This window comes from Trachypithecus francoisi, unplaced genomic scaffold, assembly GCF_009764315.1.
Source record: "Trachypithecus francoisi isolate TF-2019V2 unplaced genomic scaffold, Tfra_2.0 Lachesis_group15, whole genome shotgun sequence".
NCBI classification, from domain to species: Eukaryota; Metazoa; Chordata; class Mammalia; order Primates; family Cercopithecidae; genus Trachypithecus; species Trachypithecus francoisi.
In genome coordinates, this window is record NW_022681460.1 from 21,583,849 (window position 1) to 21,655,937 (window position 72,089).

General features: G+C 36.1%; 1 long non-coding RNA gene across 1 annotated transcript; it reads left to right on the top strand.

Annotated features, from left to right (window-relative positions):
* The first annotated feature begins 308 nt into the window (after positions 1-308).
* Positions 309-49,544, top strand: LOC117097007. Its single transcript, XR_004442763.1, has 3 exons — positions 309-463; positions 44,431-44,499; positions 48,692-49,544. It is a non-coding gene; the product is annotated as an uncharacterized LOC117097007 (long non-coding RNA).
* The last annotated feature ends 22,545 nt before the right edge of the window (positions 49,545-72,089 follow it).

Consider the following 72,089-nt stretch of genomic DNA (forward strand, 5'->3'; position numbering starts at 1 on the left):
GTTCAAATGCAGAGAATTTAATGAAGGACTACTTATGGATGTGTGTGGGGGGGTGAAGGGATAGTGAGGCATCCATGGACTCACACCAGTAAGAAAACATTACTCCAAGGACAGAAAGGTCAGGGAGGAAATGAAGTTACTTAAGCACAGAGGGAGCTAGGATTATTAAAAATATGGGCCACCTGGTTGAAGCATTAGTCTTGGAGGGATGCGGCTAGTGCTAAATATACCTGCCAACTCATAGAAATAAAAGGGAAGAAATACTCTTACCTCTCTTTTTGGTATTCTCCAATCTCCTGCCAGTGCTTCCAATCGCTGAACTGAGCTGGGAACCAATCAACAAGGGAAACCAGGAGATGCAGTCCCTGAAGATCAGCCTCAAGTAAGGCAGGGGAAGAGAATACATAGATCTGTGGAGAAGAGTGGTGATGGTGGGAGCTGCCAATAAAGAACCACCAAAAAGGTAACTATTTCACATGTCATCTCATTTTATCCTTGTACAAATGCTATCAGCATTTCCCTGAATTTTATAAATAAGGAAAGTGAGGGTCAAAGATAAGTTGCTTAGTAAATTGCTTAAGCTCACATAGCTAGTAAATAGCCGTGCCAAAGATGAAGCCAGATCTGTCTAATGCGTATTACAGTCCTTCCTCTGCCACACCATATCGTGACTTAAACATTTAGATCTCAGCATGAAAATGAAGAGACTGAAAGTGATAGAGTTGGTATGGGGAGTGAGCACACACAAAACATGCGTTTTTGACATTCTTGAAACAATTTTAAATACATGTTCTTAATAGAATTTATAATAATATGAGATTATTTATTTACAAATTTTTTACTTACTTGAACGTAGGGCTCGTGAGAACAATGATTTTGTTTTTCTTCTTTACTGCCATATTCCTGATGCTAAGATCATTGCACAAAATTTAGTAAATTTTCGAAGAATATTTGTTGAATTAAAAACTAAACAAATGAATAAATGAGTGGGTCAGGATATATGCATGTTCCTTTGGAAAACTAGTAGCATAGAATTGTAGCCTGAAACAATAAAATTTTAAATAACTCTTCATACCATTGAGCATTTCCTGAATATTTCTAGGAAAAAAATATATCAAGTTATATAGGCATCTATTTTCTCATTTAAATATGACAATCATAGTTACAGCTACACTAAACACAATCAGTTCTGTCTTTACTGCAAGTTTTGACCTCTATGATAACAAAATAATATATTGACCACAGTAATCTTTTATTTTATTTTTATTTTTTTATTTTTGAGATGGAGTCTCGCTCTGTCACCCAGGCTTGAGTGCAGTGGCTGGACCTCAGCTCACTGCAAACTCCGCCTCCTGGGTTCACGCCATTCTCCTGCCTCAGCCTCCTGAGTAACTGGGACTACAGGCGGCTGCCACCTCAACCGGCTAGTTTTTTGTATTTTTTAGTAGAGACGGGGTTTCACAGTGTTAGCCAGGATGGTCTTGATCTCCTGACCTCGTGATCCGCCCGTCTCGGCCTCCCAAAGTGCTGGGATTACAGGCTTGAGCCACCGCGCCCGGCCCACAGTAACCTTTTAAACACTTATTAAGAAAGTTATCTAAAAATTATTTCTCTTCTTTAAGATTAAAGGCACTTGCCCCTTCATCTTTTCCTTAGAAAAATATTTCCAGATAAATTACCCTTTTGGGTGCCCTCTTCTGTGAATAGTTCAATTGTTCATTAACTTTCTGAAAATGTTAATACTTGGTAACATAAACTTAATATAGTTCTCCATATGTTTACTGACTTGTCAAGAGCAAAGTGGGGTGATTGCCTTCCTTTTTTAGGAAAATATATCTCTATTAATTAACCTATTTGGGAAATATATCTCTATTAATTAACCTATCAGTAAAACAATTTTCCACTGTAGCCATAGTCTGTTGTTAATTCAAATTGAATATACAAGGAACTAAAAACATTAAGTAATTTTCACAAAAACTACTCTTAAACAAGATTCATTGTGTATAGGTCTACCTGATAGTCTTTTTTTTTTTTTTTTTTTTGAGACGGAGTCTCGCTCTGTCGCCCAGGCTGGAGTGCAGTGGCCGGATCTCAGCTCACTGCAACCTCCGCCTCCTGAGTTCACGCCATTCTCCTGCCTCAGCCTCCCGAGTAGCTGGGACCACAGGCGCCTGCCACCTCGCCCGGCTAATTTTTTTGTATTTTTAGTAGAGACGGGTTTTCACCGTGTTAGCCAGGATGGTCTCGATCTCCTGACCTCGTGATCCGCCCGTCTCGGCCTCCCAAAGTGCTGGGATTACAGGCTTGAGCCACCGCGCCCGGCTACCTGATAGTCTTAAGACCAAATTTTGAATTTAGCCACTGGACAATTTGCAGAAGTGCACCCATTTGTGTTTTGCCCCCCACTTTATCTGTAGCATGTAGCACAGTAACTCATATACAATAATAAAAGGAATAATAATGTTAAACATTTATGAGTGCTTACTTATTTTCCAGGCACAGAATACGTATCAGATTACTGTTTCAGTCACTAGAGTTGGCTCCTGACTAGTTAGTGAGACTTTATCATCACCAGTTTTGGTGACATATCTTAAATTCCAGGTTTAAGATGATAGTAGGAATTAATTGTGATGAACCCATTCGTTTCCTTGTAATGTCTTTTAAGGCTCACTTGGGACTGAATAGAGACCTCAGATTCTAGTCTATTTGATCTGCATAGACTCACAATGAGTATTATCAGAGCTGTTTCATCCCATTTACTTAGCACTCACTTTTTGTTACATTTTCCTTTTCTAATTTCTAATTTTTTTAGGTAACTTTTTGTATAACTTTCCTTATTCCATGCCTAAACCATGGAATAAGAGTTAGAGAGAATAAAGGAAAATCACTGCAATATCCAAGGATGTACTGGGGTTTGGAAAGTATAATTATGTTTGATGAATACAAGAGAAAGACAAATGTTTCTGAGAATGCTGGCCTATCTGTATGAATGGCTATGAAATACTATGTGTTCATTTGTAATTGGCATTATTACATGAGGTTGATAAAATGCGTACAGATCATTTTCTAAAATACAACATTTTCTTAAATACAACATTTATTTTTAATGGAACCTATTGTATAACATAACACTCGTGGCAAGTCACATCACATTTAATGTGCAGCCTGAGGTGGAGTCCAGAAACAATGGAATATTTTACCTTCCATTGGTCACTATAGATTCAGTAATTTTTCTCAATTCTCCCTCCTGCCATGCGTCTGGTAGTGCGTGACCATGAGTGGAGATTTCTCTATTCCAAGGATGTTGGGTTTGGCCACATGAAGTTTTTGGCCAATGAATATGGAATTCTGAGCCAAGATCTTAAGAGACATCCTAGGTTTTTGCTTGCCTCCTTGGTCTTCTGTGAACCACTGTGAAGAGAACATGACTTGGATAGCTCCTGGTCTAGGGGTATGTGGAGACATACAAAGCCCATTTGTAGTTAACCTGAAGGCTGGGATGAAGCACAGTCAACTCATAGCCTGCAGCAGAACCATCCCAAACAAACCATAGACCTGTAGAAGAGGAAATAAACATTTGTGGTTCCAGTGCACTGAACTTTTGAGTGGTTTGTTATGTAGTATCATAGTAGCTATAGCTGATTAATACAGTTACATTGAATTGGGGGAAATTTTCAAAAGAAAGGATAAGAGCAAACAAAGTTGAAGATGATGTCAGGAAAGGAGCACAAGAGAGAACTCCTCTTTTTAACAGCTAAGAGAGGAATGAAAGTTATTAAAAAGAATCAAAGTTCCTTTTGCCTTCAATTCCTGGCCTCCTCTCAAGCACTGGATTGAATTAATTGTTAACCCCATATTAAAATTTCAGTTTTTAGGGTGCCCACTAATGTGAGTAGTGAATAAAAATATCTGGTAGCAAAGGAACAGTCTAATTTTCTTAACTAAGAATACACTGGTAGATAAAGGGTAAGCACAGATGGGCTGTATATTTTAGCCTGCCTGAGTCAGAATTTCCAGTGAAATTCTGTGTGCCTCTTAATTAGGTTTAAATGTTAAACATTTAAACCTACAAATGGTCCATTGGTAGAGTACAGTATATCTGCTTTTGATATCACAATCATATGTCATGGAAAAGATAATTGGGACTTGGGGAAGAAAAGGACAACATTCTTAGGAAAAAAGTTCTGAAACATGATGTGAGTTGAAGCTTCCTTTGAGTATGTCTTTGCTACCATCATATTAGGAGAAGCTGAATGGAAAAACTGATCCATTGTTTTTAAAACTGGGAAATTAGAAAGTTACTCTTCAATGCTTTTATGAATATATAACTAATGAGAAAGAAATTCAGTTACATTCTTTAACTGCTACCCCTCCCCCCACATGAGTGATGTCTCTAATTCAGCATGACCCACTGTCAGCTCAGGAAATTTCCATCCTGAGATTTTCCTAGCAGAGTCAAAATCAGTCACCGTCACAAACAGATAAAAAATGTTTTAAATGAGAGTGCTTGAAACTGCATTTAAATTCTATCTTGAAAAGTTGCAAAGTGCTTGGTTAATAATTTTCCATAGTATCATTTTTAAACTATTTTGGCATGTTCTATAAACAGTACATACGTTTACTGTTCACATAGTTTAAAAAAGGTCTTATATTTCTTGGAACGGAGTATCTTTGAGAAAACAGAAATTCATCCCAGTCCACTGACATTATCCAGCTCATTATGGGTGACAGACAGGTTTGGGTAGACCTTGGCCTGGCAGTAGATTGGAATGAAAGAGGAATTTGGAACAGGTTGGTCTCTCAGGCAAAATAATGGTATGGGTTCCAGGTGGAAGAAACATTGTTTGGGTTTTGGGAAAGCCTCCATCCCTTTTCCCCAGCTGTTTAACAACACATTCTGCAAAGATGTTATTTCTGTACTATTCTAGGCCTACTGTTAAGAGAGTCCCAAGATTCATCCATGTTCCCTTTATTTTTTCCCCTAAATTTTGTAAGGCTGTTTAGGAAAGCTCAGTGAAGAGGCAGAAACAACACATTTAGGAGACAGAGTCATAAAGAGGTAAGGATTCATAATCTGGTCAGTTATTAATTACATAGTGAGTAGACTAAGAAACAAGTAGCAAACTTGTTTCTACTTGTTAAACAAAGTTGAGAGCTTGTTTCAATTTTCTATCACTGGGATAAAGGAAACAAGACGGAAGAGGAAGGAGTTCATAGACAACCCAAATCACAATTAAAGCAAAAATAGTCAAATGGATTTGATCAAAACATTTATTTAGGCAATATTAAACATTTGGGAACAAAAGTATGATTCTGTAGGCATCATTAAAAAATGTAAAAATAATATAATTTTAGTTCACAAAGACCTTAAATTTCAAATAAACTTTCATAAATCATGAACAAAAAGATTTTCTGTTAGTCTGACCTGTTTACATGTAATAAATTTATCTTTTGTCAATTATTGGAGTAGGAGCTGTGCAAGGCAAAATTAAAGCTCAGGCGCCCTTCCTTTCCTCACTTAATTCCTCCAGTTTCACAGCCAACATAATGGCTTTATCTGGATTGAGAGCTGACCCTATAATTCACTCTCAGAAGATAGACCTAAGCCAGGATTAGATTAGAGCTGGGACTGACTTCACCTTCTCACCACCTACAGCACCGAGTGCAGGATCCAGTATGTAGCAAAGGCTTCATCAATATTTGTTGTACGAAAACATGAACAAGAGACTGTTAGCCAGGAGAGGAGTGTTGATGTTTAACGGGCTCAGTTCTCAACACCTCTCTATTCTGTTTGGCTTATGAACTAACTGAGAAGTAGGATAACAGAATAAGTCAGATGGAAAACAAAATAATTCCCAATGAAGCTAATAAAATAGAATATGGTTTAAATGTATGGGCAAGTGAACTTCCAAATACTGATCCTCAGAACTAGATAAACTTACCTACCCAGTTACAAAATGTACTGGATTGCCAGATGCCTTCTCCCCAAAATAAATGGGGATAGAAATAGACTAGTTTATATGTATCTGGTTTCTTTTAGATTTACCCATCAGATTGAATGCTATGTCTTTTTGAAGAGAAATAAATGAAGGAGTAGAGAGAGGCTAAGAACATCACACTGGTGGGATTCCTCCACATAGAAGACAACATTAAGAATGCTGGAGAGCCATCCCCTCACCTCCCAACAGGGAGGACTGTTACAGTCAATAGTTGAGAGCAGGGAGCACTTTGTTACACAAAGTAGTGTCCTCTGGTTACTTTTAGTTTCAGGCATTAAATCTCTCTCTTGCTCTTTTTTTTTTTTTTTTTTTTTTTTTTTGGTCGACTTTGGGTAATTAGGAAAAATCTTAAAAGTTCCCAAATGTGTTGTCTCACTGTTTGTCTTCACCATTAGCATTAATCAGCCCCCAGATAATGAAATTGACTCCAACTTCCAAAATTATCCCTTAAGCATGGAGACAAATTCTGTGTCCACCATTATGGAGGTGTTACCGAATGAGGCCACTAATAAAATTACACATGAATCATGTGAAAACTTCAATGCTAATTTTGAGTATATTAAAGCTGTTTGGGGATTTGTGAAATATGGTATACTATAGGAAGCTTTTTTTGTTAATTCTGTATATAATAGTATTTTAATACCACAAAACACGCCCAGGAAAATCTTCAAAACAGTCCAATAGGGCCAAATGCGGTAGCTCACACCTATAATCCCAGCACCTTGGGAGGCCAAAACAGGAGGATTGGTTGAGCCCAGGAGTTCAAGACCAAGACTGGGTGACATAGTGAGACCTTGTCTGTCCAACAAGTAAGAAGAAGAGAAGAAAAGAAGAAGGAAGAAGAAGAAGAAGAAGAAGAAGAAGAAGAAGAAGAAGAAAAGAAGAAAGAAGAAGAAGAAGAAGAAGAGAAGAAGAAGAAGAAAGAAGAAGAAAGAAGAGAAGAGAAGAAGAAAGAAGAAGAAGAAAGAAGAAGAAGAAGAAGAAGAAGAACGAAGAAGAAGAAGAAGAAGAAGAAGAGAGAAGAAGAAGAAGAAAGAAGAAGAAGAGAAGAAGAAGAAGAAAAGAGAAGAAGAGAAGAAAGAAGAAGAAAGAAGAAGAAGAGAACAGAAGAAGAAGAAGAAGAAGAAGAAGAAGAAGAAGAGAAGAAGAAGAAAGAAGAAGAAGAAGAAGAAAGAAGAAGAAGAAGAAGAAGAGAGAAGAAGAAGAAGAAGAAGAAGAAGAAGAAGAAGAAGAAGAAGAAGAAGAAGAAGAGAAGAGAAGAGAAGAAGAAGAAGAAGAAGAGAAGAAGAAAATAGCTGGGTTGGTGGTGTGTGCCTGTAGTCCCAGCTACTCAGGAGTCAAGGGGAAAAGGTCCTTGAGCCCAGGATTCAAGGCTACAGAGATAGCACAACTGCCCTCTAACCTGGATGACAGAGTGAGCGTCTGTCTCGAAAACAAAAACAAAAATGTAAATATGGATTTGTATTTGAGTCCCAAGAAAAACAGAACCCCATAAAGATCCAACTTTAACTGATTTTAAGGTAAAAAGTCTTAGAAACTACCAAGCAGCACATGGTTCCCCTCAGAATATAACTGAGTCTGGTCAGCCAGAAATTCACCTTTGAACTGTCGAATGGTTTAAAAGTCAGCGAGAACATGATCAATATTATTAAATTATACTCAAGAAAAGTTTTATCCTATTTCATTTTTTATAGTCAAATTTTTTCTGTTTCCATTTATTTTAAAGCAGCTTAAAGTGTATTTCAAATACTGACAAACGATTGAAAGTTGTCAAACAAATGAGATTATGTAGATATACTGAAAGGATTACAAAGTTGTACCTGTCTGGGAAGTCTGGGAAACTTAGAAACCAAATAGGAAAGGTTTAAAAGAGGAAAGCAAAAAAAAAAAAAAAAAAAAAAGGAAATAACCCAGGCCTAAATTAAGTTTGCCATGGAATTGTTTTCTTCTTGAATTAAAGCCAAGTCAGTGGACACTTTTAATAAAAATCACATATTTGATAAAAACTTATGACTAATTCTGTCTCTATTTTTAGCTATATTTCTTATGGAAAAAACATTAAAAAAATCATGTAGGTACTTTTTGAGTTCATCTACTATGAATTAGTTCTGATTTCATATGGGTTAATTACAAACAGATATTTCTTAATAGTTTAGACCACCTCTTCCTTGAACTCTTTTTCTATGATATTTTCATAAAGAGGGCATAATAGCCTCTTAAGATTTTATATGTCCTTATAAATTTGTAGTATTATATTATCAAATAGCATATAATTTTGTACAATCTTCCTTTACAAAATAATTTTAAAGAAAGGTTTCATGGAGAATCACATAAATATAAAAATACAGAAAATGATACAGAAATAAAGCTTCTACATTGCTGTGCTTCCTTATCTTTTCAATTTCTTTCAACTCTTGTTTTTCCAACAATCTGCTTATGACTCTTTGTCCAACCTCCCAGTGTGCATTGCCTCAGAAAGCTTCTACTCCAATCCAATGCTTTCCACACACTACATTTTGGACTTACATGTTCTCCTCTCACTTGTGGTTCAATCCTAATTTTGTATTTCCTAGAACTTTTTTTTTTTTGAAGAAGCCATGTAAGTGACTAAAATACAATAGTTTTAAACAAATATCATTTCTTCTCCCTCAGACTGCCTTTCCCTTCTAATGTTGGGCAGCAGCTGGGGCACTACGTCTATCTGCCTCTCAAGCCAGGAACTTTGCCGTCATACTTTTTCCTCCACCTTTCCTCACTTACATCCGTTCTTCTCATTACACCCTAGTTTGTCATCAAACCACCAAGGTTTTTTGTAGTGAAGTGTTTTCCCCTATGATATAGTACTCTGTTACACCATATCTTCTACAGTGGGATGCACAAAAAGACAGTTTATGGTACAAATATTAATTCCAATCATATAGAGATAATTCTGGGTTACTGTAGTAATTGAGCTACAGAAATTTTGGTCTCATTACTCTTTAGGTTGGTAAAGTTTGAAGGTAGACATAACCACCTGGTGCCAAAATAACAATCCCAACTATGGATTATTAGCAGCCTAATAAAAATAGAACACTACACATTTCTTTAAGATTTAGGGATACAAAATTATCAATTAATATACCTAAAATATTTGAACCCCTTCCACAGCAAACACTTACTTTTGTATTCCTTAAAAGAACTCTCAAGGTGCTATCACTTCTTCTGGCTTCTGGGACTGCTTATGTAGTTTCGGGGCAGCACAGCTTCTGATACTCTGAGTAACAAGTTATTGGTACCTAAGATTCTTTAACCCTGGTGGTACTGTGACACAAATACGGTGATATTGGCTGTTCACACTCCTTCCTATAACTTCTCATTCCTTTTCCTGCTTGCTAGTTGATTTAAGAGCCAGCCATCTTATGAGACAGCTTTAAATTCAACCTTGACTAGAAGCAGAGGGATGGATAAAATATAGATTTCAAGACCCTTTCATTCCTAGAAATTTTGCTTATTTATTTCTTAAAAAATTATTTGGTAAGTAAGTGCAGTGATTCTGTGTTGATGGGTGCAAGAAAAATGTCATCGCATTAACTTTTGTCATTACGCAAAGAGAAGATAGCTCTATATTATTTGTATATATAGATATATATTTAGTTTATATATTTGCAGTTTTTCCTTTCCTTTGAATACCATTTCTTTGTTAAATAATATAAAAACTTCACCAAAATTGCAGCAGGTTAATAAACAGAATTGTAATTTAGTTCATTGAAAGATACACAGATGAGTTTAATCAAAATTCATACCTATCTTACTAACTGAACTCGTTAATCAGCTAACAGTGTAGTAATTAGTAGTAATTAGCTATCAGCCTCTTTTTTATGGTCATTTTACTAATTAAAATGTTAGCTTTGATTTGAAGCATAGGAAATATAAATTGAAAATTACTTATTCTAACTACAGATTACAGTGAATTACAGTCACCAATACATTATTGGTTTGTTTGTTAAAATTTCTGTGAGATGACATGTCCAAGTCTTGTGGGTCTTGTGGATATTTCTATCTTAAAGGTGAATGGATATTTTGCAAGACTTAAAGTAAAATTACATATCAAGTAAGTGTTAGATCAAATGGAAGAATTAACCATACATTTATGTTACCGCCATACCATTTAAGAAAAATAAAAGGAATGTTTTTATTCAAACCTGTAGATTACTCCTGTCATCTCACTGAATATCTTAAAAGCGTCAAAACAAAACTTCATTTCATTGCAAAGAAGATCTAAGACATTAAGATGTATTTGTTTTAAGTAATCAACTTTTCTGTCTCCAACACAATAATGAACAAAGTGGTGAAAAGATGCAGTGGAGGGATTGTTGTCCCTCTGTTACTTTGATCAGTGTAATCAATATGTTTATAAACATGTACAGGAAACTGGAAAGAGAATAGAAGGAAAAAACAAGAAAATGTGTTTGTACTGTTCATTCAGGCCCCTATAGCTGTGTGATCCAGGGATTACTATCAGTAGGATTTCCAAGGGCCCTTTTTCCTTATTTATCTGAAAGACTGTTGTCATACAAATAACACTCATGAAGGGACCTCCTAGAGATTGTTTCATTAATCTTTCATGCTCAAGGCAAACCTACATACAAATGCTCATATGAGACAAAGGAATTCTTTTTATGGAGAATTCCACAGCCGCCACGAACACCCCATTCCACTGTTTAACAACGATCATGAAGTTCTGTTTTATTCTATAAAGTTATTCTTTGTCTCGACTTTGTGCTCTGACGAGATTGAGAACATCTGGTCCTCATTCCTAATATAATGACATTTCCTGCTCCAGTGTTCCTCTTTAAATCATCCTCAACCTTCTCTTCTTTAGGCTAAATTCCAGGTCTGCTCACTCTTCTCCAGAGTCATATATGCCAAGCTTTTCGGTATGATTGCCATCCTAATTCGTAAAAAGCCACTGTCCTTTAGCCCAGAACCGGTCCCTTCGCTGAGAGGACCAGAACTTCCCACCTGATTCCTGCTGAGCATTATTACATGACCACCTTCCACATCTCTGTATGCTCATTACCTTCATTTACGTTCTCAAACATGCTCGAGGAAAAGAAACTATTTTATTTCAGGAAGAGACATTTCTTTCCATCAACATGCTTTCCTTCTCTGTCCCAAGGGAAGATTGCAGATCACACTTGAGCTTTGGGAGTCAAGTGGCAGACAGCTGTGGCTTCAGCTTCCGGCGGTCACACAACTCCAGAGGGACTGGAAGGTCAAGGGAAGCATGTAGAACCGCAGGCTGTTCACGTGGCTTGGAGGAGGAGATGACCAACCCTTAATAAAACACCGTCTGCCGGACATGCCATTGGGACTGGCATGCTAATTGAAAACAGCAGGCGTGGCTCTGCAGCTCTTTGACTTTAGCACACGGCTTAGCATAACTTTTCCTTCCACAGGAAAGGCAGTCCTCGGCCAGTAAAGCTGTGTTTCCTAAAAAAAAGAAAAAAATCCGAACAAACCACTGCTCTAGTAGAAGATAAAGAAACCTTCCTCTTTATTTTCTTTTTTAGGAAGTTCCATCTTATTTAATTAATTTATGTTATTTTATTTTTTCAACTGGGCCAAAGCTTGACACTGCTGCCCACAAATATTTTATCAAATTAGGATGGAAACTATCTATTAATCAAATTCATTTTTTCAAGATTATGAGTGCCCTGTTATTTTTACAATTTATTTTTCTTTTTTTCTACATCAAAGTAACATGGGCAAATAGTTCAGTAGGTTTGTATTATTTTTATGGAATAGCAATAAAGTGCCTACCTCTCCCAACCCCAGTTTTCTTTCCTGCAAGCAACTACTTTATTCTCTTTTAGCTATTTCCTTTATTACTTACCTCTGTTCCTTTAAATAATATGCTTAGTGTTAGTTTTGTTTTTTAATTTAAAGCAATACATATTGACTTTCTACTATGGAAAATTAACATTTAACTTCTGTCACTCTACCTCTTTCTCATTCATTTTTTGTTTCCCTAGCCTCTCAATATAATTATATCATAATTTTGGTTAAATAGGTGGTAAGTATTCACATTATTAAAAATAGCATATATATGTATAATGCTATTTACCAATGAGCTATATAGGATAAATGATTATTCTTCACCATTTGCATAGCATTTTATTTTCCCTAGAATTATAAATTTTTCTCGTTTTTTTCTATTATTTAGTTTTCTATATATTTATTATGAATTCATTTTTAAACTCTCACAAGTTACCTGTATCTCCTTTTTAAATGTTTAAATATCAAGTGTTTTAACAGTTCTTTCTTGTGGCTATATTTCTTCTTAAGCCTTTCTTGCATGCTAACTTCTTTGTCTTTAAATTGATATATCATACATGTACCTAGTCTTCTAGAGTTTTTTGATCTGCTGTAATCTGGACTAGTTTCTCTCAAGGCCTGGTCCATAGCCGTCATCATGTTCTTTCCCTTGACCATTATACTGAGAATTCCATTTGCTTCCCTCTTGAGTGGATCCACTGTTTTCTAGATTCTCTCTCCTTTATATGGATTTATTCTCTTATTTTGGTGAAAGACATCTTCTCAATCATTTCTTGAGAAGGTATATGTGAGTGATGTATTATTTTAGATGTTTCAAGTTTGAAAATATCTTCATATTGTCACATTTAATAAATCAATAATTTGGTTGAGTTTAGAATTCTAGATTGGTATTATCGTCACTCAGAATTTTGACAACTTTCCTCCATTGACGTCTAGTTTCTGGTGTTGCTGCTGAGAAGTCGAAAGCCATTCTGATTCTGGATCCTTCTTAAGTAATTTATTTTGTTTTCTTTCTGGATGCATACAGAATCTTCTTTTTATCCATGATGTTCTGAATTCCACAATGGTGTGCTTTGGTGGAGTTCAACATCAGGACTGTGCTGAGCACTTATTGGGCCCTTTCAATTTTGTGATATTATCTTAGATTATTAATTATTATTATGTGACTTTTTCCTCTCATTTCTCTGTTCTGTCTTTGCTGATATTTTGTTTTCAAATGTTGAAATTCCTGCATCACTATTCTAATTCTCAATTATCTCTTTTAAAATTTCTATTTATTTTACCTTTCTACTTCCTGGAGTCTTCCACCCCCATCCTTATTTTTCATTCCTTATACTAGAGTTTAAATTGTAACAGTAATATATTTTAGTTTCAGAAAAATTATTTTGTTTTTTGGATTATTTTAAGGTAGAAACCATCTATTCATCCATGTTCTATTTGACACAACCTTATTCTTGTTTCATAAATGCTGCATTTTCTCATATTGCTAATGGGAGTAATAATTCTCTTATTTTAAACTCTCAAGTCTCTCTATAGACTCTGGATCTTCCATTTGTTTTTATTCTGTCTCCTTTGTAATATTTATGAGTTTTGCGCTAGCAGATTTATTCAAATGTTGACAATCATCAACTGCTCTTAAATAGTAAAGATTATGACACAAATCAATTGATTAGAAACTTAATTCTCCCCGTGTGCTTCACTCTTCATGTGTTCTGGCTGAGGTATTTCACTGAGGGAAGCCTGGATATCATTAACGGGACTTTTCTCTTGAGCTGACCAAATTCCCTGGATAGTAACTCTACAATCTTATGTTTGGGAGGCAGTAATCTGTTGCTAGTATTCTGGAAATCAAGCAGCAGAAGAAAACTGGGACTTCAACACTGAATATTAAAACTTTCCTTGAATTCTCCCCTTCCCTGTAAAAATTCCTAAATCTCATCATTTCTTAGTATCCCACAGAGCTGTCTACTTTATCTTCTGCAGAGGAAAAACATCCTGTATTAAGGTAAAATGGGAGAAGGGCAGTTACACAGGGTGAGGGAGAGGCTCTAGAAGGTATAACTGTTTCTTAAATTTTCAAACAAGTCTCTTTGCAGCCTTACCTTCAATGCACTTTCACAGATACCTAATGCCATTTTACCAAGTTATTTGGGTACTATGGTGTAACTGGTTTCTTCTTAGTTTTCTCAGCTATCGTCTTAAGATTCTGTTTTCTGTCTTATAATGTCAGTTATCACTTATTCAGTTCTTGAGCTTTCTACATTTTATTAATCTTATATCATTTCTAGTCCCCTTTGACTTAGGTTTCATTTAGTAAGCTCTATTTTATTTTAGAGAAATTTTGAATGAGTGAAGGAAAATCTGTATGCTCAATATGCCATCTTCAACTGGAAGTCACTTGGTTACCATTCATTCTTTCACTTAGTCTTTTAAAAAGTCTAAACCGGTGATATAAATGAGCAGATCACACAGGCCTACTCATACACGAGACATTAATCCATAGACACTGTTACTATCTATTGCATTACATCTACTTGATTCGCAGATGTATTTTGTCTCTAGTTTTGCAGATATTTTGGCTTGTAATCTGTAATCTCTCACTGTAGACAGAAGTGGCTTTGGATTCCAGCCTTACAATTTACTAGACACTTGACTTTTGACAATTAACCTCATCTCCCTGCATTTCAATCTCTTCATCTCTAAATGGGGATAAAATAATTTTCATGTATGACTATTGCAAGAATAGCTATGTTGTATGCAAAGTTTGTGGGATGCAGCCATTATAATTACTTCATGATTTTTCAAACATTGTTTTTCTAAACTTTTCCTTTCTCAAAAATACCCAAAATGATTAGATAGCTCTGTTTACCCTGTTTTGAGCTACAGCTATGACTTTTGATCAAAATCAAATCAATATAAAATGGATATTGATTGTAAGTGATATATTCTGACCTCAAAAATTTGAGGTAGAAATATATACGTTATGGTAGTTGTTTTAGAGTTATTCATCAGAACTATATTTCTTAGTAATTCACTTCTTTAAAAGCTATGTGTTTTTTCAAGGTTTTTACCATAGCTAAACTACGTATTTTCTTCTGTAACATGAGGATAATGATATCTTCTTCACATGGTTTTGTTGAATGAAATGGGATAATCTGTATAAAGTGCCTAGTACTGTGCTTGGCCTCAAGGATGTGCCCATTAAATAGTATCAGAGAAGAAACCCTGAATAACAGCAATCACATGCTAATATAAGGAAAATTTTTATTCAAATATAGACAGTTATTAAATAACCATCTGTCACATTCAATTCCAGGATAATCTAAGAAGTCTCTCTCGCTGTCACTGGTAAAATTTACTCCTTGAAAAAATACCTCTTTCTAACACAAATGTTTTTGTCTAGAGATATTTAGAAGGATTCAATAATACTTTCAAAATGTAAGATTATTCTTTAATGCAGCAGTTCTACTTCTAGCATAGAAGAAGTAGACATACATGTGTGTATGTGTATATAGATATACCTCCTATATAGATATACATGTGTGTATGTGTATATATACACATATATGTATATTCATATATGCTTATATATAATTAGAAAGTCTGAGAAAACACATCAAATAATTAAACATACATCAAATAGTTATCTCTGGGAACAGGTGAGTAAAGGGCAACATTCACGTTTTATTTTGTCTCTTCATTGCTTGAAGTTTTATAGAGAGATATTCTCTTTGTATTTTTTCATAATCAGCAAAACGTAGTTAAATAATAAGGTTTAAAGTTCTTTGTGGAGTCAACTAGAATCTACACAGGCATACTGAATTATATTTAGTACAGAGGGTCCCTGACTTACAATAGTTCAGTTTATGTTTTTTTTTTTTTTTTTTACTTTAGGGTGGGTTTATCAGGACATGACCCCATCATAAGTTGAGGAGCATCTGTAAAGCAAAGCCCTCTGAAGATTTTGCAGTATTTGAGCATCATTGTAATTTCTTCTTGCTCATTTATTAAGTATCTCATCACTGTAGTTCTCTCACTTTCTTCTGTAGTTTCTCTGAACCCTTTACTATTGGGGAAAGGACAATGTTGTTTAAATACTATACCGTATTATTAGTCACATTGTACTATGGTCTGTTGAAGGAATTGAATATCACGTGATTCCATTTTTAATTTTTTAGAATAAGACAACAGATGTAGGAGTAATATCTGTATTTTATTGAACTTTATGATAATATGGCAATTAAGCTATTTTAAAAACGGCTTGGCTCTGCCACTACAGATAGCTAAAAGTTCAGGATAATATGTAATAAAATTTAAAAAATATATAAACTGGTTTCAAGTGAAAGGAAAATTCTAAGTTGGTAAATACAAAAAAAGAGAACTCAAAGCCAGGTCAGGCTGTGGGGGCAGCTGAGACTGTGTAAACCACAGAGGCTATGGATACAGATATCGAATTTAAGGTCTGGGAGATAGGCTATTAATCCCCAGTTGGGAGGAGGAAAAGGTCGTAAATCTGCAAGCTTTGAAGTCTGAGTGGAAAGAAGTCTTCACATTCTTGCTTAAAATTCTACAGTCCCTTACTGTAACAATCAGAATTAAGTCCACATTAGCATGGCTTACAAAACCCTTAATCTGAGAATTTTCTGTGAAATTTCCAGCCTCAGCTCTTTCCATCTGGTGCCTGAAACATATATACTGTCTTAATCAACTATGTACACAGCCACAAATAGGCTATACACTCTTTCTTTTCCATATGAAAACTTTTTATTATTATTATTATCATACTTTAAGTTCTGGGATACATGTGCAGAATGTGCAGGTTTGTTACACAGGTGTACATGTGCCTTTGTGGTTTGTTGCACCCATCAACCCATCATGTACATTAGGCATTTCTCCCTAATGCTAACCCTCCCCTAGACCCCCACCCTCCAAAAGGCCCTGGCGTGTGATATTCCCCTCCCTGTGTCTATTTGTTCTCACTGTTCAACTCCTACTTTTGAGGGAGAGCATGCACTGTTTGGTTTTCCATTCCTGGGTTAGTTTACTGAGAATGATGGTTTTCAGCTTCATCCATGTCCCTGCAAAGGACATGAACTCATCCTTTTTTATGGCTGTATAGTATTCCATGGTGTATATGTGCCACATTTTCTTTATCTAGTCTATCATTGATGGACATTTGGTTGGTTCCAAGTCTTTGCTATAGTGAACAGTGCCACAATAAACATATGTGTGCATGTGTCTTTATAGTAGAATGATTTATAATCCTTTGAGTATATACCCAGTAATGGGATTGCTGGATATATTCCTAGATCCTTGAGGAATCACCACACTGTCTTCCACAATGGTTGAACTAATTCACGCTCCCACCAACAGTGTAAAAGTGTTCCTATTTCTCCACATCCTCTCTAGCATCTGTTTCCTGACTTTTGAATGATCACCATTCTAACTGGCATGAGATGGTATCTCATTGTGGTTTTGATTTGCATTTCTCTAATAACCAGTGATGATGAACGAACTTTTTTTCATGTTTGTTGGCCACATAAATATCTTTTTTTGAGAAGTGTCTGTTCATATCCTTCGCCCACTTTTTGATGGAGTGGTTTGTTTTTTTCTTGTAAATTTGTTTAAGTTCCTTGTAGATTCTGGATGTTAGACCTTTGTCAGATGGATAGATTGCAAAAATTTTCTCTCATGCTGTAGGATGCCTGTTCACTATAATGATAGTTTCTTTTGCTGTGCAGAAGTTCTTTAGTTTAATTATATCCCATTTATCAACTTTGGCCTTTGTTGCCATTGCGTTCTGTGTTTTAGTCATGAAGTCTTTGCCCATGCCTATGTCCTGAATGGTATTATCTAGGTTTTCTTCTAGGGTTTTTATGGTTTTAGGTCTTATGTTTAAGTCTTTAATCCATGTTGAGTTATTTTTTTCTATAACGTGTAAGGAAAGGGTCTGGTTTTGGTTTTCTGCATATGGCTAGCCAGTTTTCCCACCACCATTATGAAACAGGGAATCGTTTCCCCATTGCTTGCTTTTCTCAGGTTTTCCAAAGATCAGTTGGTTGTAGATGTGTGGTGTTATTTCTGAGGCCTCTATTCTGTTCCACTGGTCTATATATCTGTTTTGGTACCAGTACCATGCTATTTTGATTACTGTAGCCTTGTAGTATAGTTTGAAGTCAGGTAGTGTGATGCCTCCAGCTTTGTTCTTTTTGCTTTCGCATTGTCTTGGCTATACAGGCTCTTTTTTGGTTCCATGTCAAATTTAAAGTAGTTCTTCCTAATTCTGTGAAGAAAGTCAATGGTAGCTTAATGGGGATAGCATTGAATCTATAAATTACTTTGGGCAGTATGGCCATTTTCATAATATTGACTTTGCCCATCCATAAGCATGGAATGTTTTTCTATTTGTGGCCTCTCTTATTTCCTTGAGAAGTGCTTTGTAGTTCTCCTTGAAGAGGTCCTTCATATCCCTTGTAAATTGTATTTCTAGGTATTTTATTCTCTTTATAGCAATTGTGAATGAGAGTTCACTCATGATTTGGCTCTCTGTCTATTATTGGTATGTGGGAATGCTTGTGATTTTTGCACCTTGATTTTGTATGCTGAGACTGTGCTGAAGTTGCTTATCAGCTTAAGGAGATTTTGGGCTGAGACGATGGGTGTTTCTAAATAGACAATTATGTCATCTGCAAACAGAGACAATTTGACTTCCTCTCTTCCTATTTGAATACTCTTTATTTCTTTCTCTTCCAATACCATGTTGAATAGGAGTGGAAAGAGAGGGCATCCTTGTCTTGTGCCAGTTTTCAAAGGGAATCCTTCCAGCTTTTGCCCATTCAGTATGATATTGGCTTTGGGTTTGTCATAGACAGCTCTTATTATTTTGAGACATGTTCTATCAATAGCTAGTTTATTGAGAGTTTTTTTTTTTTTTTTTTTGAGACAGAGTCTCGCTCTGTCACCCAGGCTGGAGTACAGTGGCCGGATCTCAGGTCACTGCAAGCTCCGCCTCCCAGGTTTACGCCATTCTCCTGCCTCAGCCTCCAGAGTAGCTGGGACTACAGGCGCCCGCCACCTCGCCTGGCTAGTTTTTTGTATTTTTAGTAGAGACGGAGTTTCACTGTGTTAGCCAGGATGTTCTCGATCTCCTGACCTCGTGATCCGCCCGTCTCGGCCTCCCAAAGTGCTGGGATTATAGGCTTGAGCCACCACGCCCGGCAAGAATTTTTAGCATGAAGGGATATTGAATTTTATTGAAGGCCTTTTCTGCATCTATTGAGATAATCATGTGGTGTTTGTCATTGGTTCTGTTTATGCGATGGGTTATGTTAATTGATTTGCCTATGTTAAACCACCCTTGCATCCCAGGGATGAAGCAGACTCGATTGTGGTGGATAAGCTTTTCGATGTGCTGCTGGATTCTATTTACCTGTATTTTATTGAGGATTTTTGCATCGATGTTCATCAGGGATATCGGCCTGAAATTTTCTTTTTGTGTGTGTGTCTCTGCCAGGTTTTGATATCAGGATAATGCTGGCCTCATAAAATGAGTTATTTTTCTATTGTTTGGAATAGTTTCAGAAGGAATGGTTGTTGTGGGAAGTCAGGGACTCCGAATGGAGGGACTGGCTGGAGCTGTGGCAGAGGAACATATATTGTGAAGACCTCATGGACATTTATCAGTTCCCCAAATTAATACTTTTATAATTTCTTATGCCTGTCTTTACTGCAATCTCTGAACATAAATTGTGAAGATTTCATGGACATTTATCAGTTCCAAAATAATACTCTTGTAATTTCTTATGCCTGTCTTTACTTTAATCTCTTAATCCTGTTATCTTCATGAGCTAAGAATGTACATCACCTCAGGACCACTGTTGTACAAATTGATTGTTACACATGTGTGTTTGATCAATATGAAATCAGTGCACCTTGAAAAAAACAGAATAACAACAATTTTCAGGAAACAAGGGAAGACAACCATAAGGTCTGACTAACTGCAGGGTCGGGCAGAATAGAGCCATATTTTTCTTCTTGCAGAGAGCCTATAAATGGACGTGTGAGTAGGAGAGATATTGCTGAATTCTTTTCCTAGCAAGGAATATTGATGATTAAGACCCTGGGAAAGGAATGCATTCCTGGGGGGAGGTCTACAAACAGCTGCTCTGGGAGTGTCTGTCTTATGCGGTTGGGATAAGGACTGAAATACACCCTGGTCTCCTGCAGTACCCTCAGGCTTACTAGGATTGGGAAACCCCAGCCCCAGTAAATCTGAGGAAAGACCGGTTCTCTGCTCTCCAACCCTGTTTTATGTTAAGATGTTTATCAAGACAATATGTGCACCACTGAACATAGACCCTTATCAGGAGTTTCTGATTTTGTCCTTGCCCTGTTTCCTCAGAAGCATGTGATCTTTGCTCTGCTTTTTGCCCCTTAAGGCATGTGAACTACTCCCTGTTCATACACCCCCCTCTCCTTTTGAAGTCCTTAATAAAAACCTGCTGGTTTTGCGACTCAGGGGGCGTCGTGGACCTACTGATATGTGATGTCACTCCTAGTGGCCCAGCTGTAAAATTCCTCTCTTTGTATTCTTTCTCTTTATTTCTCACACTGGCCGACACTTAGGGAAAATAGAAAGAACCTACTTTGAAATATTGGGGGCGGGTTCCTCTGATAAATGGTACTAGCTGCTCTTTGTATGTTTGATATAACTCAGCTGTGAATCTGTCTGGTCCTGGGCTTTTTTTTTGGTGAATACCACATTTTCTTAATTCATCCATTGATGGACACTTAGGTTGCTTTCACCTCTTAGCTATAATAATAATGCTGCAATGAACATGGCAGTGCAAATATCTTTTTGAGATCTTGTTTTTAATTCTTTTAGATAAATATTAAGAAGTTAGATTGCTAGATCCCATAGTCATTCTATTTTTAATTTTTTTAGGAAACTCCACACTGTTTCCCACAGCAGCTGCACCATTTTACATTCCCACTGTCGATGACAAGGGTTCCAATTTTCTCACCTATACTTGTTACTTGTTATTTTTCAGGTTTTGTTTTGTTTGTTTGTTTGTTTCTAACATAATTGCTATGCTAACAAATGTGAGGTGATGTCTCATTGTAATTTTGATTTGTGCTTCCCTGATGATTAAGAGAGTATCCTCTGTTCACCATCTTTACATATACTTGTTAGCCATTTGTATGTCTTCCTTGGAGAAATGTCTATTTAAGTCTTTTGATCATTAAAAAAAATTGGTTTATTTGTTGTTGTTAACATTATTGAGTCATAGGAGTTCTTGATAGTTTTAGATACTAACCCCTTTACAGATATCTGGTTATGCCAAGATTTTCTCCCATTTCATTGGTTGCTATTCCAATCTATTGATTGTTTCCTTTGCTGTGCAGAAGCTTTTTAGTTTGATGTAGTCTCATTTGTCTATTTTTGCTTCTGATGTTTGTACTTTTGGTGTCATATATAGGATTTCATTGCCAAGACTTTTCTCTTATGTTCTTTTCTAGGAAATTTATAGTTTTCAGGTATTATGTTTAAGTCTTTCATCCATTTTAAGTTGATTTTTGTGTATGGTGTAAAACAAGGGTCCAATTTCATTCTTTTGAATGTGACCATATACTTTTTTTTTTTTTTTGCACCATTTGTTGAAGAGACTACCCTTTCCCCATTTCGTGATTTTGGCACACTTGTCAAAGATCATTTGTATATGTTTGGGTTAATTTCTAAGCTTACTATTCAATTCTATTGGTCTATATGTCTGTCTTTATGTCAATACCATATTATTTTAATTACTATAGCTTTGTAGTGTGTTTTGAAGAAAGGAAGTATGAGGCCTCCAGCTTCAATATTTCTTCTTAAAATTGTTTTGGCTATTCTGCATCCCAAGTGGTTCCACATGAATTTTAGGATTTTTTTTTTAATTTCTACAGTGAATACTTTTAGGATTTTGATAGGGATTGCATTAAATCTGTATCTTGCTTTGGGTAGTTTGAGAATTTTAACAATATTAAGTCTTCCAATCCATGAACACAGATGTCTTTCCACTTATTTGTGTCTTCTTTAATTTCTTTATTGAAAGTTTTGTTATTTTCAACATACAAGGGTTTCACTTTCTTGGTTAAATTTATTCCTAAGTATTTTATTTTTGGGATTATTGAAAGTGGGATTGTTGAAAGTGGTATTATTTTGTTGTTAATTTCCTTTTCAGATTTTTTTTGTTATTGCATAGAAGTGGTGAGAGTGGGCATCCTTGCCTTGTTCCTGATCTTAGATAAGATGGCAGTTTTTCACTACTGAGTATAATGTTAGCTGTGGATTTTTCACATATGACCTTTATATGTTGAGGTAAAATCCTTCTAGTCTTTGTTTGTTGAATGATTTTGTTCTGAAAAGGTGTTCAGTTTTGTCAAATGCTTTTTCTGCATCGATTGAGATGACTGTGTAATTTTTATCCTTGTTCTGTTACTGTGGTATATCACATTGATTAATTTTCATATTCTGAGCCATCCTAGTGTTCTAGGGATAATACCCAATTGGTCATTGCGTATGATCTTTTTAATGTGCTGTTGAGTTTGGTCTACAAGAATTTTGTTGAAGATTTTTGCATCTATATTCATCAGGAATATTGACCTACAGTTCAATTTCTTGTAGTGTTTGGCTCTGTTATTAGGGTAATGCTGGTCTCATAAATGAGTTTGGAAGTGTTCCATCTCTTTAATTTTCTGGAAGAGATTGAGAATAATTGGCATTAGTTTTTCTTTAAATGTTTGGTAGAATTCTTCAATGAAGCCATCTAGTCCTGGGTTTTTCTTTGTCAAAAGGTTTTTTATTATGGTGTGAGCCCCCTCACTAGTTATAGATCTGTTTAGATTTTCTGTTTCTTCATGACTCAGTTTTCATAAGTTGTACATTTTTGAGAGTTTATCCATTTCTTCTAGGTTATCCAAATTGTTGGTATATAATTGTTTTAGTATTATAAAGGGGTTAATATCTAAAACTGTTAAGAACTCCTACAACTCAATAATGTTAATGATACTTATAATATTTTTTATTTCTGTGGCATCAGTTATAATGTCTCCTCTTTCAGTTTTTTATTTTATTTGTTTGAGTCTCCTCCCTTTTATTCTTAGTCCAGCTAATGGTTTGTCAATTTTGTTGATCTTTTTTATTTATTTATTTTTATTTCTATTCTTTATTTCATTTATCTCTGCTCTAATCTTTATCATTTGTTTCCCTCTGCTAACTTTTGGCTTAGTTTTATTTTTTCTATCTTCTTGAGATGTAAAATTAGGTTGTTTACTTAAGATCGACCTTCCTATTAAATCTAGACATAGACCACTACAAATTTCTCTCTTAATACTACTTTTGCTGCTACCTTAAGTTGTTGTGTTTTGTATTTTCACTTTTCTTTGTCTCAGGATATTTTTTAAGCTCCCTTTTAATTTCTTCTTTGACCTATTCGTTTTCATAAGTATGTTTTTTATTTTCCATATATTTCTGAATTTTCCAAAATTTCCCATTATTGATTTCCAGTTTGATTCCATTGTGGTTGGAAAAGTCTTCTTACATCCATTAAGAACTTATTTGTTACTTAACATATGTTCTATCCCAGAGAAAATCATGTGTGTGCTTGAACAGAATGTGTATTCTGTTCTTGTTGAGAGTATGTTCTGTTATGTTTTTCAGGTCTATTTGGTATATAGTGTTGTTCAAGTCCTGTTTCCTTGTTGATTTTTTGTCTAGGTGTTCTATTTATTATTGAAAGTGAGTGTCAAAATCTTCTGATATTATTGTGTCACTGTCTGTTTCTTCATTCTGTTCTGTTAAAAGTTTATGTACTTAGATGCTTTATATACTTAGATGTTCTGATGTCGGGTGCATATATTTATAGTTGTTTTATTTTCCTGATTAGTTGACCTTGTTAAATTATTTTGTAATGTTTTTCTTTCGTTCTTGTGATAGTTTTTAACTTAAAGTCTACTTTGTCTGATAGAAGTGTAAATACCCCTGGCTTTCTTTTATTATGATTTGCCTGGACTATGTTTCTCCATCCTTTCACTTTCAGCCTGTAAGCTTAAGTCTAAAGTGTGTCTCTTGAAGATAGCATATAGTTGGATCCTGTTTTGTATCAATTTAGACATTCTTTCTAGTTTTTGTTTAACTTTTATTATAGGTTCAGGGGTACATGTGCAGGTTCATTATGTGGGTAAATTGCATGTCACGGGAGTTTGGAGTACAGATAATTTCAACAGCAAGATAATAGGCATTGTATCTGATAGATAGTTTTTAAATCCTCAGTCACCTGCCCCCTTCCACCTTCAGGTAGATTCTGGTATCTGTTGTTCCCTTCCTTGTATCCATATGTACTCAATGTTTAGTTCTCAGTTATATGTGAATACATGCATATTTGGTTTTCTGTTCTTGTGTTAGTTTGCTTAGGATAATGGTGTCTGGCATTACCTGTGTTGCCACAAAGGATATGCTCTTGTCTTTTTTTTATGGCTGTGAGTATTCCATGGTATATATGTACCACATTTTCTTTATCCAGTCTACCATTGATGGGCATTTAGGTTGATTCCATGTCTTTTCTATTATGAATAGTGCTGCAATAAATATACACATGTATTCGTCTTTATGATAGAATAATTTATATTCCTTTGTGTATATACCCAATAATGGCATCACTGGGTTGAATGGTAATTTTGCTTTGAGTTCTTTGAGAAATTGCAAAACTGCTTTCCATAATGGCTGAATTAATTTATATTTCCACCAGCAGTTTATGAGTGTTCCATTTTATCTGCAAACTTGCCAGCATCTATTATTTTTGGACTTCTTGATAACAGCCATTCTAACTGGTATGAAATGGTATCTCATTATAGACACTCTGTTTTTCTTGATTTGGGAGTTCAGTCTCTTTACATTAAAAATAATTATTGATAGGGGAGGTATTACCATTAATATCTTGCAAATTGTCTTCTCTGTCATAATTTTTTTACACTTCTTTTCCTCTCTGTCTTCTTTTGTGTTTCATTGATTTTTTTTTTTTTTTTTTTGGTAATGACATGCTTTGATTTCCTTCTCATATTTTTTTGTATATCTTCTGTAGATGTTTTCTTTGTGCTTACCATAGAGCTTACATAAAACATCTGATATACATAACAGTATATTTTGAACTAATGATGACTTAACTTCAGCTGCATAGAAAAAACTCTACTCTTTTGTTGTCCCACACAGAATTTATGTTGATGCCACAAATTGCATCTTTTTATTTTGTGTATTCATTAACACATTTTATAGTTATTTTAATACTTTTGTCTTTTAGCATCCATCCCAGAATTGGCATTGATTTACATACTGCCATTATATAGAATATTCTGTACTTATCTATATGGTTACATTTACCAGCAAGTCTTCTACCTTTGTATGCTTTCAAGTTGCTGTTCAGTGTCCTTTCACTTTGACTTGAAAGACTCCCTTAAGCATTTCTTATAAGTCAGATCTAGTTGTGATAAAACTCTTTAGATTTCCTTTGTCTGGAAAAGTCTTTATTTCTCCTTTTTTGAAGGATAATTTTGCTAGATATTGTGTTTTTGGTTGGCAAGTTTTTTTTTTTCTTTTAGTTTTTTCAATATATTAACCCACTTCCTTCTACAAAGTTTCTGCTAAGATACCAGCTGATAGTCTTATCTCTCCGTGTAGGCTCTCTTGTATGTGACAATTCACTTTAGTTTTGATGCTTACAAAATTCTTTTTTGGATTTTGACAGTTTGATTATAATGTGTCTCAGTGTTTTCTTCCTTGAGTTTATCTTATCTGGAATTCATTTGGCTTCTTGAATCTGGATGTTCATTTCCTTCACAATAATGAAAAGATTTTGGCCATTAGTTCTTTAAATAAGTTTTTTTCCCCTTTCTTTCTTTTCTTCCTCTTCTATTTCTGGGACTCTCATAATGTGTATTTTAGTCCACTTGGTGGACCAAATAAATTCCTTAGGCTTCTTCTCTCTAATAAATTCATTAGGCTTCTTCTCTCTTTCATCCTTTTTTTAAAAATTTCTCTCTGACTGAATATTTTCAAATGACCTGTATATGAGTTCACTGATTCTTTCTTCTGTTTATCGTAGATGATATTGAACCTATTTAGTGAATTGTAAAATTCAATTATATTCTTCAGCTACAAAATTTCTATTTGGTTCTTTTGCACATTTTCTATCTCTTAATTAATATTTGCATTTTATTCTTACGTTTTCCTTGATTTCAATGAGCAGTTTTATGATACTTATTTTAAATTCCTTGTCAGATAATTCATACACCTCTGTTTCTTTAGTGTTGGTTTCTGGAGATTTATTTTGCTCCTTTGGTTTGACCAACTTTAACTATTTCTTTCTGTGCGTTGTTACTTTGTGTTGGGATCCATGCATTTGAAAAAACAGTTACCTCTCCCAGCCTTTATAAACTAGCTTTATACTGAGAAAGACATTCACTAATTAGCCCAATTGGAGATTCTGTGGACTTCTTAAACCTTTTCTGTGAATGTATCTTCTCTAAACTTGTGCATATACATTTCCCATTAGAGAGGTTTTGTCAGATTCTCTTTCTCTGACAAGTGAGTATCACAACTTTCCCTACTGGTTTCAATGCAGTTGATTTCACACCCACTTGGGATGCATGAACCTCTTGAATGCTTTCTGGATTTCTAACAAAGATAATTTGTCTGTGTATTGTTACTGAATCAGTGTCTTCACTGGGGAAGGAGGTGCTGGAGCTTTCTATTTTGGCATCTTGCTGATGTCATCCCTCAAAGCATAATTAATTGTATAAATAAGAACAAATTTCTCTAAAGTATCAAATACTTATTAGAACACACAGGTTACAAAAGGGTACTTTTGATAGAGCAAAGTTCCAGTCTTCCTTTTCTACCTCTCTTCTCCAACTTATACTGCAGTTGAATTTGGGGTTTGGATTGCAAAGCAAATTTCTAAAGAAAGGGAGCCTTACAAGGAAATTTTAAAATAAGTCTTACTGATATTTTTAGAGCATCCAAAATAAGTCTCTTGGGAAGTAAGTTTCTAAAATTTCATGTCTTTTCTTCGTCACTCAGTCTTGAAGTTGGAAAATCATACTTTTTTAGTAGCTTCATAAAAAAAGTGTCAGAACTTTGTGTAATAAGTAGTTCAAATCACCTCAATTTTCCTACTTTTCTCAAATATCTTTGTCATGAAGTGATGAGTCCCAACTGCAAAATTTTTATTAGCTGTCAACTTTCCATTGACCAATGATTCATTTTCTCATGTAATAAATCACTTCCACTCCACTACACAGTAGGAAACTTTGTGGTATGTTTCCAGCATAATTAAAAATAGTTTGTTATTCTCAGCTTCTCCTTGACTATTTGAATGAAAATATTAGAGAACCATCAAAGTCTGCATACTCAACACAGGATTGTCACACTGTTGGTCAGAGTGCCAAAAAGCTGAAGAGAAGAAAACCACAGTTGAAGAAGCAGCATTCTTCTGGCCAAAAGGAAAGATGAGTACAACTGCCTCATACATTCTAGTTCTCAAAAACTGGGTTCAGCTATATATATATATATATGTAAAAATACACACACATCTATATACACACATATACATACACACACACAGGTATATCTATGGACAGCTGATACATATATATGTATACATTTATATATGTATATGCATATGAATATATATGAATAGCTTAATATTTATATTCTATACTGTTTGTACATATACATATATGCCAATATTAAGCTATTCATGAATATTCTGTAAGCTTCTTTTTTATTATTTTTCCTCTAGAATAGAATGCATTACTATATTAGATTTTCATTGTTTTGGAGCTCTCATTTGCTACTTACGTTGTCTAAAATAAGTTATTTTATTTTATTTACCTGGCACAGTGAGGGGGCAGATAAAACACAGAGTATAAATAAAATCTTAAGAAAAGGTTGACAGTAATTAATTTGAAAATATTTTTTCCCAAATAGCTTTTCTTAGATTAAAAAAAAAAAATCTAGTCTAGCAAGCCACAATGTTATTGGTAGATATTTTGGTCTCTAGCTATAATGCTACTGATGAATTTTATCCTAATGTTAATTTTAGAAACAATATAAACAAATAAATTATTTTCTTTTTCTTTAACTTTTTCATTTCTTCAATATGTTTTTAGGGAACAGGTGGTAATTGGTTACATGAATAAGTTCTTTAGTGATGATTTCTGAGATTTTGGTGCACACATCACCTGAGCAGTGTGCAGTACAATGTGTAGTCTTTTATCCATTGCCACCCCTCACCTTTTTTCCCGACTCCCCACAGTCCAATGTATCATTCTCATGCCTTTATAGTTTATGTCTCCTCATAGTTTAGCTCCCACATCTGAATGAGAACATACAATGTTCTCCATTCATGTTCCTCATTTGATATTGGTTTTCTATTCCTGAGTTACTTCACTTAGAACAATAGTCTCCAATTCCATCCAGTTTTCTGTGAATGCCATTATTTCATTCCTTTTTATGAATGAGTAATATTTCATGGTGTGTGTACCACATTTCCTTTATCCCCTCGTCGACTGATGGGCATTTGGGCTGGTTACATATTTTTGCAATTGCAAATTGTGCTGCTATAAATATGCATGTGCAAGAATCTTTTATGTATAATGACTTATTTTCCTCTGGGTAAATAGCTAGTAGTGGGAATGCTGGATCAAACAGTACATCTACTTTTAGTTCTTTGAGGATCCTCTACACTGTTTTCTATAGTGGATGTACTAGTTGACATTCCCACCAACAGTGTAAAAGTGTTCCCTTTTCATCACGTCCACACCAACATCTATTACGTTTTGATTATGACCCTTCTTGCAGGAGTGAGGAGGTACCACATTGTGGTTTTGATTTGCATTTCCCTTATAGTTAGTGATGTTGAGCATTTTTCCACATGCTTGTTGGCCATTTGTATATCTTCTTTTGAGAATTATCTATTCATGTCCTTAGCCCACTTTTTGATAGGACTGTTTGTTTGTTTTTCTTCCTGATTTGAGTTCTTTGTAGATTCTGGATATTAGTCCTTTGTTGAATGTATACATTGTGAAGATTTTCTCTCACTCTGTGGGTAGTCTGTTAACTCTGCTGATTATTTCTCTTGTTGTGCAGAAGCTTTTTAATTTAATTAAGTCCCATCTATTTATCTTTGTTTTTGTTGTGTTTGCTTTTGGGTTCTTGGTCATGAAGTCTCTGCCAAAGTCAATGTCTAGAAGGGTTTTTCTGATAGTGCCTTCTAGAATCTTTAGGTTTCAGATCTTAGATTTAAGTCTTTGATTCATCTTCAGTTGATTTTTGTGTAAGGTGAGAGATGAGGAACCAGTTTCATTCTTCTACATGTAGCTCCCCAATAATCCCAGCACCATTTGTTGAATAGAGTGTCCTTTCTCCACTTTATGGTTTGTTTGCTTTGTCAAAGACAAGTCGGCTGTAAGTGTTTGGCTTTATTTCTGGTTTCTTTATTCTGTTTCATTGCTCTATGTGCTTATTTGTATACCTTTACCATGCTGTTTTGGTGACTATGACCTTATAATGTAGTTTGAAGTCAGGTAATATGATGCCTCCAGACTTGTTCTTTTTGCTTAGTCTTGCTTTGGCTATGTGGGCTCTTTTTTGGTTCTGTGGTAATATGAATTTTAAATTTTAAAATATAAATTTTAAGATTTTTTTCTAGTTCTGTGAAGTATGTTGGTGGTAGTTTGATGGGAATAACATTGAATTTCTAGATTACTTTTGGCAGTATGGTCATTTTCATAATATTGATTCTACCCATCCATGAGCTTGGGATGTGTTTCTGTTTGTTTCGGTCTTCTATTATTTCTTTCAGCAGTGTTTTGTAGTTTTCTTTGTAGAAGTCTTTCACATCTTTGGTTAGGTATATTCCTATTTTTTTTTTTTTTCAGTTATTGTGAAAGGGGTTGAGTTCTTGATTTAATCCTTAACTTGTTTGCTGTTGGTGTATAACAGAGAACTACTAATTTGTGTACATTAATTTTTTATGCTGAAACTTTTTCATTTACCAGTTCTAGGAGATTTTGGATGAGTCTTTAATGTTTTCTAGGTATACAATCCTATCATCAACAAACAATGACAGTTTGACTTCCTCTTTGCTGATTTGGATGCCCTTTATTTCTTTCTCTTGTCTGATTGCTCTGGCTAAGACTTCCCATATTATGTTGAATAGAAGTGGTAAAAGTGGGTATCCTTGTCTTGTTCCACTTCTCAGGGGGAATGCTTTCAACTTTTCCCCATTCAGTATAATGTTGGCTGTGGATTTGTTGTAGACAGCTTTTATTACCTTAAGGTGTGTCTCTTCTATGCTGATTTTGTTGAGGGTTTTAGTCATAAAGGGATGCTGGATTTTGTCAAATCTTTTTTCTGTGTCTATCGAGATGATCATGTGATTTTTGTTTTTAATTCTCTTTATGTTGTGTATCACATTTATTGACTTACATATGTTAAACCATCCTTGCATCCCTGGTATGAAACCCACTTGATCATGGTGGATTATCTTCTTGATATGCTGTTGGATTCAGTTCTCTAGGATATTGTTGCGGACTTTTGCATCTATGTTCATCAGGGATACTGGTCTGTGATTTTATTTTTGTTATGTCATTCCCAGGTTTTGCTATTAGGGTGATACTGGCTTCATAGAATGATTTCGGGAAATTCCCTCTTTCTCTATCTTTTGTAATAGTGTCAGTAAGATTGGTGTCAATTCTTCTTTGAATGTCTGATAGAATTCAGCTGTGAATCCATCTGGTACTGGACTTTTATTTTTGGCAGTTTTAAAAAATTTTATTTCAATCTTGCTGCTTATCATTGGTCTGTTCAGAGATTCTATATCTTCCTGGTTTAATCTAGAAAGGTTGTATATTTCCAAGAATTTATCCATCTCTCTAGGTTTTCTAGTCTGTGTGGATAAAGGTGTTCATAGTAACCTTGAATAATCTTTTGTATTTCTGTGGTATCAGTTGTAATATCTCCCGTTTCATTTTTAATTGAGCTTACTTGGATTTTCTCACTTCTTTACTTGGTTAATCTCACAAATGATCTATTTTATTTAACTTTTCAAAAAAACAGCTTCTTGTTTCATTTATCTTTTGTACTTTTTTGTTTGAATATCATTTAGTTCTGCTCTGATTTTGGTTATTTCTTTTGTTGTGCTGGATTTGGGTTTGGGTTTGGATTGTTCTTTTTTCTCCAGTTCTGTGAGGTGTGACCTTAGACTGTCTATTTGTGCTCTTTCAGGCTTTTTGATATAGGCTTTCTTTCTTCTTATCGCTGCTTTTGCTGTATCCCAGACATTTTAGTAGGCTGTATCACAATTACTCAGTTTGAATAATTTTTTAATTTCCATCTTGATTTCACTGTTTGCCCAGTGAGCATTCAGGGGCAGGTTGTTTAATTTCCATATATTTGCATGATTTTGAGGGTTCCTTTTGGAGGAGGTGATTTCCAATTTTATTCCTTTGTGTTCTGACAGAGTACTTGATATAATTTCAATTTTCTTAAATATACTGAGGCTTGTTTTGTGGCCTATCATATGGTCTATCTTGGAGAATGTTCAATGTGCTGATGAATAGAATGTATATTCTGCAGTTGTTGGGTAGAATGTTCTATAAATATTTGTTAAGTTCATTTGTTCTAGGGTGTACCTTAAGTCCATTGTTTCTTGACTTTCTGTCTTGATGACCTGTCTAGTGCTGTCGGTGGAGTATTAAAATTTCCCACTCTGATTGTGTTGCCGTCTATCTCATTTCTTAGGTCTAGAAGTAATTGTTTTTAAATTTGGGAGCTCCAGTGTTAGGTGCACATATATTTAGAATTGTGATATTTCCCTGTTGGACTAGTTCTTCTATCATTATATAATGTCTGTCTTTGTCTTTTTAAACTGCTGTTGCTTTAAAGTTTGTTTTGTCTGACATAAGAACAGCTACTTCTGCTCACTTTTGGTGTCCATTTGCATGAAATATCTTTTTCCACCCCTTTACCTTAAGTTTATGTGAGTCCTTACGTGTTAGGTGAGTCTCCTGAAGACAGCAGAAACTTGATTGGTAAATCTGTATCCATTCTGCCATTCTGTATCTTTTAAGTGCAGCATTTAGGCCATTTACATTCAATGTAGTATTGAGATATGAGGTATTATTTCATTCATTTTGCTATTTGTTGTCTGAATACCTTGTTGTAGGTTTTTCATTGTGTTATTGTTTTATAGATCATATAAGACTTATGCTGTAAGAAGGTTCTATTTTGGTGTGTTTTGAGGATTTATTTCAAGGTTTAGAGCTCCTTTTAGCAGTTCTTGTAGTGCTGGCTTGGTAGTGGCAAATTCTCACACCATTTGTTTGTCTGGAAAAGACTGTATCTTTCCTTCATTTATGAAGCTTAGTTTGGCTGGATACAAAAATCTTGTCTAATAATTGTTTTGTTTAAGGAGGCTAAAATATAGGACCCCAATCCCTTCCATCTTGTAGGGTTTCTGCTGAGAAATCTGTTGTTAATCTGATAGGGTTTTCTTTATAGGTCACCTGATGCTTTTGCCTCACAGCTCTAAAGATTCTTTCTTTCATCTGGTCTTCAGATAACATGATAACTATTTGCCTAGGCAATGATCTTTTTGCAATGAATTTTCCAGGTGTTCTTTGAGCTTCTTGCATTTGGATGTCTAGAATATTCTCTCAGACATGTTTTCCAAAGTTTTAGATTTCTCTTCTTCCTTGGGAATAACAATTATTCTTAGGTTTGGATATTTAGCATAGTCCCAAACTTCTTGGAGGCTTTGTTCAGTTTGAAAAAATATTTTTTCTTTTTTTTTTTTCTTTAACAAAATGGGTTAATTTGAAAGCCTTGTCTTGATGCTCTGCAGTTCTTTCTTTTGCTCATTTGATTCTCTTGCTGAGACTTTCTAGTGCATTTTCAATACCTCTAAGTGTGTCCTTGCTTTCCAGAAGCTGTGATTTTTCTTTATCTATCGTTTCTATTTCACTGAAGAGTTTTCCTCTCATTCCCTGTATCATGTTTTTGATTTATCTAAGTTGGACTTCACCTTTCTTTGGTGACTCCTTGATTAGCTTAATAATCAGCATTCCAAATTCTTTTTCTGGCAATTTAGAGATTTTGTTTGGGTTTGGATCCATTGCTGGTGAGCTGGTATGATCTTTTGGGAGTCCTAAAGAAGTTTATAAGTCCTTTAGGACTTTATAAGTTTTATCATATTATCAGAATTGTTTTTCTGGTTCCCCCCAATTTGGGTAGACTATGTCAGAGGGAACATCTGAGACTCAGGGGCTGCTTTTCAGATTCTTTCGTCTCAAGGGTGTTCCCTTGATGTGGTGTTCTCCCCCTTCCCCTAAGAATGGAGCTCTCTGAGACCAAACTGTAGTGATTGTTTTTGCTCCTCTGGGTCTAGTCACCCAGCAGAGCTACTGGACTCCAGGCTGGTACTAAGGAGTGTCTGCAAAGAGGACTATGATATGGTCTATCTTCAGGTCTTGCAGCTGTGGATACCAGCACCTGCCCTGGTGGAAGTAGCAGGGGAGTGAAATGGACTCTATGAGGGTTTTTGGTTGTGTTTTTGTTTAGTGCACTGGTTTTGTGTTGGTTTGCCTCCACCCAGGAGGTGGCGCTTTCAAGAGCGCATCAGTTGTGGTCCTATAGGGAGTATGCAAACTGGCCCTAGGGCTACCTGGTTAAGTATTTGGGTTTCTCAGAAGGTGAGCAGGGCCATAGAGCCCCTAAAAGTTTATGACCATTGTCTTTGGCTACCAGGGTGAATAGAGAAAGACTACCAGGTGGGGGCACGGATAGGTTTGTCTGAGCCCAGCCTCTCCTTGTGTGGGGCTTGTTGCGGCTGCTGTAGGGGATGGTGGTGTGGTTCCCAGTCTAATGAAGTGATATTCCCAGGGGGATTATACCTGCCTCTGCTGCATCATGCAGGTCACCAGGGAAGTAGGGGAAAGCCAGCAGTCACAGGCCTCACCCTGCTCCCACACAGCCTGCAGTCTTAAAAGGCTGGTCTCAGTCCCACCTATCCCCTCTGCAGCACTAAGTCTATTTTCAGGCAGCTAGTGACAGGCAGAGAACATGTCCCAGACCACCACCTTTCTCAGTCCCTCCTGAGAAAGCAACTCAACTCACAGTTTTTTGGCATCTCAGAGAGCCTGTAGCAGTGATCCCATTCCTTCAAAGGGTCTGTGGATTATCTCGGCTTTCCTGGTATGTTCCTGTGATAGTTCTTGGAACAAAAGTTCACTATGTGAGTCTCCACATGCTGCTCTGTCCATGTGGGCAGGAGCTGCAAGCTAGTCCTATCCACCATCATCCTCTGCAAATAAATAATTTTCAACTGGCATTTATTATTAATCTGTTCCAGGCACTTAATACATATACACGTATTGTCTAGTTTCAATGACCACATTATAGGGGAAGATGTTAAGTAACTTACCAAACATCCCACAGCCAGATAGTGGCAGAGCTAGAATTGATACTGAGCAGAGAAAAGAACCATACTCAAAAACCTTATATTATTCTTTCTTCATTCTTGGTGTTCAATGAGTAATAACACAGTCTATTTGCTGTATAATCTTAAATTAAAACACGATGTGATAGGAAAGGATAAATTATAATAGTATCATCCTACTTTGTTTTATGGTAAAGCAAATCAGTCACCACAAGAGAGAAAATCACTGCACGCGCGCACACACACACACACACACACATAAAATTGTGGAATTATACAAAGTATCATTTTATTGTCAATATGCCCCTCCAAAGACTGAGTTGATTGTACTACACCTTCTCAGAGCTCTATCTGGGAAAGGATAAGAAGGATCACATGCTTCTTTTCTTTTTTTTTTTTTTTTTCCGAAATGGCAAAAAGCCCAGACTTTTTTGTTACCATTCCATGGTAAACATTTGTCTCTCCAGTCACCCAGATTCATGATTCATTTGTTAGGGGCTTAGTGGGCACATTTTGGCTGTCAGCCTGCCATGTGCCCATGCCGGGCATTGAGGGAGTTCTGTATAGAGGAAGTCTCTCCTTTTTGACCATACAAGAGCATGTGGATGGGCTTTCTAACCAGACGCAGTTTAGCAATGAGATAGGTATGCAACACAGGAAAGGCCTAAGGAGGCACCTCGCCCACAAATTACCGTGGGTGCCACACTCAGCACTAAGCAGTGTTGGCCATGAACTACATTAGAGCACAGTAACTGTATTGTTTTGTCGTGCCTCTATATGTGTTAGATAGCACAGAGATGTGACTTCCTAAGGAACCATCACTGTTTGAAACACATGAAGCAAGTCTAGAACTGCTATATCATACAACAACTATGTGTTTGCTTTGTTTCATAATGATTCATAATGGTCTTTTGAGCATTATGAATCAGGCTATACAGTCTCATTTTTTACATCATTTAAAAATGAGACTTCTATCAACACCAATTCTAAAAATGTGCATAAAACATCTGCACTGATGCCCCCTAACCTTGTTGGAGCTCAGGCTTTTGCCTTCAAGAAATCATTATACAGAACAACAACTGTATAAAACTTGAAGAATAGCTGAGAATGTAAATGTAGAGGAAGTAAAGAGGCAAAGGATCAATTAAAGCCACATCTTTTCTTCCTGTTAGGTTGGTGCTTTCTCTAAGACTTTCTATGTTTCTTATTTCATTCATTCTTTTAATGAATAATTATTGTGTGACTTCTATGTGCAAGGCACTGTAGCAGCAACAAGAATGGAGGAGATAATTTTGAGGCACAGAATAGTTTGAGGGGTAGGCTGGTCCCGGGAAGTGTGCTAATAAGCATAGTTTAAATTAGGAAATGAGCATAGTATACCCAAATAGCAGCAATATTCAAGTGAGAGAGGAATAAATATAAAAAAGTAAAAAAATTCCCATGTATATTGCCTATGCCAAATTTTATTCACAGCCAGTCCTGTAGCCAGAAAGAAGTAAATATTTGTTCTCTACCTCCTTCCTTCCTGAACTCAGAGTTCTGTCTCAAGTATAATAAGCACAATTCAACTGAATTACACATTCAATAGGTTTCAGGTGGGGAGAGGCTATAATTTAAAATATTTTCTATCAAAAATTATGTTTTAAAAGCCAAATAATTTACAAGCAAATTTTGAGGACTGTGTGTACCTACATGGAATCATATTCTTTCTTTTTCATAGGACTTAACTCATCATATAACTATATTTGTAATTATGTAATGATATAGAGCTTAGCTAACTATGTAAAGTTAGGCTGAATATGTAGCAAAATTTAATTCTTCACAGTTAAACGTTCAAGTGATTAATGGCCACTGTATAAGTCCATTTTCATGCTGCTGATAAAGACGTACCTGACATTATCAGGTCAGGTACGGAAAGAGGTTAAATTGGACTTACAGTTTCATATGGCTGGGGAGGCCTCAGAATCATGGAGGGAGGTGAAAGGCACTTCTTACCTGGTGGTGGCAAGAGAAAATGAGGAAGATTTAAAAGCAGAAACCCTTAATAAAACCATCAGATTTATGAGACTTATTCACTACCATGAGAACAGTATGGGAGATAAATTTAAATTATCTCCCATTGAGTTACTCCCACAACACATGGGAATTATGAGAATACAATTCAAGATGAGATTTGGGTGAGTACACAGAGCAAAACCCATTCCACCCGTGACCCCCCCAAATCTCATGTCCTCACATTTCAAAACCAATTATGCATTCCCAACAGTCTCCCGAAGTCTTAACTCATTTCAGCATTAGCCCAAAACTCCACAGTCCAAAGTCTCATCTGAGACAAGTCAAGTCCCTTCTGCCTATGAGCATATAAAGTCAAAAGCAAGCTAGTTACTCCCTAGACACAATGAGAATATGGGTATTGGATAAATACAGCCGTTCCAAATGGGAGAAATTGGCAAAACAAAGACTTGCATACAGGGCCTATGCAAGTCTGAAATCCAGTGGGGCAGTCAAAATTTAAAGCTCCAAAGTGATCTCCTTTAATTCCATGTCTCACTTCCAGGTCACACTGATGCAAGAGATAGGTTCCCAAAGTCTTGGGCAACTCCACCCCTGTGTCTTTGCAGGGTATACCTCCCTCCTGGCTGCTTTCACAGGCTGGTGTTGAGTGTCTGTAGCTTTCCCAGGTTCATGGTGCAAGCTGTCGGTAAATCTACTGTTCTGGGATCTGGAGGACAATGGCCGTCTTCTCACAGCTCCACTAGGCAGTGCCCTAGTAGGCACTCTGTGTGGAGGCTCCAACCCCACATTTCCCTTCCACACTGCCCTAGCAGAGGTTCTCCATGAGGGCCCCAACCTGCAGCAAACTTTTGCCTGGGCATCCAGGCATTTGCATACACATTCTGAAATCTAGGTGGAGGTTCCCAAACCTCAATTCTTGACTTGTGTACACCTGCCAGCTCAACACCATATGGAAGCTGCCAAGGTTTGGGACTTGCACCCTCTGAAACCATAAGCCAAGCTCTACCTTGACCCCTTTTAGCAATGGCTGAAGCAGCTGGAATGCAGGGCACCAAGTCCCTAGGCAGCACACAGCATGGGGACCCTAGGCCTGGCCCACAAAACCATTTTTTCCTCCTACGCTTCTGGGTCTGTAAAGGGAGGGGCTGCCATGAAGGCCTATGACATGTCCTAGAGACATTTTCCCCATTGTCTTGGGGATTAACATTGGACTTCTTGTTACTTATGCAAATTTTTGCAGCCAGCTTGAATTTCTCCTCAAAAAATGGGTTTTTCTTTTCTACTGTATCATCAGGCTGCAAATTTTCTGCTTTTATGCTTTGTTTCCCTTTTAAAATGGAATGCTTTTAACAGCACCCAAGTCACATTTTTTTTTTTTTTTTTTGAGACAGAGTCTTACTCTGTCATCCAGACTGGAGTGCAGTTGTGTGATCTCAGCTCATTGTAACCTCTGCCTCCTGCTACAAGTGATTCTCTTCTCTGTCATTCAGGCTAGAGTGCAGTGGTGTGAGTTTAGCTCATTATAACCTCCACCTCCTGGTACAAGCAATTCTCCTGCCTCAGCCTCTCAAGTAGGTGGGACTATAGGCATATGCCACCACACCCAGCTAATTTTTGTATTTTTAGTAGATATGGGTTTCACCATGTTGACCAGGCTGGTCCTGAACTCCTGACTCAAGTGACCCGCCCACCTCAGCCTCCCAAGGTGTGGGATTATAGGCATGAGTCACCGTGTCTGGCCCCAAGTCACATTTTTAATGGTTTGCTGCTTAGAAATTTCTTCTGCCGGATACCCTACATCATCTCTCTCAAATTCAAAATTCCACAAATCTCTAGGACGGGGGCAAAATGTTGCCTGTCTCTTAGCTAAAACTTAGTAAGAGTCACCTTTGCTCCAGTTCCCAATAAATTCCTCATCTTCAACTGAGACCACCTCAGCCTGGACCTTATTATCCATATCGCTATCAGGCTTTAGGTCAAAGCCATTCAACAAGTCACAGGGAAGTTACAAACTTTCCCACATTTTCCTTTCTTCTTCAAACCCTCCAAACTGTTCCAGCCTCTGCCTGTTACCCAGTTCCAAAGTCATTTCCATACATTTGGGTATCTTTTCAGCAATACCCCACTCTACTGGTACCAATGTACTGTATTAGTCCATTTTCATGCTGCTGATAAAGACATACCCAAGATTGGAAAGAAAAAGAGGTTCAATTGGACTTAGAGTTCGACATGGCTGGGGATAACTCAGAATCATGGCACGAGGTGAAAGGCATTTCTTACATGGCAGTAGCAAGAGAAAATGAGTAAGATGCAAAAGCAGAAACCCCTGATAAAACCATCAGATCTCCTGAGACTTATTTAGTAACATGAGAAGGGTATGGGGGAAACCGCCCCCATGATTCAAATTGTCTTCCACTGGGTCCTTCCTACAACACTTGGGAATTATGGGAGTAGAATTCAAAATTAGATTTGAGTAGGGACACAGAGCCAAACCATATCACCCACTATCTTTCTACCTATTATGGATTCAAAACTTTTTTTTGTGTGTGTGGATTTCTAGTATGAGACTTTGTGTCCTAAACATTTAACAATAATTCATTAATTATAACTTAGAGTATTTTCTCCTTGAAGTTAAATTTGTAGTAGAATTCTTAAACTTTAAAAACTTGGAATTCATTCAATCCTTTTTTTGGGTGAAGTTTTTGAGGCAATGAAAGAAAAGTTTTTTTTTTTTTATTGTGTACCAAGATCTTTCCAACACTACATAATTACATTCTTGTAATTTTAAATGATTTTCTGAGAGATCAGCTTAGTTACTGAACAAAATTTAACAAAAAAAGTCATTAAATCTGAAGTTGCTATGCTTATGGTGCAGGTATATTCTTACATTCTTTTTCTTCTCCAAAACTTTTCAGATCCAAACACCATATCAGAGTTCATTGCTTTTTAGGGCTTATATTTACAGACATTTTAATAAAAGTCATGAGACTTCATCCTGTGTTTTTATGGGACTTGAATCTAAGGAGATGAATCAGAGTGGTTGTTAAATCTGAATTAATATTGTTGAGATTCCATTGGCAACACAACTGCTGATTTGGAATATCTGTTGTGATTTTAGTACACTTTAGTCATGAAGAGTGAGTGCAAAATATTTATAGCATTTCAAAAAATTTTGAAAAGTTCATTTTGGGTCACAAATGTGGTTCCCACTTGTATTTCTCTAGTTACATGTTTAACAGTAGAGCAAATGTCCAGCATGACTGACATTCTGGGAAAAAGAATTAACTAAGAGGTTGTTCAAGTTTTGTGAATAGAAAAATCACAAGAGAATTCAGATAGCCCCAAAAAGCTATTGACATATTATGGTAGAAATCCCTGCTCACTAAGGAGTACTTACAGAATAATCATTCAGAGAAAGGTGAATTTTGGCTATGCCACTTAAGAACTCAGACCTAGTGATGTTATACAAAATACTTCAACATTCTGGGCCTTAATGTACACATATGTCAAATGAGAGAAATAATGGATACTATAGAGAGTTATTATAAGGATTAAATGAGATCATGAAAAAAAGTGGCTGAGGCATTGTAGCTTTGCAATACATGGTAGCTGTATAGCTGTATATGCCAGGAAAATAAATGCTGAACAATAATGAGTGACTAAATCACAACAATCTTGTAAATTCTGGGCCTGAGTCCTAAAGAACTTGTGAAAAGCATGATCTTTTCATTGACTGGTATGTGTTTTGTGTAGGAAACATGTTTATAATGTATGAGAGATTGAAGTTCAATTCTCTTCTTTCACTCAAGAGACATCATAGTGTCATGCTCTCAATATTGTTCTTAATACTTATTTGAAGAACTGAGTCTATGCTGCCTAAGAATTTATGATTGGTAATGGGAATTAACCATATAAACTACACCCTGCATATGTGTTAGCTAATGCTTTTCCTTTGTTTAGTCTAGAAATGCCTTAACTTTATTAAAAACTTACCTCTTGCCGGGCGCGGTGGCTCAAGCCTGTAATCCCAGCACTTAGGAAGGCCGAGACGGGCGGATCACGAGGTCAGGAGATCGAGACCATCCTGGCTAACACGGTGAAACCCTGTCTCTACTAAAAACTACAAAAAACTAGCCGGGCGAGGTGGCAGGCGCCTGTAGTCCCAGCTACTCGGGAGGCTGAGGCAGGAGAATGGCGTAAACCCGGGAGGCGGAGCTTGCAGTGAGCTCAGATCCGGCCACTGCACTCCAGCCTGGGCGACAGAGCATTGTTGGAAATTTTAGGAAAGACTGCTGGGGGTGATTTGGGGGGTTGTCCTATAAATTATCTTTGCAGACTTCTGCGTACCCTTCTGCACATAGGGCCAGTTCTGCCTGTAGCTTCTCTGCTGTTTTCATATTCCACTTCAGGTAAAAGAGGGACTGTGCTGTTTAATCACACGAGCTTATATGACATAATTTATCCATATAAGCATAATATGATTTATCCATACAAAAAAAATCAAAAGACAAACAATATAGAAAAGCAATGTACACAAAGAAATTCACGACAGTTTTTTTTTTTTTTTTTGATACGGAGTCTTCCTCTGCCACCCAGGCTGGAGTGCAGTGGCCGGATCTGAGCTCACTGCAAGCTCCGCCTCCCGGGTTTACGCCATTCTCCTGCCTCAGCCTCCCGAGTAGCTGGGACTACAGGCGCCCGCCTCGTCGCCCGGCTAGTTTTTTTTTTTTTTTGTATTTTTAAGTAGAGACAGGGTTTCACCATATTAGCCAGGATGGTCTCGATCTCCTGACCTCGTGATCTGCCCATCTCGCAGTATTTTTTATAGTAATATTAGAAATGACCTAATCACTCATGAGAGGGAAATGACTGGATAATTATCAAATTAAGTCAGTGAAATATTATGTAGTTGCTAAAGTAGTAATTGTGAACATGACAATGTCATAATATAATGTTAATTAAATAAAACAGAACAAAGATTGTATTTCCTCATCATTACAACTTCAGAAAATATGTAAGCATGGATAAATTCTAGAAGTAAAAACTAAAAATTATATATGATGGTGAAAATTGTGTGCATTTGCCCTTTCTTTTTAACTTTCCTCTACTGCCATAATTATGCTGGTACAAAAGAAATAAATATGGAGTAAGCAATAAAAAATTGAATGTTATCTGCAAGATGTATAGCACTATATAAAATATGTTTAGGTATTATTCTGCATGTAAAAGTTTAACTTGAGAGTTTAAATTAATAATTATAGGAATAGTTCAATACATATAGTAATGTTAAAAATGTTAAAACACCAGAGTAAATGAATTAGAAGACACGAATTATTGCCTCAACTAAGCCAGGAAGTGACAATTTAACTTGAGACAGTTTGTCTGAAACTGAATTTTAACTGTAAAACTCAGAAATTGACTAAATTTGTTTCCAGTCTGAAGTTTTTTGATTCTGAGCCTACAGCTCTCTATCCAAGCTTTATGTAATGTTTACACCCTTTATTTCAGGCACTATCCTAATAATAATGCTAATTTCTACTATTGTATTTATTAGAACATCTGCTGAAAATGTGACTTAATTAAATCTTAAATGATTACAAGTTATATCCACTATTTAAAATTTCTTCTCAGCTCCCTATCAATCTTAAGAATTTTATCTTTGGAGCTACCTAAGGTAAAAATCATATATATATGATTGCTTTTATATATAAATACATGAAAAATATAGATTCTTTCATATATATAAATTTTATAGATGACAGATATAATTACTCTATCTGAAAATGAAAACTAGAGTGTATTTTTATACATGCTTTTTTCTTTTTAAACTTTTCAACCTAAAAAATGTTTGTGCACAATTTTAATTTTGCAATTCAGTTAGGTCATAGAATTATACAATTTTTTGTAAAAGTATACTTGGATAAGGTATAATTTTTTATTATCAGACTAATTAAAAATTGGTAAGAATTTGAAGTGATCAAATTAGTTTGTTTATGAATATAAAACAAATTACCGAGGGTATTTAAAAATAAGCTCCAGCAAGGAACTTAAAGAATCTCTTAAACAAGACATATTCTAATTCTTACCTCCCCTTGCAACTGACCAGAATAATTACAAATGGGCTGTAAAGTCAGGGCCATCGAGAGGCAGCTTGGTGTTTGATATTTTCAGTGTCAGGAAGGAAATGAATTGCCTTCAATCAAGGACTGGTAATTACCACAATTCAGGAGCTCACCACCTACAGGAAATGCAAAGACAGAACATAAAGTCTGTTACAGCAGCTTATATTGCTTTGATCTTCAGCAAAACTCCATTTGCTGCAGTATCCTGGCATTCTCCACTTTGTTGAATGTGAGGGTTCATAATGGACACAGCATGTTACTGACTAATTTCAGTGAGGAAACTCCACCTCTTTCTCTCTTATTTTCGTGTTTGACAAGAAGCTCTTTCTCCTAGAGATAAACACATTAAACTTTATCTGATATGGCATGAAGTAAAACAGTGTCAATTTGAGGACACAGACAAGTTTGAATGAGCTACATAAACATTTAGGCTTTGTTGGACCGACTAAGTTTTATTATAAAATCTCTCCTCAAACACGTTACAGTGTGCACTCAAAGTCACTTGTCCAATAAAAGCCTATTTATTTTTTACCTCTATATTTACTTGTACCGGTATATAGAAATTTTAAAGCCTCAAGAGAAGACAAATCACAAAATATTCAGCACCAGAAACCCCAAATTTTAAAATTCCATGGGGTTTGGGGTTTGATTTTTTAGCACAAGTTGTGGGTCAGAGGAAAGACATTCTGGTCAGAGGGTTGACAATTTTAGATGCTTTATTTCCTGTGTAATATTTGTGATGTGGCATTTCTGGAAATATATGGTCAGGGAAGCTACAGAGAGCAGCATTTCCATGAGCGCCGGTAGAGAGCTTGACGAGACAGATACAGTAACAGGTAAAATAAACCCTTCCCATAACCCCTTTTTGCCCTACAAACAAGTGACTCCTCTCTTAAGACAAGCTGACCCAATAAAGCCTGGTTGAGGTATGTCTGTTCATTAATCCAACATTTAATAATTCTCTCCCATGCACCAGGCACCATACAAGGCACCAGATCTGGCAATGACTACCAAAGCAGCCTCTAATTGGAGCAAATACTCATTTAAAACCCTCCAGCCAACATGGCGAAACCCCATCTCTACTAAAATTACAAAAGTTAGCTGGGAATGGTGGTGCATGCCTGTAAACCCAGCTACTCGAGAGGCTGAGACAGGAGAATCGCTTGAATCCAGGAGGCGGAGGTTGCACTGAGCCAAGATTGCACCACTGCACTCCAGCCTGGGCCACAGAGCAAGACTCTGTTTCAAAAAAATAAATAAATAAAGCCTCCAACCTAAAATGACTCCTTTAGTTTTTGTCCACTGGTCATTCTATGTAACCCATTTAGAATCTGGCTTTTAAACTAAGATAATTAAAATGAGATTAAGAAACTATTAAAGCTGACATGAAAAAATGTCAGCAAGGACCTTTAGGTTTATCTACTGAATTTGTCTCATGAAATGCTCTTCAGTGATATTTATTAAACTGAAGTAGCTACAACTATTTACTTCTAATTGGAAAAAAAAATACAAAAAACAAAAACATTTCATGTAGCTTGACTATGGGTATGGGAACAAGGGGAAAATGAGAGTTACTTAACAGCTGTGGTTTGAATGTGTCCCCCAAAATGCACATTTTCATGAGAGCAGCTAGAGAGCTTGGTGAGAGAGATACAGTAACAGGTAAAATAAACTCTTCCCATAACCCCTTTCTGCCCTACACACAAGTGACCCCTCTCTTGAGACAGGCTGACCTATCTCCACGTGTTGGAAACTTAATTCTCAATGCAACAGTGTTGAGAGTCGGGACCTGTAGGAGGTAATTAGATCATGAGGGCTCAGACCTGGATTAATGCTCTTATCACAGGAATGGATTAATTATCATGGGAACGGGTTCCTGATAAAAGTGATTTCAACTCTTTCTTGCCTTCTCATGCTTTCTTACTCTTCCACCTTCTGCCATAGGATGATGCACCACAAAAGCCATCACCAGATACAAGCACCTTAATGTTGGACTTCTCAGCCTCCAGAACTGTAAGAAATAAATCCCTGTTCTTTATAAATTACCCAGTCTCAGGTATCCTATTATAGCAGCACAGAATGGACTATGATAGAAAATTGGTACAATGGAGTGGCACCCTTGTTATAACAAATAACTAAAACTGGAAGCCACTCTGGAACTGGGTAATGGGTAGAGTATGAAAGAATTTAGAGGAGCAGGCTAGGAAAAGCCTAAATTGTGGTGTATTACTCCAGAATGGTAAGAAATAAATCTCTGTTCTTTAGAAATTGCTCAGACTCACAGCACAAAACAAATTAAGGCATTAAGATTTGCCCCATTCTTAGAATTCATTTTCTTCCATTTTTCCTTTTAATTAAATCAATGCCAGCATCTAAGCAATGTGCCGCTTTTGACCATAGTCTTTCTAATTGACCAGAAGCTTAGATGTGGAAAATGCAAAAATTATGCACATTTCTGGTGGGTTTAACTTCTGAGAAATTTTCACAAGATTTTCCTTATTTTATCTGCTCCAGTAAACCTGTGGTTTCATGAACAGGCCTAGAATTTGAGATCCAGCTTCTAAACTTCAAAGGTGACTTTTCAGTCCATTTGTTTATAGACAAGGTATTAACCTTTTGAGTTCTAGAATAGGGTTTTAGAACTCACTTTCATAAAAGTTTATATAGTCAATTCCATTCATTTATGCTAAGGACATAACATATTTCTAGATTGCACAATAGGTTTCTGTGGGAATCAAATGGAAATCCAGGTTTCCTGACAAGAAACAAAAGGTCTGTCAGTCTCTCTTGATCCCAGTCACTTCTCAAGAAAAATAATTCTTTACCTGGGTTTATCTCTTCTTGAGTAGAGTGCTTCCTTGTGGGATTTTTTTTTTTTTTTTAATGCTGGATTGCAGATTAAATAAAAAGATCTGAGAAACAGGTCAGAAATTAAATCCTGGTGTTGTCATGGTTTTTTTAAATAGCACCCTTGAAATTGGTTGCAGAACATACATTTTATCTGATTCTAATTATGTGGAATTCCAAAGTCATTTTGGTAACAGAAACTACTCTAACCTGTTATTAAACTCAGGATTTTTTTTTAAGAAATAAAAATTGCTTGGTAAGAATGTTAACGTTTAAAAAGCTATTAATGAATCAGACCAACAAAGCCTAGTCAAATGAATCTGTATCTTTATTCATGGTTCAAGCATTACTTCCGCTTAGTTAAAAATGAATACATCCCCTGAAACTTAAAATAAAAGTTGAAGAAAAAAAATGAATGCATCTTTCATCTTTTGTGGTTACAGATATAATGGAAAAATTGTTTCTGCCTCAAAGTCCTACTTTATAAATAACTAATGAAATATAGACATTGATAAACATCTCTAAAATTGCATTTCCCAGGGATATATCTATTTAACTCCTGATTATTTTGTTAACATAACCCATACATGGGAAAAGAAATTGAAGCTTTTTAAATTACATGCTAATACATGGCCATCAATTTTAAGGGATTTTGAAAAGTCCACAATAGTAAAAATAGAGTAGGAAAAATTGTAGTGAAGAAATAATAAAATAAAATAAATGAGCTAAACAATTAGCCTCTCTTTATTTCTTTGAAGTAAGTATTTAGAAGTATGTGCTGATTCTTACGTTCTCATACTTCAAGATGAGATCATGTTGGCATGCACTATTAGGGCCCTCACTCTTGTCCATAATGTTTTGGCAAGCTTTAATCAGATAGCTCTGTAATATGGTAATACCTTCTCTTCGGATAACTTCATTTCAAAGCAATCCGTAGACATTACACCTTTAATTATAGGAGACCTTGAGGCACAAAGCAAAAGCAGAATCAATTTCATCATGGGAATATACACAGCAAGGCATTAACATCTATAGTTAAATATGTCAGCATCAAACTTCTCCCTGTACCACCCACCATTTCACACAGTTCAGTTAGCTGACTCATTCATAACTTTAAGTCCAATCAGAATAAATTAATGATTCATCACTAATAAAGGTGCAAGGTGTGTACTTTTATTCTTCACTAGGGTAACATGACCCTTCTGAGTACTTCTGGAGCAAATGTGTATGCAGTGTTTGGTTTTTTGTCACTAAGTCTATGTACTAAGAAAAGACATAAATTTTCAGTATTGTGGTTTACCACTTGCCAGGCAACGGAAACTGTAAATAAATGTTTCACCACATATTTATGTGAAAAAAAATTAATTGGTGAATGAACTTTGTTATGATTCTTAATAATAATGAATCATAGTTTTACACATATAGTAGGATGAAGCATTTGAGATTTGATTCTAGCATTTCTGTCGATGTGCTCATAATTTATCCAATGAAAGTATTAAAAGAAAAGCTTTTTGGGGGGCCTTGAACTCAGAAGTCTCACACTTATGCACTTCTATCAAATGATGTAATAGGAATGTGTTTAAGATCAGCAGATGATATATTGAATATAAACATAATGTGCTTATGACAAAAGCCAAAACACTATTTAATTGATTGGGAGAAAACAGAAATTCACCAAGAGTCAAAATCCCAGATAAGAGGTCCATGTTTTCAGGGCTTATTTTAATAGTATTAACTGCAATAAATTATTTTTCTTTGCTTTTTTCTATTCACTTAAAAATATTTAATGGTTTTATTGAACTATATTTTACATATAAAATTCGCCCATTGAAAATATTCAATTTGATGATTTTTAGTAAAATTTAGAATTGTGTAACTATGATAGATTCCATTTTAGATAACTTCTGTCATTCTAAAAAGATCTTTAATGTCCATTTTTAGTGAAATCTGCTCCCACCCCCAGTCCCAGCAAATACTGATATAATTTTCATCTACTTATTTTTGCTTTTTCTAGAAATTTCATATAAAAAGTGTGGTTTGCAAAATAAAATCCCCTGCACTTGTCAATATGTTACATCACACTGGAAAGGGGACTTTGCCAATGTAAATAAGACTTATAAATGCGGAGGTTATCCAGAACTATCTGGATGGGCCCAGTGTAATCACTTCAGCCCTTAAAAGCACAGAACCTTTCTCAACTGGGTCAGAGAGATACAATAATGGAAGAAAAGTCAGAGAGATGCAATGCAAGAAAGACTCAGTCAGCCATTGATGGCTTTGAAGTTGGAGGAAGGGAGCCATGAGTCACGAAATGGAGGGGACCTCTAGAAGGGAACAGTCAGAGAATAGATTACCCTCTAGAGCCTCCAGAAAGAAACACAGCCCTGTCAGTTTAGCTTGGTGAGACCCATGTAGACTTATGGCTTCCAAAATGATAAGCTAATACATTTGTATTGTTTTATGTCATTCAGTTTGTAGATTCCTATTATGGTAGTGATAGAAAACTCATAGAAATGACTTATTTCATTTTGTATGATTTTGAGATGCATTCATTTTGTTGCATGGATTATTCTATTTTATTGTTGAGTATCATTCTGTTGTACTGATACCAAATTTTATTTTTTCCAATCACCTATTGGTGGTCATTTGGGTCGTTTCCAGTTTCTGGCTATTGTAAGTGATGATTTTATAAACATTTATGTACAAATCTTTATGTGGATATCTAAATATATGATTTTATTTCTCTTGGATAAATACCTAAGATTAGAATTGCTGAGTCATATGGTAAATGGATGCTTAATTTTAAAACCTCCCAAACTGTTCTTCAAAAGGGTTGTGCCGTTTTACATCCCCACAAATAATATATAAAGGTTCCAGTTTCTCAAAATATTTGCCAACACTTGGTATGGTCAGTCTTTTTGATTATAGTCATTCTAGTGGGTATATAATGATATTTCATTGTAATTTTAATTTGCATTCTCCTAATGACTGATGATGTTGAGCATATCTTCATTTGGTGTTTTTATTATTTTATTTTTAGCCATACATATATCTTCTTTAGTGAAATGCCTATTGAAATATTTTGCCCATTTTCTTGTTGAGTTATTTGTCACTTATTATTGAGCTTCAAAAGTTCTTTATGTATTCTGTTCAATAGCCAGATGAGCTCATCTTCTAGCATTCACACCCTTGAGCAGTGCCTTCCTCATTGCTCTAGGATTGGTCTGACCAAAAGAACCAAACAACATACAGCAGAAATGATGGCATATCACTTCCAAGGTTAGGTTATAAGAGACTGTGTTTTCCATCTCAGCTTCTTTCTCTCCCCTGCCAAACCCCTTTGCATCATTCATTCCAGAGAATCCAGCTGCCGTGTCATGAGGACAATCAGATGGCTTATAAAGGGCCCCTGGGACAAGGAACTGAGGTATTCTTCCAACAGCCAACAAGGAACCGAGGTCTGCCAACAACCATGTGAGTGAGCACGGAATTTTCTAGCTCCAGATGACTGTGGCTTTGGCCAACAGCTTGTCTTGAGACACCCTGAGCCAGCACCACTCAGCTAAGCCACTTCCAGATTCCTGCCCCTCAAAACTGTGTGACTTGTTGTTTTGAGATGCTAAGTATTACAGTAATTCGGCAACAGATAACAACTATATTCTGGATACAAGTGTTTCTGATATGTATGATTTGCAAATATGTTTCTCACTTTGTGGTTTTCCTTTCCATTTTTGAAATGGGATCTTTTGAATACCATCAGTTTTCAATTTCGATGAAGTCAAATTCGCCAGTTTTTATTTTGTGAATCAGGCTTTCAGAATCATGTCTAAGAAATTCTTGCCTAAGGACACACATTGTTGATCAGATGTCGTCTTCTAAAATGTGGATAGTTTTAATTTTTCTACTTCTGTCTCAGATCCGTGTTTATTTAAACATGTATATGGTGTAAAGTAAGCATCTAAGGATTTTCGTTTTGGTTTGGTTTTTGTTTTGCATATAGCGATCCATTTCTTCTAACACCACTTGTGGTAAAGATTATTGTTTTCCTCTTGAATTGCCTAGGCATCTTTGTTAAAAATCAATTTACTGTAAATGTGTGGGTTCTTTACTGGGTTCTTCATCCTGTTTTATTGATCTACATATCTATTATTATATTGATGTCATACTGTGTTGATTACTGTACTTTTGTATTAAAATTTGAAATTACACAAGTCCTCCAACTTCATGCTTCTTTTTCAAAATGTAAGTTGGAATCATGACTATTTGTCATTAGCAAACTCTTCTTTCAACAGCATAATAATATTTTTGAAATGAATAAAGCAGATGAATCAGTTCTGATAAAAATTAAGATATCCAAAGTGTTTTCAGAGGTTTTCACTATAGTAAAAAAGAAAAAAAATACTTGATTTAAATAACTATTATTCACCTATCATTTTCTCAATGGCTACATTTCATAATGTTAGGACTGATTAACACCAAAAGCAATATCCAATATAAAAAAACAATGATGTTTTTTGAAAAGATTTTAACTATTTATTGATAGCATGTAACTTCACTAAGAAAACGGGTAACATAAACAAAAATTTTAACTATTTTTCAGCACTTATCTGTTGGTCATGAGAATTTAGAAGCTAAATCCTCATATTGCTGTTAGTGGAACAGTAAATTGTTCCAAAAAATGTTTGGAGAATAATTCATAGATTTCAAGGAATATTTTGAGATTACTTTTGTGCTATTTATCAAAAACTGCTTATTATTTTCTGGTTCTTGTTTTTGCTTTTCCTGAAAGAATACAAATATCAATTGAATTAAACTTTTCTGTATATTATTTCAAAGTATTAAAAATAGTACCCAGTGGCAATTTTTTGTTCATCGAGACACTATGAAAAATTTCCAATATTATGCAAGAATAAGGTTGTTTTTATTAGGACTATTCCTATCTGCTAGTTAAATTGAATCACCTTTAAAGCATCACGTACAGACTTAAAAAGCTTTGTCCTTATTGACACTCAAAGAACCCAGGAAATCTGGACATTTAATTTTCCACCACCTCTTTCTCTCATGAAAAAATATAATAAAGATTTTCTTGTTTTACTTTCTATGTTCCTGTTGTATCAATGTCATTAGTCTAAGAAAAATCATTTGAAAGTTTGATTAAGTGAAATATCTGAGTTATTAGCTGGTACACTCATTTTGCACAGTCTGTATAAACAGGATGATTACCTGTAGTATTGGATCTCTGTCATTATCAGACAGTTCCAAAATGAATGAAAATGTCAAAATCTGAAATTTCCTGTTTCCTTCTGACTCGGCCAAGAGTCAACAAGGCACATTTGACATTTAGCCTATTTACCATAGTTGCAAAAAATCATTTAGAAAAATGTCAGTGAACATAAAATAATATCCTTTGTCTCATATTAACTGCTTTAATAGTTTTCTCTAAATCTTTATGGAAGATAATTTGGAAAGGTCTTTCGTTGTCAGTTTACATTTGAGTTGGGTTGTGTAAATATGTGGAAGGATATCTGGACATCTTTCAAGATCAGTTAATTTGGGGTTAGGGTTAATCCAAAATTCTTCTATTTGGCATGTACTGGCATATCTTACTAAATTCAATAAAATAGGTCGCCTATATACAGGTATTACTTATATAAATTATAAGAAGACGCCAAAAATGATTAGAATATGTTAAACCACACATGTAACAGGGTAAATTACTGAAAATTACTTTTCCTATGAGAGCTAATGCTAAACTTTCGTTTTTGCTGAACTTTAGTTTTTGCTAAAGTAAAAAATTGAATTGAATAATATTCAATTCAATTTTATGTCTGCCACTAGATAAGGTGTATGTGATCAGATATACCACCCAGATTGCAGGCATACATTTCTATGTTTGAAAATTTTAAAAATAAAAAAAGCTAGGTTTATTTCATGAAATAAAAGTGTTTTGAATCTCACTTAATTAAATAAAAATGGTAAGTAACAAAGCACAATGATTTCAATGCTGAGTTCTGTGCTCCACAAAGATTCCATTTCTGACTGAGACATCGGTATGCTTTCAAGAAGCAGTAATGCCATCAAAACATTGAGTTCAGATACCCTGAACTCTTAGTACTGACTGATTTGTCAAGCAATCCTTTGCATTTTTTTCTGATCCAAACTTTTATTACATGTGCATTTGCAAAAATTGAAGTCCTGCCATTTATTACTTTATTTTTCTGTATTTACATATTTTAAATTTTATTAAGAAAACAGGTAGCATGAACAAAAATTTAAACTATTTTTCAGCACTTACCTGTTAGTCATGAGAATTTAGAAACTAAATCTTCATAATGCTGTTCATAGGAAATTGTTCCAAAAAATGTTTGGAGAATAATTTGTAGATTTCAAAGAATATTTTAAGATTACTTTTGTACTATTTATCAAAAACTTCTTGTTATTTTCTGGGTTTTGTTTTTGTTTTTGTTTTGCTTTTCCTGAAAGAGTACAAATGTCAATTGAATTAAACTTTTCTGTATATTATTTCAAAGTATTAAAAATAGTAACCAGTGACAATTTTTTTCTTCAAGACACTATGAAAAATTGTCAATATTATGCAAAAATAAGGTTGTTTTTCTTGGTACTATTCCTATTTAAATTGGATTAACTTTAAATGATCCTATTTAAACTCTTTCTTCAACCAGTCATTTATTCTATGTTATACTAATCTTTTTTCTTTTTCAAATGTCATACCTTAAGTTTATAAATTTGTATACCACTCAGCAGCTGGGAGAGTAATACAGGAAGGACATTATTTTCCACCAAGTAAAATATAGCACACAAAATGTTAGAAGAGGAGAGCTTAGGTGGTTAGGAGAATTATGATAAGCCTTCCATACCTTTCTGTGTCTTAAAGGACTCTACTATATGCACCATATTTTAACTTCCGTTTACATAGGATGGGGGATTATTTTACTTTTAAAAAGGAAAGCAAGGAGAGAGATCATATCTAGCTTTGTTATACTACATTCTGATTTTGCATTGTTACACTATTTTCCAATATTTTTAAAGTATCTTGTAACAAACATTTGATGGTGGGAGTCAGGAGAGGCTATGTCTAGCCATAATGAAGTGCTAGTCTATCTAAACAGACTTGGCTTCTACTATATGAAATTAGTAGCTTTTCTGTTAAGTGGTAAATTTCTTCATACATTTGATCTTATTTTGAATTAAAGTTTGCAGATTATGTTATGATTCACTGAAGTTCCCAGTAGTTTCCAGCCTTTTCTTTCTAAGTCACATGAAACATTTATCATTAACGGCAGAATAAAAATATGCACAGCTATTTAATAAAAGCTAGGAGACCAGGTGCAGTGGCTCACATCTGTAATCCCAGCACTTTGGGAGGCTGAGGCAGGTGGATCACCTGAGGTCAGGAGTTCAAGACCAGCCTGACCAACATGGTGAAGCCCCATCTCTACTAAAATACAAAAAATTAGCTGGGCACTGTGGTACATGCCTGTCATCCCAGCTGCTTGGGAGGCTGAGGCAGGAGAATTGTTTGAACCTGGGAGGTGGAGGTTGCAGTAGGCCGAGATTGTGCCATTGTACTCCAGCCTGGGCAACAAGAGTGAAACTCTGACTCAAAAAATAAAAAAAGTAAAAATAAAAATAAAAGCTAGGAAGTTCTCTAGGCAAAAGCAATATTATTAATAAACATAACCCTTTTTTTGTTTGTTGCCTATGGTGACATTCTTAGATTTCAATAGAAATGAGAAATGTAAATAAGTAGTCATTTCACAATTTAATGGTTCAGACTATGACAAGTTCTAGAAATGAAATTTCCTACTGTCAATGATCTCTGCCTTCCTAGCCTAGTTAACATGGTAAGTAACATCACTTCTGGTAATCCAGTCAGATGCCGTATCCAGTGTGAGTGGCTGAGTGTAAGCAGACATTTTTTCTTGTTTCTCACGTGACATTGGCTTGGTCTAAGTCGTACCTGGCATCCTGATAAGTCTGTATGACACAACTTTTACTATGCTTTTCCAGCTCATTCTTTTCTCAAATTATGGACTAAAAATGCAGTACTAACATTCCCAACTGTTTTTACTAGACTTCTTCAGAACATTAGGAGTACTGTAGATAATACCAGTATTATTTTATTGGTTTCTTTAAATAGTTTTTGAGTTTCTTCTTTTTGTTTTGTTTTTTGTTTTTTTTAATGTTTCTTTTTTTTAACTATTACAAGCAATGTATTGAATATATAGGGAGTTATATTTTAACAGAATTTCAAAATAGAAAAAGAGCATTTTACTTTTTCAGATTCATGAGAATTTTCAAAATCATTATTCAAAAGGAATGCTTCTCAAATTTATTGAATCATAGTATATGCTCTTTGCTGGCACACCCAAATCTGACTTTGAATGTCAAAACTCATTTTTTATTGTTTTGCTGTAATTTTCAGCAAAATTACAGACCAATAATCAAAGTAAATAAGGAGATTATGTGACACAGTATCCTTTATTCTTTCAGAGCAAATTTGGTATTGTTAAATCTACTTATAAGCATTTGGCTTTTCTTTTTAATGACACAATGGCCTTGTTGTAATTTTAATTCTAGTAAAGATTTTATGTATCAGTGATGAATTAATGCTGCTAAGATTTGATTTATAATTGTAAATATATGCGGACAGTAAAGAAAATCTGCACATAGGAATTGTTTCAAAAAGAATGGGTTCACTTTCTTTTATAATTATTTGTGATTCTATGTGTGATGGTATGTGCATTTAAGCCTACCTATATACAATCATATAGTTTTAAAATATAAGATTATCATCAATTTTTCAACTAAGATAAATTATGTTTAGTTTGGGGCTTAAAAATTCAGGCAATAATAGATAATAAGGGTTCCCTTCTAAATTTATTGGTGTCAAGATGAAATACCAAATGTCATAAGCATTGTCCTTTACAATTCTGAATATGTTCTACTTTTGAGAGTTTTGTGATGTGCCATTTGGCCTACTTGTTTTACCTCCTTGTTTGCTAAGACAAGTCTCAAAAGAATGTATGAAAGATATTTGGGGCCAAATAATAAAGTGTGGTTGAAAAACACTTGCCTCTTGTAAATACAGTTTTACTGAGAGAATATCAAGATTTGCATCTCTGGCAATAATACCAGGTAGTCTTGTAAAATTCCTGATGTCTTTGCTTTACTTTGTTTATATGTAGAATTTTAAAGAGGATCAATGATGTGAGATATAAGAGGGTACATAATTTGTTTCTAATTTCAAATTCTCTGTAAATTAAAAATCAGCAAAGTAGTGTTTGATTTAAATGAGACATTTTCTTTGAAAGGATTGTGTCAGAGATTGTTGTCTAGAAGAAAAAAAATACTTCCTTAATATACACGGTACCTGAAAGAGATTGTGGTTTGTAAGTCATTTGACAACTGTCTATAAAACTGGTTTCCTATATATATATAAAATAAATCTTTGCGTAGATCTTATGTCTGCTTATTTATGTTTATTTACAAGGTAGCCTTTGCAGTGGCCCTGCTTCTTCTGGTATTGTATCTCATCATGGAAGCTTACATGTGCAGGTTTTCCTCACTGCTTGGTTTTGCAATGCCATTGGAGATATGTCATGTAAGGTGGGCTTGCTGAAATCAGCTACTCAAGGGCTATTGCATGACTCCCAAGAGTTCTGTGCTTCCTCTCACAGCTTGTACCTACTAAACAAATTTTTGTCGTCAAGATTCATATAAGACCTACATTTGGAATTCCTGGAAAATTATTCAAATTAATTATTTGGATGTTTCTTTCTTCCTAAAGTTGATGACCATCAACTTTATGCAATACTCTAGAAAGATGCTAATCGCATTCTCACATTCTCAGCACTACATTTTCTTCTCTATTATTTGTCAAGTATTAAAGGCCGCAGAGGAGTCAGCAGGATGAAAACTGAGGATTTGTCATCATACAATTCCTGGCTAAAATTCGAGGACAAATTTCATTTTCTTTTTTCTTTTTTCAGATTAACTCATTATTTAAATCTGAAAAAAAAAAATCCCCGGTTAAGAAAGTGACATTATCCCCATTTTTCATACAAAAACATTGAGATCCGCAGGTGTTAAAATCCTACTGTATTATCAAACAGCAGGTCAGCACCAAAGAGAAAATTTGACCTTAGATCTCCCTGACTCTAATGCTTTCACTTTTTCTTTTATTCTTTATTTTTTTTTTCTTTTTATTATTATACTTTAAGTTCCAGGGAACATGTGCACAACGTGCAAGTTTGTTATATATATACACATGTGCCATGTTGGTGTGCTGCACCCATTAACTCGTCATTTACCTTAGGCATATCTCCTAATGCTATCCCTCCCCACTCCCCCCACCCCAAGACAGGCCCCAGTCTGTGATGTTCCCCATCCTGTGTCCAAGTGTTCTCATTGTTCAATTCCCACCTATGAGTGAGAACATGCAGTGTTTGGTTTTCTGTCCTTCTGATAGTTTGCTGAGAATGATGATTTCCAGCTTCATCCATGTTCCTACAAAGGACAGGAATTCATCCTTTTTTATGGCTGCATAGTATTCCGTGGTGTATATGTGCCACATTTTCTTAATCTAGTCTATCATTGATGGACATTTGGGTTGGTTCCAAGTCTTTGCTATTTTGAATAGTGTCGCAATAAGCATACGTGTGCATGTGTCTTTATAGCAGCATGATTTATAATCTTTTGGGTATATACCCAGTAATGGGATTGCTGGGTCAAATGCTATTTCTAGTTCTAGATCCTTGAGGAATCGCCACACTGTCTTCCACAATGGTTGAACTAGTTTACAATCCTACCAACAGTGTAAAAGTGTTCCTATTTCCCCACATCCTCTCCAGCACCTGTTGTTTCCTGACTTTTTAATGATTGTCATTCTAACTGGTATGAGATGGTATCTCATTGTGGTTTTGATTTGCATTTATCTGATGGCCAGTGATGATGAGCATTTTTTCATATGTCTGTTGTCTGCATAAATGTCTTCTTTCGAGAAGTGTCTGTTTATATCCTTTACCCACTTTTTGACGGTGTTGTTTGATTTTTTCTTGTAAATGTGTTTAAGTTCTTTGTAGATTCTGGATATTAGCCCTTTGTCAGATGGGTAGATTGCAAAAATTTTCTCCCATTCTCTAGGTTGCCAGTTCACTCTGATGGTCGTTTCTTTTGCTGTGCAGAAGCTCTTTAGTTTAATTAGATCCCATTTGTCAATTTTGACTTTTGTTTCCATGGCTGTTGGTATTTTAGACATGAAGTTCTTGCCCATGCCTATGTCCTGAATGGTATTGCCTAGGCTTTCTTCTAGGGTTTTTATGGTTTTTGGTCTAATATTTAAGTCTTTAATCCATCTTGAATTAATTTTTGTATAAGATATTAGGAAGGGATCCAGTTTCAGCTTTCTACTTATGGCTAGCCAGTTTTCCTAGCACCATTTATTAAATAGGGAATCCTTTCCCTATTTATTGATTTTGTCAGGTTTATCAAAGATCAGGTGGTTGTAGATGTGTGGTATTATTTCTGAGGGCTCTGTTCTGTACCATTGATCAATATCTCTGTTTTGGTACCAGTACCATGCTGTTTTGGTTACTCTATCTTTGTAGTATAGTTTAAAGTCAGGTAGCGTGATGCTTCCAGCTTTGTTCTTTTGTCTTAGGATTGTCTTGGCAATGCAGGCTCTTTTTTGTTTCCATATGAACTTTGAAGTCGTTTTTCCAGTTCTGTAAAGAAAGTCATTGGTAGCTTGATGGGGATGGCATTGAATCTATAAATTACCTTGGGCAGTATGGCCATTTTCATGATATTAATTCTTCCTGTCCATGAGCATGGAATGTTCTTCCATTTGTTTGTGTCCTCTTTTATTTAGCTGAGCAGTGGTTTGTAGTTCTGCTTGGAGAGGTCTTTTACATCCCTTGTAAGTTGGATTCCTAGATGACATGATTGTATATTTAGAAAACCCCATTGTCTCAGCCCAAAATGTCCTTAAGCTGATAAGCAACTTCAGCAAAGTCTCAGCATACAAAATCAATGTGCAAAGATCACAAGCATTCCTATACACCAATAACAGACAAACAGAGAGCCAAATCATGAGTGAACTCCCATTCACAATTGCTTCGAAGAGGACAAATTTCTTAAGCTGTCTTAGCCACACTTTCCTCACATATAAAATAGAGCTGAGAACAGAGGCTAAATGAGTATTAACTATCTTTACCTCAGACCATTTAAAATGAAACTAACTTGTAAAAGTCTGAGTAACAAGGATTATAGGAAGTACAATGAAATGCGTAGCAATGAAGCACATAACTTGTGTCATGAGAAATCCTGTGAAAATGTCCTTTAGAAACAGTGACCAATGTATACAGGTTAACTTGTAATGTCTTTAATGTAGAAAAAAAAAACCAAACAAATGCTGTTTCTTTTACTATCAATACAACCTCTGGGGTGGGTGATGGTTTATAAACCATCAGCTATTTTTTTTTTCTTTCCTTTAAAGTTCAGTATTTCACTAGAATATGCATTGATATTGATTATTCTGGGTCAACATTATCAGATAATCTCAGATGTATGAAACACTGTGGATAAGTAGTCACATTTTTTTCAGGGATTACATTTTGTTGTGCATTTGTTCTGTTCCCTTGTTTCTCCTTCCCCAACTCCCCTTTTATCCTTTTGTTAGATCTTCTTTATCAATCTCCATAATTTGTCATAGTCTCAAATATCTTTTTATCTCTTCATTTATTTCAATTTTTAAAAAAGTATTTGCTTTCACTTTCTATTTCTCTTAAAATATTATCTATTATGCTTTTCTTTTGCATTTTCTCTAATTTTTTCATTTCTATTTTTTTGTTTTATTTCTAATTCATTTCTAAACTCTTTTACCTCATTTCTAGTTATTATAATTCTAATTATTTTTTATGTCTTATAACCATTTCTAATGTGTATAGTTAATTTATGTACAGGTTGTTTTGTGGCCATATCTTTCTAGAGTAATTCCTTTGCCTGTAGGGATATTATTTTTCTTCTTGTCATCTTTTTTCTTTTAACAATCGTTGTGCTATTTAATCTCAATGCCTTTCTGTTGCTGATTGTTTTGCTAGGAGATAAATATTTAACATAACTCTTCTATTGTTTTTTGTTTTTTGTTTTTTTGAGATGGAGTCTTGCCCTGTCACCCAGGCTGGAGTGCAGTGGTGTGATCTTGGCTCACTGCAACCTCTGCTTCCTGGGTTCAAGCCATTCTCCTGCCTCAGCCTCCCAAGTAACTGGAACTACAGGCGCGTGCCACTACGTGTGGCTATTTTTTTGTATTTTTAGTAGAGATAGGGTTTCACCGCAGTAGCCAGGATGGTCTGGTGATCCTCCCGCCTCCTGACCTCGTGATCCTCCCACTTCAGTTTCCCTAAGTGCTGGCATTATAAGTGTGAGCCACTGCGCCCAGCCCTTCTTCTATTGTTTTTGTGAAATGTAGAAACATATGGTGACTTGCTTTCTAATATTTACCATCTTTTTATCCTTCCTTTGTTTTATCTATAATTTATCTTTTATTCATCTATTTTGCTTATATTCTACTCAACTTTGCTTCCATCCCAGCAGTTTCTCTTCAGTGTGGGGCTTTCTTGGGAAAGAACTTTAGTTGATTGGTTTTCTTTTTTTTTTTTTTTTTTTTTTTGAGACAGAGTCTCGCTCTATCACCCAGGCTGGAGTGCAGTGGTCGGATCTCAGCTCACTGCAAGCTCCACCTCTGGGGTTTACACCATTCTCCTGCCTCAGCCTCCCGAGTAACTGGGACTACAGGCGGCTGCCAACTCAACCGGATAGTTTTCTGTATTTTTTAGTAGAGACAGGGTTTCACGGTGTTAGCCAGGATGGTCTTGATCTCCTGACCTCGTGATCCACCCGTCTCAGCCTCCCAAAGTGCTGGGATTACAGGCTTGAGCCACCACGCCCGGCCAAGTTGATTGGTTTTCAAAGTTTATGTGGTCCCCACTGGTCCAATCCTTTAAGAAATTACTGACTATTCTGTGATAGGAAGAATTCTAAAGATGACCCACAAGATTTCTGTTGCCTGGTTATTCAATCTGACACTAACCTAAGTACTCTCATGAAGGGACTTTATGGATGTCATTAAGGTTACTAATCAGTTGACCTTAAAGTAGGGAGATGATCCTGAATTATCAAAGTAAGCCAAATGCTAAACACATAAGCCCTAAAAAACAAAAAAAACAAAAAAAAAAAAAAGAGAGAGAGAGAGAAATGTCTCAAAGTTGAGCCAAAAGATTCCACAGAAAGAAATTCAGATATATTTGAATTATGAGAGGGACTTGACCTAACACTGCTGTCTTTGAAGATGGAGGAAGAGAGACACAAGTCAAGGATCTCAGCAGCTTCTAGAAGCTGAGAATGATTATGGGCCAGTAGCCAATGAAGAAATGGGGACATCATTTTAACAACCACATGAAATTCTGTTGACAAACAGAATGAGATTATAAATAAATCCATCCTCAGAGCCTCCAGAAAGGAATTCAGCCCAGCTGACACCTTAATTTCAGTCTTGTGGGAGCAGAGAAAGTTTCCAAGCCTATAGGACTTCTTACCTACAGGACTGTGAGATAATAAATTTGTGTTTTTTAAGCCACTAAGTTTGTGATAAATTATAGCAGCAATAGAAAACTCTATAGAGCTCTTGTATTCAGATACTTATTTAAGCTGCTGTTCTCAGGTTGGCTTATTTTCCTCTAAAATGAATACTATTGGCTATTTGGAGTTTCTTAAATTCATGTTCATTGAATGTTCTGTTACCTCTTTATGTTTCTTTTAATATAGATGCTGATAAAATCCTGATCCTTTAGCTGTAGAATTTATCCTCTACAGTTTGTATTTTGTGGTCTGTAGGGCTGTCATGTAGATTGGTGTTGCTGTTAATGTTATCCATAGGTTTTCAATTTGTATTCAGTTGTTCTATTTTTATATAAGGATTCAGAAGGATTAAAAATTTGATGCTGCCATCTTGCTGGAGTCTCTCAGGCCTTAATGTCCTTGTTAGTCTATGATCCTTATCCAAACTTGATCTTCTTTTATAAACATACTGTAATTACTCTCATCTGACCTGTGCCTGCCAGAAATAGCTTACCTCATTTCTCTCAGTACTTTTTAACTCCATTGCCTCATATACTATGTGGGTGTATGTCTATTAATTTGCTACTTTGAAAATGGAATTTGATTGTTTCCTGCTGAGTGATACTTCGTGTTCTTATGCTGTGGACAATGACTGCATTTACTGTATTTTGGTCACTTAGAAGGGTGCGCAACATCTAGCAGATATTTTATACATCAGGTTAGACCTATGTGTCTAATGCAACCATGATTCTTCAGTGAGGAAATCCAAGAGAATCCCAAGAAAATCAACTAAGAAACTGTTAAAACCATGAAAACATTTTGTAATAGTCAATGGAGAAAAAGAAAAATATACAAAAAGATCTATGGATTTCTTAAATGCCAGAAATAGATAAGAAACTGTAATAAAAATAATCTATTAGTAATAGCAATAAAAACATAGGCAACAATATAATATACTCACCAAGAAAGTCACTTATATAGAAATCCTTACTGAGAGACAAAAAAATTTAGCACACCATGTTCTTAAATATGATTTTTCAGAAATAATACCATATAAGTATCAGAGTAAAATTTAAGTGACTGTATTAATTAGGCTCCTCCAGAGTTACAGAACAAATAAGGTAAATAAATAATGACATATAAGAGATTTTTTTATTAGAGGAACCGGCTCATGTGATTATGGAGGTTGAGAAGCTCCATGGTAGGTCATGTGCAATACAGAACCAGGGAAGTCAGTAGCATGACTGTTCAAGTTTGAAAGCCTCAGAACCAGGGAAACTGTTGTTGTAACTCCCAGCCCCAGGGCCTAAGAACTCAGGAGAAAGGAGTGGGTGGTGGTGGAGTGGTGTCACTGGTGCAGGTCCCAGAGTCCAAAGGATGGAAAACCTGAATTTTTAATGTCTGAGAGCAGGAGAAAAAATGTGTCCCAGCTCCAGGAGAGAGAGAACAAATTCATCTTTCCTCTGCTTTTTGTTCTACCCTACCCAATCCTCCAGCAAATTAGATGGTGCCCAACCACTCTGAGGGAATATCTTCCTTACTCAGCTCACTGACTCACATGTCAAGCTCCTTATAGTCACACCCAAAAATAACGCTTTATTAGCTATGTGTAATCCAGTCAAGTTGACACCTAAAATTAACTATCACAGTGAATATGCATATTGTAGTAAGAAAAACCTCTTTAAGTATACCATTAAGAACAGAAATTATGGCCAGGTGTAGTGACTCATGCCTGTAATCCCAATGCTTTAATAGACTAGGGAGGGAGGATCCCTTGAAGCCAAGAGTTTGAGACCAGTCTGGACAACATAAAAAGATTCTATCTCTACAAAAAATAAAATAAAATAAAATAACAAAAATGAGCCAGGCACTTGGCACACACCTGTAGTTCCAACTAGTTGGGAGGCTGAGGACAGAGGCTATCTGGGAAGCCTGAGCTCAGAAGCTTAAGGTTGCAATGAATGAGACCCTGTCTCAAAGAAAAAAAAAAAAAAAAGGAACAGAAATTATAAAGGAAAAGATAGAAAGCTTTGATTTCTGTCTCTCTCTCTCTTATGGAAGTTTAATGCCCTTTGTTGGTTACAGTATAAGATAATTATCTTGTTTGGCAAAAATATGTTTAAATGACTTGTTAATCAAAGTGTACCTACCCAAACTCCAGTAATTTGCCCTAAAATCATCATGAATTGAAGAAAATATTTCATTCTGAACATATTAATTACAGTATAATTCATAATTTAACAAATTAGAAATATAAAAAATTGAAAACCATACATTTTCTAAAATTTATTAAACTAAATTAATTATGCTTCACCAAACCTAGGGCATATAAGTACTCATTTAAAATACTGTTAGTTTTGTATGTCAGGGTGTGTATGCATTGACTAGAAAGATGTTTATAGTAATATAGCAGAACAGCTTACAGAAAGTATATACATTTCTTTGTGTTTTTTAAAGAAAAAAAAAAAATCCTGAGTACTTTTCTGAAAACAAGGCTCTCAGACTTTCCCACCATTTAATTACATTTAACTCATTTTAATCTTAGCAGTATATTCATGACAAAGTATGTCTTCTTTAGCATTCTTTTTTTTTTCTTTATAATTTTACTTTAAGTTCCAGGATACAAGTGCAGAATGTGCAGATTTATTACATAGGTTTATGTGTGCCATGGTGGTTTGCTGCACCTATCAACCTGTCATCTAGGTTTTAAGTCCCACATGCATTAGCTATTTGTTCTAAGGCTCTCCTTTCCTTGCTCCCCACCCACTGACAGCCCCTAGTGTGTGTCGTTCCCCTCCCTGTGTCCATGTGTTCTCATTGTTCAACTCTCACTTGAGTGAGAACATACAGTGTTTGGTTTTCTGTTGCTGTGTTAGTTTGCTGAGTATGATAGCTTCCAGCTTCATCCATGTCCCTGCAAAGGACGTGATCTCATTTATTTTTATGGCTGCATAGTATTCCACAGTGTATATGTACCACATTTTATTTATCCAATCTATCATCGATAGGCATTTGGGTTGGTTCCATGTCTTTGCTATTAGAAATAGTGTTGCAATAAACACATGTGTGCATGTGTCTTTATAGTAGTATGATTTATATTACTTTGGGTATTCACCCAGTAATGGGATTGCTGGATCAAATGTTATTTCTGGTTCTAGATCCTTGAGGAATAGCCACACTGTCTTCCATGATAGTTGAACTAATTTACATTCCCACCAACAGTGTGTAAAAGTGTTTCTATTTCTCCACAGACTTGCCAGCATCTATCGTTTCTTGACTTTTTAATAATCACCATTCTGATTGGTGTGAGATGGTACATCATTGTGGTTTTGATTTTCATTTCGCTAATGATCAATGATGTTGAGCTTTTTTTATGTTTGTTGGTCACATAAATGTCTTCTTTTGAGAAGTGTCTGTTCGTATACTTTGCCTGCTTTTTGATGGTTTTTCTTTTCTTGTAAATTTGTTTAAGTTTCTTGTAGATTATAGATATTAGACCTTTGTCAGAAAGGTAGACTGCAAAATTGTTTTCCCATTTCTGTGGGCTGACTGTTCACTCTGATGATAGTTTCTTTTGCTATGCAGAAGCTCTTTTGTTTAACCAGATACCATTTGTCAATTTTAGCTTTTGTTGTTTTTGGCATTTTCATCATGTAGTATTTGCCCATGCCTATGTCCTGAATGGTATTGCCTAGTTTTTCTTCTAGGGTTATTATAGTTCGGGTTTTGCATTTAAGTCTTTAATCCATCTTGAGTTGATTTTTGTATAAGCTGTAAGAAAGGGGTCTAGTTTCAGTTTTCTGCACATGGCTAGCCAGTTTTCCCAGCACCATTTATTAAATAGGGAATCCTTTCACTATTGCTTGTTTTGGTCAGGTTTGTCAAAAATCAGATGGTTGTAGATGTATGGTGTTATTTCTGAGGTCTCTGTTCAGCTCCATTGGTCTATTGTCTGTTTTGGTACCAGTACCATGCTGTTTTAGTTACTATATCCTTGTAGTGTAGTTTGAAGTCAGGTAGCATCATGCCTCCAGCTTTGTTCTTTTTGCTTAGGATTGTCTTGGCTATATGGGATCTTTTTTGGTTCCATATGAAATTTAAAGTAGTTTTTTTCAAATTCTGTGAAGAATGTCAGTAGTGGCTTGAGGGGAATAACATTGAATCTATTAATCTATTAATTACTTTGGGCAGCATGGCCATTTTCGTGATATTGATTCTTTCAATCCATAAGGGTGGAATGTTTTTCCATTTGTTTGTGTCCTCTCTTATTTTCTTGAGCAGTGGTTTGTAGTTCTCCTTGAAGCGGTCCTTCACATCCCTTGTAAGTTGTATTCCTAGGTATTTCATTCTCTTTGTAGCAATTGTGAATGGGAGTTCATTCAAGATTTGTTTCTCTGTTTGTCTATTGTTTGTGTATAAGAATGCTTGTGATTTTTGCACATTTATTTTGTTTCCTGAGATTTTGCTGAATTTGCTTAACAGTTTAAGGAGTTTGGGGGCTGAGACTATGGAGTTTTCTAAATATAGAATCACATCATCTGCAAAGAGAAACGATTTTATTTCCTCTCTTCCTATATGAATACCTTTTATTTCTTTCTTTTGCCTGATTGCCCTGGCCAGAACTTCCAATAGTATGTTGAACAAGGGTGGTGAGAGAGGGCACCCTTGTCTTGTGCCGGTTTTCAAAGGGAATGCTTTCAACTTTTGCCCATTCAGTATGATATTGACTGTGAGTTTTTCATAAATAGCTATTATTATTTTGAGATATGCTCCATCAGTATCTAGTTTATTGAGAGTTTTTAACATGAAGAGATGTTGAATTTTATCAAAGGTCTTTTCTGCATCTATTGGGATAATTATGGTTTTTTGTCATTGGTACTGTTTATGTGATGGATTACATTTATTGATTTGTGTATGTTGAACCAGGCTTGCATCCCAGGGATGAAACTGACTTGATTGTGGTGAATAAGCTTGTGAATGTGCTGCTGAATTCAGTTTGCCAGTATGTTATTGAGGATTTTCACATCGATGTTCATCAGAGATATTGGCCTGAAGTTTCTTTTATTGTTGTGTCTCTGCCAGGATTTGGTATCAGGATGATGCTGGCCTTATACAATGAGAGGGTGAAGGCCCTCCTTTTCACTTGTTTGGAATAGTTTCAGAAGGAATGGTACCAGTTCGTCTTTGTATCTTTCGGTACCTCTGGTAGAATTCGGCTGTTAATCCATCTGGTCCTGGGCTTTTTTTAGTTGGTAGGCTATCAGTTACTACCTCAATAAGAGAACTTGTTATTGATCTGTTCAGGGATTCAGCTTCTTTCTGGTTTAGTCTTGGGAGGGTATATGTGTCCACGAATTTATCCATTTTTTTCTAGGTTTTCTAGTTTATTTGCCTAGAGGTGTTTATAGTATTCCTTGATGGTAGTTCGTAATTTTGTGGAGTCAGTGGTGATATCCCTTTCATCATTTTTTATTTTGTCTATTTAATTCTTCTCTCTTTTCTTTTTTATTAGTCTAGCTAGTGGTCTATGTATTTTGTTATTTTTTCTGAAAAACCAGCTCCTGAATTCATTAATTTTTTGAAGGATTTTTCTTGTCTCTCTCTTTCAGTTCTGCTTGGATCTTAGTTATTTCTTGTCTTCTGCAAGCTTTTGAATTTGTTTGCTCTTTCTTCTCTAGCTCTTTTAATTGTGATGTTAAGGTGTCGATTTTAGATCCTTCTAGCTTTATGATGTGTCCATTTAGTTCCATAATTTCCCTCTTAACACTGCTTTAGCTGCATCCCAGAGATTCTGGTATGTTGTCTCTTTGCTCTAATTGGTTTCAAAGAACTTCTTGATTTCTTCTTAATTTCGTTATTTACTCAGGAGTCATTCAGAAGCAGAATGTCAGTTTCCATGTAGTTGTGTCGTTTCGAGTTAGTTTATTAATCCTGAGTTCCAATTTGATTGCACTGTGTTCTGAGAGATTGTTTGTTATGATTTCAGTTCTTTTGCATTTGCTAAGAGAGTGTCTTACTTCCAGTTATGTGGTCGATTTTAGATAAGTGCCATGTGGCACTGAGAAAAATGTATATTCTGTTGATTTGAGGTGAAGAGTTCTGTAGATGTCTATTAGGTCCATTTGTTCCAGGGCTGAATTCAAGTCCTGAATATCCTTGTTAATTTTCTGTCTCAATGATCTGTCTAATACTGACAATGGGGTGTTAAAGTCTCCCATTGTTATTGTGTGGGAGTCTAAGTTTCTTTGTAGGTCTCTAAGAATGTGTTTTTTGAATCTGGGTCCTCCTGTTTTGGGTGCATATATATTTAGGATAATTAGCTCTTGTTGAATTGATCCCTTTACCATTATGTAATGCCTTTCTTTGTCTTGTTTGATCTTCGTTGGTTTAAAGATTGTTTTGTCAGAGACTAGGATTGCAACCCCTGTTTTTTTTGTTTGTTTGTTTTTTTGGTTTTTTTTCCATTTTCTTGGTAAATTTTCCTCTATCCCTTTATTTTGAGCTTATGCGCGTCTTTGCATGTGAGATGGGTCTGTTGAATATAGCACACCAATGGGTCTTGACTCTATACAATTTGCCAGTTTGTGTCTTTTAATTTGGGGCATTTAGCCCATTTACATTGAATGTTAATACTGTTATGTTTGAATTTGATACTGTCATCATGATGCTATCTGGTTATTTTGCATACTAGTTGATTCAGGTTCTTCATAGTGTCATTGGTCTTTATATTTTGGTATGTTTTTGCAGTGGCTGGTACCGGTTTTTCGTTTCCAGATTTAGTGTTCCTTCAGGAGCTCTGGCAAGGCAGGCCTGGTGGTAACAAAATCCCTCAGCATTTGCTCGTCTGGAAAAGATTGTATTTCTCCTTTGCTTATAAAGCTTAGTTGGCTGGATATGAAAATCTGGGTTGAAAATTCTTTTTCTTTAAGAATGTCGAATATTGGTCCCCACTCTTCTGGCTTGTAGGGCTTCTGCTGAGAGGTCTGCTGTTAGTCTGATGGGCTTCCCTTTGTAGGTGACTTGTCCTTTCTCTTTGGCTGCCCTTAACATTTTTTCCTTTATTTTGACCTTGGAGAATCCGATGATTATGCGTTTTGGGTTGATCTTCTCATGAACTATCTTAGCACTGTTCTCTGTATTTCCTAAATTTGAATGTTGGCCTGTCTTTCTAGGTAGGGGGAATTTCTCCTGAATAATATCCTGAAGTGTGTTTTGCATTCATTCTCCTGTCTCTTTTAGATACTCCAGTCAATCATAGGCTCAATCTTTTTACATAGTCCCATATTTCTTGGAGGTTTTGTTCATTCCTTTTTGTTCTTTTGTTCTCTAATTTTGTCTGTATGCTTTACTTCAGCAAGATGGTCTTCAAACTCTGATATCCTTTCTCCCTCTTGGTCAATTCAGCTATTGATACTTGTGATATTGTGTGCTTCATGTTGTTCTTGTGCTGTGTTTTTCAACTCCATCAGGTCATTTATGTTCCTCTTTAAAATGTCTATTCTAGTTAACAGCTCCTGTAACCTTTTATCAAGGTTCATAGCTTCTTTTCACTAGGTTCAAGTATGCTCCTTTAGCTCAGTGGAGTTTGTTATTACCCATCTTCTGAAGCCCACTTCTGTCAATTCACCCATCTCATCCTCTGTCCAGTTCTGCACCCTTGCGGGAAAGGCGTTACGATCATTTGGAGGAAAAGAGGCACTCTGGCCTTTGGGTTTTCAGCATTTTTCTCATTGATTCTTTCACTTCATCATGAGTTTGTCTAGTTTTGATCTTTGAGGCTGCTGAATCTTGGATGGGGTTTTTATGGAGGCTTTTTGTTGTTGATGATGCTATTTTTGTTACTTTCTGTTTATTTTTCTTTCAGTTATCAGATGCCTCTTCTATAGGGCTGCAGCGGATTGCTGTGGGTTCACTTCAGGCCTTATTCATCTTGTTCGCTCCAGCGTCTGGAGGTGTCACTCAAGGAGGCTGCAGAACAGCAAAGATTGGTGCCTGCTCCTTCCTCTGGGATCTATGACCCTGAGGGGCACTGACCTGGTGCCAGTAGGTATGCTCCTGCATAGGGTATCTGACAACCCCTTTTGGAGGGTGTCACCCAGTTGGGTGGCACAGGGAGCAGGACCCATTTAACAAAGCGCTTTGACTGTCCCTTGGTGGAAGGGGTGTGCTTCCTGGGGGAAAACCCACTTGCCTGGGCTGCCCAGACTCCTCAGAACTAGCAAGAGGACAGACTAAGTCTGCTGTTCCGTGGAGACTGTGGCTACCCCTCCTGCTAGAGGCTTAGGCTCAGGGAGATCAGAGTTCTGTCTCTGAGATCCTGGCAGGAGTTGTTGGAGCTGCTGCAGGGAGGCCCTGCCCAGTGAGGAGTGATAGGTCAGGATCAGGCCTGAAGAGTGTCTCTGGCCACAGTCTGCCACAGCTGTTTTGTTAGGCTGTGGCAGATACCTCTTGGGACTTCTCTGCTCCAGCAGGGGAAAAGCATGGCCTGGAGCTATAGGGATGGCAGCTGCCCCTCCCCCTCCCTAGGAGCTTAGTGTTAGGCAGCTATCAGTCCCAGTGCTGACTGCTGCCCCTCTCACAAGGAGCTCAAATGGCTTAGATGGTGGCAAGCAGCAGCAGCTATGGTGCTGGCCACCCCTCCCCCTGGGAGTTTAGCAGACTCTAACTGATTCCAGATTCTAGCTGAATACCTTTTGAGAATCTGTGCAGCTCCATGGTTGGGGCCCTAGGCCCTGGAGGCATGGGCTTACAAGTGGGATCCTCCAATCTGTGCTGGCACACTTTCGAGAAAAAAGCACAGTTTCCCAGCCTGGGTAGCATCCTCATTCACTGCCTCCTTTGGGGGTTGGGGTCTCCCCTGCCCTGTGTGGCTGTCAGCTGGGCCGCCACACCACACTATTCTTCCTTCCTTTCCGTGGTCATGCCAGCCGTGTAGTCACTTCTGATGACAGAACCTGGATACCTTGGTTGCTGGTGCTGGATTCAGGCTGTTATGGTTCTTTTAATGGGAGCCTCCCATTGCTGCTGCTTTTAGTCAGCCATCTTGGCCCCACCCTCTTCGGTATTCTTGATATTTGTTTACATCATCTACTGGAAAAGCTGTTATTTCTATTTCTACTTCTCTTCCTATAGAAGGAGGTTGTCGTTTATACCTTTCTGTTAAGAGGAACTTTTCTTTTCTTTTTCTTTCTTTCTTTCTTTTTTTTTTTTGAGAAGGACTCCCCCTCTGTCGCCCAGGCTGGAGTGCAGTGGCACCATCTCAGCTCACTGCAAGCTCCACCTCCCGGGTTCATGCCATTCTCCTGACTCAACTTCCCGAGTAGCTGAGACTTCAGGCGCCCACCATCGCGCGTGGCTAATTTTTTGTATTTTTAGTAGAGACTGGGTTTCACCGTGTTAGCCAGGATGGTCTCGATCTCCTGACCTCGCGATCCGACCTCGTGATCCACCCGCCTCTGCTTCCCAAAGTGTTGGGATTACAGTCCTGAGCCACTATGCCCGGCCAAAAGGAACTTTTCTAATTCGAAGCAATTATTTAGTTACAATGATAATATACTTAAAATGGCCAATAGACTTATGAATATCCAATCGCAAGTTACTAAGTAGAACAAAATTTTGGATCAAATAATTTTAAAAATACTTCAAAAGAAAAATAGTGAATTACTCAAATGTTGAGGTTAACATCTGGCTACATTTTTGAATCAGGTAGTTTGAAATTTATATATAATAAATATATAAAATGAATTACATGAATGTATAGATAAGAAAAACTAACAAACTTATTACCACAATTCACGTCAATATAGAAGTTTGCTCTTAGATGACTAGCCCGTGAAATAGATACTACAACCCGTGTTGTCAAATTCAGTCTCAAATTTCACTCTATCCAACTGACACTATTAAAGAATTTGATTCATGCATAAATATTCATTTCATGTCAACAAACATTGAGGCAAAGAAAGAAAACAGATTGAGTCACTCCTCAATAATAAATAGAAACATATTTTAATAGTTGGAGTTAAATTTTGTTATTGTGTTGATGTTTTTATCTGATGTTTAGACAACTGTTACAACTTTCTGTTTGCACAGATGTGTTAACAGGTACTTGAACAACCTTTGAAAGGAGTTGTACATACTATTTTTAGTCAGCAGAATTTTCAAAACGATATAGCTATTTAAACACATTTAAATATATTATTCTGCAATAAATAGGAAAATTGTGTGTCTTTTCTTAGCATTTATTTAAAGTTCAATATAGACTATATTTTAAAAATTAAAAGTCAACATATAAATTAATCTTTATACTTCAAGATATGAAGTATCTCTGCAAATACCCTAAAAACAGGGTATTTGCAGAAAAGAGAAAAACACATGGATATTAAATATCCAGGTGGATACATTTTTACATATGTATCCTCTTCCATTGTTGCTGGAAGTCAGGGACCCCGAACGGAAGGACCAGCAGAAGCGGCAGCAGAAGAACATAAACTGTGACGATTTCATGAACATGTATTAGTTCCCCAAATTAATACCTTTATAATAATTTCTTATGCCTGTCTTTACTGTAATCTCTGAACATAAATTGTGAAGATTTCATGGACACTTATCACTTCCCCAGTGAATATCCTTGTGATTTCCTATGCCTGTCTTTAATTTAATCTCTTAATCCAGTCATCTTTTTTGTAAGCTGAGGAGGATGAATGTCACCTCAGAACCCTGTGATTGTATCAACTGCACAAATTGTTTGTAGAGAATGTGTGTTTGAAAAATATGAAATCTGGGCATCTTTAAAAAACAACAGGATAACAGCGATGTTCAGGGAAGGAGAGGTAACTTTGAACTGGCCGCAGGTGAGCCGGACAGAACAAAGCTATATTCCTCCTCTTTCATAAGCAAATAGGAGAAATATTGCTGAATTCTTTTTCTCAGCAAGGAACATCCCTGAGAAAGAGAATGCACCCTGAAGGTAGGCTTATAGACGGCCCTTTTTTAAGGTGTCCCATCCTTTATGGTCGAAGCGGAAGGGATGAAATAAGCCCTGGTCTCCTTTAGCGCTCCCAGGCTTATCAGGTGGACAAAAATTCCCACCTAATAAATTTTGGTCAGACAGGTTATCTGCTCTCAAACCCTGTTTCCTGATAAGATGTTATCAATGACAATGTGTGCCCGAAACTTCATTGGCAATTTTAATTTCACCTCATCCGGTGGTCCTGTGATCTCGCCCTGCCTCCATTTGTTTTGTGATATTTTATTACCTTGTGAAGTATGTGATCTCTGTGACCCACACACTCCCTCCCCTTTTGAGAATAGCTAATAAAAACTTGCTGGTTTTAGGGCTCGGGGAACATCACGGATCCTGCCGATATGTGATGTCTCCCCTGGATACCCAGCTTTAAATTTCTCTCTCTTGTGCTGTTTCCTTTTATTTCTCAACCCAGCCCAGACACTTAGGAAATAGAAAAAACCCCACCTTAATCATCAGGAGCGGGTTCTCCCGATATTCCGTGATACCACCACTAAGACCAAAATATAGAACATCTCTAGCACATTTCTTACAGTCCGCAACATGCTAGCCATAAACCAGTATTCTGATTTCTGCCGCCACATATAAGATCTGGCTGCTCTTGAACTTGAGACAAATGTAATCATTCAGTGTGTATTCTTCTATGTCTAACTTCTTTTATTCAATATTATCTCTGTGATAGTTATACATGTTACTACATATAGCAGTAACCTACTCTAGTTACTATGTGGGATTCCAGTGTATCTCACACAGTAATTAACGTATGCCAAATCAATGGTTTATCACCATTCATTTCTTCATTCTACTCTTTTTTTTTTTTTTTTTTGAGATGAAGTCTCGCTCTGTCGCCCAGGCTGGAGTGCAGTGGCACGATCTCGGTTCACTGCAAGCTCCGCCTCCCGGGTTCACGCCATTCTCCTGCCTCAGCCTCTCAAGTAGCTGGGACTACAGGCTCCTGCCATCATGCCCAGCTAATTTATTTTTGTATTTTTAGTAGAGACGGGGTTTCACCGTGTTAGCCAGGATGGTCTCGATCTCCTGACCTTGTGATCCACCCGCCTCAGCCTCCCAAAGTGCTGGGATTACAGGC